At 32.6% G+C, this 60,763-nt stretch overlaps 6 protein-coding genes, 1 long non-coding RNA gene and 1 pseudogene across 7 annotated transcripts; 5 read left to right on the forward strand and 3 right to left on the reverse strand.

Moving 5' to 3' along the window:
• The first annotated feature begins 5,823 nt into the window (after positions 1 to 5,823).
• Positions 5,824 to 6,985, forward strand: LOC136772720 (putative nuclease HARBI1; annotated as a pseudogene).
• A 2,289-nt stretch (positions 6,986 to 9,274) lies between these two features.
• LOC136772730 (uncharacterized) lies at positions 9,275 to 11,300 on the forward strand. Its single transcript, XM_066725860.1, has 7 exons — positions 9,275 to 9,561; positions 9,736 to 9,991; positions 10,065 to 10,133; positions 10,211 to 10,414; positions 10,520 to 10,841; positions 10,929 to 11,073; positions 11,246 to 11,300. Exons 1-7 carry the CDS (start codon positions 9,275 to 9,277, stop codon positions 11,298 to 11,300), a joined length of 1,338 nt encoding a protein of 445 aa, XP_066581957.1.
• An 18,185-nt stretch (positions 11,301 to 29,485) lies between these two features.
• Positions 29,486 to 30,902, reverse strand: LOC136775036 (uncharacterized). The gene is made up of 4 exons (XR_010822873.1): positions 30,770 to 30,902; positions 30,243 to 30,613; positions 29,902 to 30,088; positions 29,486 to 29,824 (listed from the first exon to the last, which is right to left on the reverse strand). It is a non-coding gene; the product is annotated as an uncharacterized lncRNA (long non-coding RNA).
• A 632-nt stretch (positions 30,903 to 31,534) lies between these two features.
• Positions 31,535 to 32,231, forward strand: LOC136772751 (putative nuclease HARBI1). Its single transcript, XM_066725882.1, has 2 exons — positions 31,535 to 31,785; positions 31,922 to 32,231. Exons 1-2 carry the CDS (start codon positions 31,535 to 31,537, stop codon positions 32,229 to 32,231), a joined length of 561 nt encoding a protein of 186 aa, XP_066581979.1.
• Positions 32,232 to 44,090: 11,859 nt separating this feature from the next.
• LOC136772760 (putative nuclease HARBI1) lies at positions 44,091 to 45,673 on the forward strand. The gene is made up of 3 exons (XM_066725889.1): positions 44,091 to 44,190; positions 45,003 to 45,573; positions 45,661 to 45,673. Exons 1-3 carry the CDS (start codon positions 44,091 to 44,093, stop codon positions 45,671 to 45,673), a joined length of 684 nt encoding a protein of 227 aa, XP_066581986.1.
• A 225-nt stretch (positions 45,674 to 45,898) lies between these two features.
• LOC136772769 (myb/SANT-like DNA-binding domain-containing protein 4) lies at positions 45,899 to 46,989 on the reverse strand. The gene is made up of 3 exons (XM_066725899.1): positions 46,593 to 46,989; positions 46,451 to 46,524; positions 45,899 to 46,384 (listed from the first exon to the last, which is right to left on the reverse strand). The coding sequence occupies exons 1-3, from the start codon at positions 46,987 to 46,989 to the stop codon at positions 45,899 to 45,901; spliced, it is 957 nt and encodes a 318-aa protein (XP_066581996.1).
• A 9,344-nt stretch (positions 46,990 to 56,333) lies between these two features.
• Positions 56,334 to 57,830, forward strand: LOC136772779 (putative nuclease HARBI1). The gene is made up of 4 exons (XM_066725907.1): positions 56,334 to 56,569; positions 56,797 to 57,083; positions 57,202 to 57,748; positions 57,821 to 57,830. The coding sequence occupies exons 1-4, from the start codon at positions 56,334 to 56,336 to the stop codon at positions 57,828 to 57,830; spliced, it is 1,080 nt and encodes a 359-aa protein (XP_066582004.1).
• A 561-nt stretch (positions 57,831 to 58,391) lies between these two features.
• Positions 58,392 to 59,391, reverse strand: LOC136772788 (uncharacterized). Its single transcript, XM_066725917.1, has 3 exons — positions 59,115 to 59,391; positions 58,841 to 59,034; positions 58,392 to 58,748 (listed from the first exon to the last, which is right to left on the reverse strand). Exons 1-3 carry the CDS (start codon positions 59,389 to 59,391, stop codon positions 58,392 to 58,394), a joined length of 828 nt encoding a protein of 275 aa, XP_066582014.1.
• Positions 59,392 to 60,763: the final 1,372 nt, after the last annotated feature.

Here is a 60,763-nt window from a genome sequence, read left to right on the forward strand (position 1 = left end):
ACGTTATGACACCGACTGAGGGCGTCCACGTGTGCCATTTTTGATCCAGGTCGGTGTTCTATTTGAAAATCATACGTTTGTAGGAACATAGCCCACCTCGAGATACGTGGATTTATGCTCTGTTTACTAAGGGTGAGTCTAAAGCTATCACAATCCGTGTATATTTTAAAAGGGATCCCGGTCAAATAAATGTGATATCGGCGAATAGCGTACACCACAGCTAAACATTCAAGCTCGAAGCTGTGATATTTACTTTCTACGGTAGTGGTTCTTTTACTAAAGTAGGAAACTGGTCGAAGTTTCCCGTCTGGTTGTTTCTGCAAGAGTATGGCACCAAAACCCTGTGCACTGGCATCGCAATGCAACTCGGTAGCAAGCTTCGGTGAGTAGATGGCGAGTACCGGCTCAGACGCCAAACAATTTTTTAATTTATTGAATGCCTCCATTTCTTTCAGTCCAAAAAGGAACTCTTTAGTCTTTATTACGTCATAGAGCGGCTTCGCGAGTATCGAGAACTTGAACACGAATCGTCTAAAGTAACTTGCCAGGCCGATAAACTGTTGAACTTCGCGTACGGTCCGCGGTGTCGGGAAATTCATAACGGTATCAATATGTTCGCCACTCGGGCGGATACCTTCCTGGTCGACTGTATACCCTAGATGCGTGATTTCTACACTCAAGAATGTACACTTGTCGAACCGAAATTCCAATTTGTATTGTTTCGCAAGTATAAATATCTCACGCAGAATACCTAGGTGCTCGTCTAGCCTTTCCGATGCGACTAATATATCGTCCAAGTACAATAGGATTTTGTCCTGAGCTATCAATGTCTGGAACACTTTCGATAGGAATCTCTGAAACGTACGTGGGGCGTTCGTTAGCCCGAAAGGCATTCTTGTAAATTCGAATTGGCCCCAAGGAGTGACGAAAGACGTATATTGAATGGAGTCTTCCGCTACTCTGACGTGATAGAAACCGTTCCTTAGGTCGAGTTTGCTAAAATATTTTCTATTTCTTAACCGATCCAAATGATCCTCAATTAACGGGGTTGGGAAATTATCCCTTATCGTGTTCTTATTAATTGCTCGGTAGTCCACGCAAAGTCTAATTGACCCGTCTTTCTTCCGCACGAGTACTATTGGGCTCGCATAGGCCGATTCGCTTGGCCGTATTATCCCATCTTTAAGGAGTTCGTCGAGTATTTCGCGTACCTTCTCCTTCTCAAAAAAAGACAGTCGCCTAGGTCTAGCCGTAACCGGTTGCGTGGTCTTCATGCTTATAACCATTTCAAAATTGTGCGAAACTGGTTCTAGGGACATTCCGTCCACGTCACGATAAATATCTTTTAATACTTGAGCTGCTTTAGTACTCGCGTCTGCGCTAATGTTCAAGGAGTCGGCTACATCCTTAACTGCGCTTACATCGATTAACATCAATTGTTTTTCAAAGACATTTTCTTCGCGATCATTTCCAGGCGCTTTTATTTTGGTCGAGAGCTCAACCGTGTCACTTATAGAAATGCTAATGCCGTACTGGGCAATATAATCCCGTCCTAATAGGGCCTCGAAAGGCATAGTTTCATTTGGCACGACTAAAAACCTAATATTGCGATGAATGCCATTCACGCGGAAGTGCCAGTCTAATAGTCCTAAAATAATCAGCTGGGTGCCATTTAACCCGCGTATCTCGAACTCGTCAGTCTTAACACCACGTCGCAAGTCTTTGGGCGCCTGGTCATCAACAATTAAACTGATTGGGGAGCCCGTATCGACAACTGCCATTATTTTGACGTCCTTACTCTGACTTTCAGCTAGCGGTATGCTGAATTCGACTGACGCCATAAAAGGTGGTGGTGTTACTGGTACGTACACCAAGCTGGCCGTTTTCTGCTGGGCTGACTTCTTTGGACAATCCTTGACCCGGTGTTCCGTTGAACCGCACTCGAAGCATGCCCCTTTCGCTCTTCTAGGCTTGGTACACGCCGTGGATAGATGGCCCAATTCTGAGCAATTGTAACACCTCGTTGTGCCTCGTCCCGCCGTTGCCGTCGTCGTTGGTTGGTGTTGTTTTACCTCCTTGCTCTTCTCCGGTCGGGCTTTATGTTCCCTCCTCAAAACCACCCTCCTAAAGGCATCGAGAAGATCCGCGGAAGTTTGGAACCGATGCATTCGTGCCTGATCCTGTAGCCGGGCGTCTGGTATCCCTTCTATCATACCGTCCACAAGTTCGCTCCCTCCAATGCCTACTTTATTTGCCAGAATCTTTTTTTCATGGAAGTATTCGATGAACGGCTCACTGGCTTTCCACACCTTCTGTTCGAATTCCTTCCTCATCTCCGTTTTACTGGTATGAAGGCTAAACATCTCTGCCATCTCTGTCAGCAAATCCTGTGTGGACATTTCCAGATGTTCCGGTCTCGAATGTAGCCATTTTAGAGCTCGCCCTTTCAGTTTGGCACCGATCAGCACTCTAGTCCCCTCGTCGTCCAACTCGTACATTCTTTTCAGAAGCTCAATTTGTTTGCTCCATTTCGAAAATGATTCTGTATCTCCCGAGAATTCGCTCACCAAGTTCCCAATGGTATTAATGTTCACGTGTGACCTTGAGGTATTAGTGCTTCCTCCTGTAGAACTGGGTGTCGTATTCTCTCGTCTATGCTCCGCGAGTCTCAGTTCCCGCTCCAGAACTGCTTTCTCTCGTCTCAGGAGTTCCAATTCTCGTAAGATGTGTGGGGGTACCACTTCGTCATTTAACCCCTGTCCGTCTTCATTATTTCCCTCTTGTATCTCTTCTTGCCTCTCTGGCCCTGTCGTTGGTAACCCCAAGATTTCGGCCATTTTTTCCGCAATGCTGGAGTCAAAACTTAACAGTCGATTTATCAGTTCTATCTTCACTCCCGACGAAGGTAAGTTCAGAGAGCGAAGCGCATTTTTCAATTCGTGTACGGAATAGTCATTCATCGCCCGGCATTCCATCTTTATAACGAATATGGTTTCGCTTTTCTGATTCCAATTTTATTATTCGTCACAACAAGTCTTCTAATTAACTGCTAATAAGCACCTTCGAGACGCGGTGTCGTGTTTAGCTAATAGACCCAATACGTATAGAAAAAAAAGGGAAGGCCACGCCTTCACAACAACACGGACTGTTATCGTGTAGCTTCAACTATGTACTGTGTGATTCTTCTGCCGTTCAAAACCTACCGGTCCTTTCCTAATTTCCATCCAATTCACTAATTTCGGTGTCAAGACTTTACACTTTGCTGGTTCCAAGACCCATTAGGAATTCCCACACTCCAATATGGAACTCCACAATGCCTTTCTCGAACCCAGGCCGTTACCAGAGGTCGAATCCCACTTCTGATATTTTGTAAGCTCTTTTTCTCCTTATCACTGACTGTTCGAAAACATTCACGAACGAATAAGTGTTTGATCGGGTAAAATAGTTAAAATTGGATGGAATATTCTCAAGACATCACACTCCTTTATTTAAACCACACTCTTTTACAGTTTACGCATTCACTCTCTCGTACCGCTCATCACACACTCTCCCTGATCTTCTCATCGATCTCGTTAGGCCCCCCACGATACTCTATTTCCCCTACCTTTCGTCTTAAAATTTCGTGAGTTGGACAGTGGCGCCTACACTATTGAAACTTTAAAATATTATAGCTTGCAAATACTGATACGTATTTTTTTTATAGAAGAGCCATGTAACTGGGAATATGTAGAGTTTCTTGATTATATGTCTAGGATTACCCTCTGTTGCAGTACCTTGTGAAAATTTAATAAAAGTGACTCATATTCTGCATATGGGAAGCAAACGATTTTTTTATGTATTGGATGTATCAATTTATGTTGCAGTAAACATACATTTATTTTGGTTATCAGGTATGGGTATTACAAGAATAAATATTTGTAGAAATAATGAAATGAAATAATAAATAATCTTTTTCTTTAATTTACAGTGCCGTTTCAAAATATTTGTGAATACATTAAGCATGAGCTTATTCACTTTATCTGTATGCTTCAAGTTTCGCCACCATATTGATGAAGTATAAATGGAATGATTTTAAATGCAAGGTCACGATGGATGTTCATTGCCAAAAGTTCAGATTTTGAAGATCTTTCATTAGCCATAAATTATAGTATCTTCTTCTACCATAATTTATAATAATTTTCATCTTATTTAATGTAATTATATGTACAAAAAAAGAAGTATTATTAAGGCAATTGTTTGCGTTCTATGAGTATACTTAAGAATTCTTGAATTTGGTAAATTATTAGTAACTTGTAATTTTGATTGAGTAATCTGGTGTTGTACATAATATCCATGTAAATAAATCATTCATATTTTCAAGAAATGTAAGACGGTCTACATTAAAATAGATTAATAATATACATTCTGAAATAATTCTAAATAATGAAAAATTATAATAACAAAAGTAGTTTGTAGATTCTTTTCGGGGTACACACAGACTTCCACTCCTTTTACAGTAATTTTTCGCTTTCTTAAATACAATTTTTAATTCATGCAAAAGGGGGAGATAGCGCACATATTAATCCATATCTCCAAAATCTCATTCATTCGTTGACTTTCAATTTAGACAATTCTCAATCTCATGTATTCTTAAAACCATTCAACCATTCTTCTACCTTCGTTTTCTCTATCATAGTATAATTTTTTTTTTTTTTTATTTACGCTGGAGGGAATCCGTTGAGGACTAAGTGCAGGAGTCTTCTCGATCCTAACAGAAAGAGACATACCTGCTAAACCACTCCAGCGGCATGCAAGCTCTACAAAGCCTTATCGTTTCACGATATGACCTTGTGGAACCGCGCCGGACGCTATGAGTCGCGCCTTCCTCTCCTAATTGGGCAATTATAAGTAATGCTCAAGCAGGCCTCCTGCAACTGCAGATCAAGTTTCTAATCGTTTTACGAAGCACTGGGTGCGTTCAGGAAGACGCTATTTAGCACTACGCAGCGCCATTAACTGTTCGAGGAGCTGCTCCATAGCGCTAGCAAATGCTACCGTGACGTCACTGTTTATGGTGTTTTACGTCATATTCCTGCGCTACGAATGCTATTCCTTGCGAGGTAGTACATTAGTAGCGGTCAGTAGCATTAGCGCTAAAATTGCTCTACGAACAGACGGTAGTGCTGGCGGGTACACTGATATTTTTAAAAATGGATTCCGACAAGTCAATAATTATAGCAGCAGTAAGTGATGAAATTATGGATTCATCTTCGTCTTCTGATGACGATGATGTAAATTATGAATTACTTCGGGGTTTATGCTACAGTTTTAGGCAAAAATTATGTGTTCCCCGGATAGAAAAATATGTTGAAGAAGCGGTAACCAGGTTCAGTAGGGAACAATTTAAATCTAATTTCAGGTATTTATTATTAATATTAATTTCATTTAAAGAATAGTAGTATTATATGAAAGTAGTGCTTGAATTTGTATGGTGCTCATAATAATAATATATGTATAATTCTAATAATTACATGATTATTCGCAGTAAATAAAACTAGATTTTTATCCTTTGTATTGAATATTTAACACGTATTAATTTTTTTGTAAGCAGAGCAAGGTCTATATTTGTATGTTATAAAACCGAAAAATATACGTGAATTATAAATTTTATAATAATTTATTGTATAGATTGAAATTAAAATAAAATTTACAATTATATGCTAAAATCTGTTTTTCTTAGTATAACATTTTATGCACTATGATTTTAGAATGTATCCTGAGACATTCAATCATATATTAAATATGATTGAACATAATTTAGTAAGAAAAGTAAGTGGTGCTCCCATGATTTGTCCACGTACCCAATTCCTTCTTACCCTATGGAGACTCGGAACTCCTGACTCCTTTAGGTAACACACCACTTTAATTTATTTTTAATTTCTCTTTATATTATGTATTTTTTGATGTTATTAAGTAGGAATAACAAAGAAAGAGTGCTTTTTGTGGTAAATTTAATATGTTCGCAGAACATTCAATTGAATAGTTAATACCTTATCTTTAGGTCAATATGTGAAAGGTTTTATGTTGGGAGGAGTACATCATTGTATGTTACTCGACGGGTTGTTAATGAACTTGTTCAAATTGCACCCTACTTTATTAAATGGCCATCAGAAAGCTACGCTGAAGAAGTAGCTAATGGTTTTAGGAATATAAGCGGTTTCCCTGGGATAATTGGTGCCATAGATGGCACACACATACAAATTCCTGCACCAAAGGATAATCCTGCATCTTATGTTAACCGAAAAGGATATTATTCGATACAGCTTCAAGTATGTTGATTTATATTTGAATAGTCTACATTAAATATGGAATATAATATACAATTATGTTATTCCTTTTGGAGTTTAATACATTTAAATTAAATTAAAAGCTTGAAGGTAGAACAATATAAAAATGTATGACAAATTTTTTTAAGGCTGTATGCGACCATAAGTGCAGATTTACCCATATCTATACAGGGCAGGTAGGCTCGGTGCATGACCAACGAGTTTTGAGACAGTCGGAAATTCAAGATTACTTGGGTGATACCACAAAATTTTCAATTGACAGTCACTTGGTTGGTGACTCAGCATATAAGCTCCATGAAAATTTACTTGTTCCCTACAGGGATAATGGCCATTTGACACAACGACAAAAAAATTATAATTTTTGTCATTCTTCAGCAAGAATCTGTATTGAATGAGCATTTGGATTATTAAAAGGAAGGTTTCGTAGCCTCCTTAATATATTTGCAATGAATCGTACAGATCTTGTTCCCATGCACATACTTGCATGCTGTGTGCTTCATAACATTTGCATTATGCAAAATGACGAATTATATATAAATAACACAGATATAGAAAATAGCAATGTGCATAATTTATCACAAAATAACTTAAGTATACCCCAAGTTGCAATAACTAAACGAGACTCAATTTGTGCACGTTTACAAATGCATGATGTTTAAAGTGGAATATTATTTTTTTATTCGATTCTTTTATAATTAAAAATTAATAAACCAATTATGTTCTATTAAACTTTTATTATATATTTTTAAAATAATTTTGTATATAACAAAGAATTATATTAATTATGTTTAATAATTTCATCTAACTTGTCTAGTAGTTTTTGTTTCATATCCATCCTTTCTTTGTGACGTTTATTTTTATTTTCTTCAGTCTTTTTCATTTCCATTACTATTATTTCTGGATCGAAAGATTTACGTTTACCTAAAATACACATGTAAGTATAAGAATATTATAAATTAAAAATAAAATTATAACAAATTATAAAAATCATCAGGAATACATAAAAATATTTCTGCATATAATATAGATTCGATGTAAAAGTTGAAACAAACATTGCCATAATACTCCAAATATTATTAAACTTATATGTAGTCAACCCTTTCGATTATTCCTGCTATTTTTTTAAAAAATTATTTTTTAACTTACGTGATTTGTAATTTTCGTTTTCTTTATTCACATTGCCTGTGGACAATAGTTCTGACTTCTTTGTTACATTTCCGGTTGATGATATTGTTGATACAGGCATCATATAAGGCTTCTCACCTATTAGGCTTTCCATAACCTAAGAAATATTGCAATGAAATTATAACACATTCCTTTATATGCATATATTAGGAAAAATAATATATTAATAGAATTTTAATACAATTTCTTACGTCAAAATATCTCCACTGCTTATTTGAGTTCCCTGATTGTTTATTATGGTCTTTGATCCCTTTGTATGTTCTTTTCATACAATTAAATTTTGTCATGCATTGTCTGCCGGTACAGTGATAGCCTTTAACACATAGTATTTGTGATATTTCTTGCCATGCCCTTTTTTGGCTAATTTTGCCTAAATTTATATTTTCCTCGGTTTTTCTAAACTCTTCAATTAAAAGCAGTACTGCCTCATGGCACCACTTATAATGCGATAAGCCTGAACCTGGATCTGCAAACAATTACAAATGCTACTTAGTTTATAAAATTGATTAGTTGAGCTGAATATTATTATGAAAAACAAATTTAATATATTTCTTTAATGTATATTTAATTACCATCTATTAATTCCTCTTCTTCCTCTTCGAAAGTTTCAAAACTATTTCTTGTTTTCATTGTATTTGGTGATCTTTCAGGAGACATCTCATTTATTAAATTTAAATTTGAGTCCATACAAGTATCCAAGCTTTGAATTTGAACTGCTGAAGTGCTAGGGCCTTTAAAGAAATGAAATTAAAAATTCAGAAAGATCCTTTATATTATTTTATAAGATTTATATAAAAATACTTAAAAAGATTTTAAATATATTTACCACATTCATTATTTACCACCCACTGTTGGCGAGCAGACTCTAATAATCTATTAGCAAAATGTGTATCTATAAGCAAAAATTTCAAAACATTAAAGATGAAAATAAAAACTTCTAAAAATTAACACTAAAGTTACCATTTGGCTGTCAAATTATCCTTTCAAAAAGTAAAAACGTGTATAAAAAGTCCACGATAAGTTTAGTGTTAAAATCTACCCAGATAGCCTTTCCTGAGCTCCCAGATTATAGCAGAAACCTGCAACAGATTCAGTTAGCAGAATGGTACCAGATTTGAAACCGAACGGGTATTAATCAGTTTCTGCTAACAGATTGAAAGCAGAATAATAACAAACCTGTTGGCAGAGCCTGTGACAGATGGGTGATGCTTAATTGTACACCATTCCATTACACACGACTGATTTACGAACGGCCGAATTGCATACGGCCTATTTACGAACAGCAAATTTAACCACTGTTAAAATATACACAACAGAGATAGAACACGATCGAATTGCGCACAGCCTAAAGTCCCGTTCGATCAAATTGTACACAGACAGAGTGCCTTCATATGTAGAGTATACATTAAGCATGAATACTATAAATGATATGTATGTGTGTATGTTTATATATATATATATATATATATATATCATTATTGTAACACGTGACCGTATTTTGTTTTTGGCTATAAATTACAACGGTTATCACCTGCGTGAGCATATTATGGTTCTCGTATATAAAACTATTTACGTAACAATAAAATTTATTCTTTAAATGAAGAATTGAATGAGAGTGATACACTGTCCATATTGATCAGAGTGCAATATAATATTAAAGTTGGTAAAATAATAAAATGTTATAGAGTATATATATATATATATATGTGCATGTTTACGAAATATAATTTAAACGTCCTAATAAGTTTTATGGTGTTTCAAAAATGGAGATATTAAAAGGAAAAAGAGGCTGCAATATATATGCACACAATGATTATTGCTATAATATCGATAAGCGTGACAATATTACATATCGCTGTAATACTAGAGCTTCTACAAAATGTCCTGGGGCAGTTAAATTTAAACATGGTAAAATCTGCTTACTGAAGGAACATAATCATCCACCTTCTAAGTATGTTATTGAGATATCAAAACTTAAAGAAGAGATGCTGGCTCTTTGTCGAGATACCGTTTTAACAGCTAAAGAAATTTTTGATAGCGTGTGCAGGAAGTAAGTACAATATATATATTACATTTTAAAAGATATAGATACCTTCCTTCTTTTCTAATGAAAATAAATAAATAATGTTTTCTCGTAATTTCGAGATCTTTTCCTTCTATACAACTTAATACTATTCTTAATAACATATGCATTATTTTATACTCTCAAATCTCTTTCCTATAGATATCCAACGGAAGCAGCTTATATCACATTCCCTTCAATCAAGAGTACCTTAAACGCAGAAAGACTTAAAAATAAGCCTAAGAACCCTACGACACTGGCTGCTTTACCTGCGTTAATGATGAATTATGCACCTGTAATGCCGATTTACAAAGGAACTGCCCAAATAGGAAGTGAAATAGCAGTTATATTTTCTACAGATACTCTGATGGATCTACTGGCTTCATCAACAGAAATATTCGTTGATGGAACATTTTCTGTAAGAAATTACTTTCAACTTTTACAAAATGAAACATTTGTTATTTTATATTTTTCTTATTCACTTTATACAGGTTTTACCTTCTGCACCATCAATTTCTCAATTATATTCAGTTCATGTTTGTTATAAGGATATGGTTTTAGTATAATTTTTTTATTCTGTATATTAATTGTATTTTGCTGAACCTCTAAATATGAATGGTAAATATCTTTATTGCAGGGTATAACAACAATGCTTATATTATGTAGCTCCCGAACCTCGTTAATGTATTCGTGCATGTGGGATAAAATTTTGGAGCTGATACCGCAATTAAAGGCCAATTTAAAATATGCAATGATTGATTTTGAAAAAGCAGCTATTAATGCTTTGCAGTTAAAGTTCCCAGATATTAAACTGCATGGTTGCTGGTTTCACTACAAACAGGTTTGAATAAAAATTAGTCTTATTATAATTCTTCTTTGAATAATTTTACTTATTCTTATACATATGTATAAGTTACATATTTCCCTTTTAATTTTTAAATTTTAGGCTCTTCTTTGTAAATGGGTTTCACTTGGATTAAAGAATTTAGCTCAAGATATTTTGTTAATGGCAACAAATTTAGCATTGGCTCCAGCAAGCTGTTTTACTGATGGAATTATTATTATTGAAAAGGAAATAATGGAAGTCTATGGTGGAAATTTAATGTTTCTTTTATTTTTAAAGTATTTAAAAACAACTTGGTTACCTATTTCGACTATGGTATCTGTTTACAATCATTCACATAGGACCAATAATATAGCCGAATCATTTCATAATATTATTGCGCAAAAAATTGGCAAAGGAAATAAAAGTATATGGACATTTCTGGGTATTCCACAGTGCACCAAAAAATCTATAATAATTTCATATTATTAAAAAGAATTTACATAGTATTATATTTTATTATTTTATGTAGATAAATTACAAACTGTTATGTTGGATGAGATGATTAAACATTCGCAGTTAAAAGTAAGTAAAGTGGTTAAACGATTTCGATCCAAAATAGACATAATAAGAGATATGAAAATAAAAGATGCACAAAATAAATTACAACATAAAAGGTTTGACTTTTTAATACTAATTTTATAATTATCACAATTTAAAAATACATTATTTCAATATATTATATGTACATACCTATTATAAGATCAACATATATATATATATATATAATTATTTTGTTTAATTATAGTACTTTTAAGTATTAATAAACATGCTAAACTTTTATTTTAGGATAACCCTCAAAGAATTTCTTTTATTTAATAAAGGTACTGGCAGCTACAACTAAGATAGAATTATATATGAATGTATTTAACTGTGAAGAATGGTTAACAAATGTTTAATTTAAATATGCATAGACTTATAATAGCAGCATAAACATTAAAACTGTAATATTACATGTAGGACATTTATCGTTGGCTACCTGTTCTGAACATTTACCACATAAAGCAACATGTCCGCATGGTACACAAGCATGTGTTGCTTTCTTATTACATACAATACAAAAACGTTTCTTTACACTGTTATTTGTTGAATTCAAAACAACTATTTCTACTGTTGAAAAATTTGTATCTCCTGAATTTAATAAAATCATCTCGCTTCTCGAATTATCATTTGTTAAATCTTCGGAAAATAAATTATCGTTTTCATCCAACAGTACTGTATTTATTAGCATTTCTCCAGAAAAGACACCTATAAAACAAATTCCTGCTCTAATCTATATGCGATGTAAATTTCTGTCAAATAGAAAATATATATACACATGTAAAATAATTCTTTTTAAAACTTTTACCACACTAAGAAAACTTTTCTATACAATTTATATATCTACTCACAAAAATTAACAAATTTAGCTTCAATAACGTCGAAATAGCTAAAATTTTATTAACCAATTTAACTATTAGAGCTTTAAGTACATATTTTTTCTTATTATATGTACATTACAGGTATCAATTATTAAAATATGTTTGTGATAATAAATTAATTGACTGTATTATTACCTTCCGAAGAAATTTGATTCGAAAAGTTATTATGAATATCTGATATTATTGACGGATTACATTCCTTAATTACTTCGCAATTGGATTGAAGTTGATCTTTAATACTTTTTGTATTATTATCAGAAGCTGCTGTTTCGACTATAAATTATATAAAAAAAAATTACGTTAACAATATTAAAAATGAATACCTATAAATATAAAATGAAATATGAAAAAATATACCTGTACAGCAATTTAATAATAGTGAGGTCTCTGCTATTTCGTCATTTAATTCAGATATAAAGTTTAAAGATGAGATTGTATCTGAATGTGAATGTATCACATTGTATTTAGAACAATCATGATATAAAGAGCTGTCAAAATCTCCTAATAATGAATTTCCTGTTTTAGTTGCTTCAGTCATCGATTGAAGACCTTTCTTACTTTTAATATTATTATTTGAAATTACTTTTTCTACGGCAAAAGTACAATATGTATATACATATTACAACTTTAAATGTATTAATAAAAATTATTATTTTTCCTAAAACATAATAGAAAAGTTACCTGTACCATTATTTATAAATAATGAAGGATCTGTTATTTCCTCAGATAATTCAGATTCCACTGAAATAAAAGACGATTATAAATAAATATAATTCTTATACATTCAATTTCATAAATACAAAATATATATAAAAAGTTGAATGACATAAGACCACTGTTTAATACTAACCTTCATCATTAAAAATCGTCTTTTCAATTTCAAATAATTTATCTTTTACATAAAACATTTTCAGGAAATGTTCTAATGATACCCTATAATCAATTAAAATTTGAAACTATAAAGCATTACCTATATAATAATATATACTTCAAGTTAATTACAATTTGTAGTAATGAACGATAAAATTTTATGTTTAATAACACAATTTAAGATTATATAAACTGTAGTACCTTTTGTTTAACAGATCCTCTTTACTTCGAAATATTTTTCGATTTTGATTACGATTTGCGACTGTGCGAGGCCTTCGAGGAAAAAGTCCGTTTTTTAACCGAGCTAAATCTAGCTCTTGATCTGTCATGAGATTTTTCAATTTCTCTAATTGAAGATACAATGAATAATGCTTACGTATATTAATATATGTACATATACCAAAAAGATTTTAAATAATAAATGACTCATCATATACGTACCTAAAAATATCCAAATATTTAAGTTGTTTGTCCCCATTTTTTGTCTCGCATTTCTGTGAAATGATTCTACAATATTATTTGTCCTAATAGCGCATTCAGAAACTGATATCTTCTCTGCCATAGGTAGCCAATAAACTCTCATATATCTCAGAAATTGTAAAATAGCAGGATATTTAGTACATAGCTTATCCGCTTCGACTTGCATTAATTTTAAACCTTTAGGAAATAATTCAACAGGCGCTAATGGTAAAGTCATTGACATCAAAAGAATATCGTTAGGAGCGTAAGTCAAATTTAAACGACGCCATTTCCTATAGACTGCCTAGAGAACGCATTAACAGATATGTAAATCATAGTAATTCAAATACACGTATATGAAAAGATCAGTTAAAATTGTAATATATATTTAGGTACACACTTGATTGTAGTGAAACCAGCAACCATGCAATTTAATATCTGGGAACTTTAACTGCAAAGCATTAATAGCTGCTTTTTCAAAATCAATCATTGCATATTTTAAATTGGTCCTTAATTGTGGTATCAACTCCAATATTTTATCCCACATGCACGAATACATTAACGAGGTTCGAGAACTGCATAGTATAAACATTGTTGCTATACCCTATACAATGTTCATTTTAATTTACATATTCCATATAAATATACCTATAGATAATTTAAAAACGATTTTTACCGTATCCATGTAACGAGTGTGAATAGAATATACTTGAGCGATTGATGGTGTTGAAGGTAAAACCTATATAAATTATGCAAATGAAACAATTATTTCTTTTGAAAAGCATTAAAATAACTTAAATACTTACAGCAAAAGTTCCATCAACAAAAATTTCTGTTGATGAAGCCAGTAGATCCATCAGAGTATCTGTAGAAAATATAACTGCTATTTCACTTCCTATTTGGGCAGTTCCTTTGTAAATCGGCATTACAGGTGCATAATTCATCATTAACGCAGGTAAAGCAGCCAGTGTCGTAGGGTTCTTAGGCTTATTTTTAAGTCTTTCTGCGTTTAAGGTACTCTTGATTGAAGGGAATGTGATATAAGCTGCTTCCGTTGGATATCTATAGGAAAGAGATTTGAGAGTATAAAATAATGCATATGTTATTAAGAATAGTATTAAGTTGTATAGAAGGAAAAGATCTCGAAATTACGAGAAAACATTATTTATTTATTTTCATTAGAAAAGAAGGAAGGTATCTATATCTTTTAAAATGTAATATATATATTGTACTTACTTCCTGCACACGCTATCAAAAATTTCTTTAGCTGTTAAAACGGTATCTCGACAAAGAGCCAGCATCTCTTCTTTAAGTTTTGATATCTCAATAACATACTTAGAAGGTGGATGATTATGTTCCTTCAGTAAGCAGATTTTACCATGTTTAAATTTAACTGCCCCAGGACATTTTGTAGAAGCTCTAGTATTACAGCGATATGTAATATTGTCACGCTTATCGATATTATAGCAATAATCATTGTGTGCATATATATTGCAGCCTCTTTTTCCTTTTAATATCTCCATTTTTGAAACACCATAAAACTTATTAGGACGTTTAAATTATATTTCGTAAACATGCACATATATATATATATATACTCTATAACATTTTATTATTTTACCAACTTTAATATTATATTGCACTCTGATCAATATGGACAGTGTATCACTCTCATTCAATTCTTCATTTAAAGAATAAATTTTATTGTTACGTAAATAGTTTTATATACGAGAACCATAATATGCTCACGCAGGTGATAACCGTTATAATTTATAGCCAAAAACAAAATACGGTCACGTGTTACAATAATGATATATATATATATATATATATATATAAACATACACACATACATATCATTTATAGTATTCATGCTTAATGTATACTCTACATATGAAGGCACTCTGTCTGTGTACAATTTGATCGAACGGGACTTTAGGCTGTGCGCAATTCGATCGTGTTCTATCTCTGTTGTGTATATTTTAACAGTGGTTAAATTTGCTGTTCGTAAATAGGCCGTATGCAATTCGGCCGTTCGTAAATCAGCCGTGTGTAATGGAATGGTGTACAATTAAGCTCCTCCCGTGACAGATAATTACCTAAATCGTAACAGACTTTGACTCATATGTTGGCAGAACCGGTAGCAGATTATCATCAGAAGTGAAGCAGATCTGAATTACTCTTTTTTAAAAGTCTAACACCTTTTGACGCATGCGCAAAGCGAGTAACGTGACGTCATATTTTAGTACAAGCTAAAGGGACTAGATGGTGCGTCATTTGCACTTTTGAGTTTGGCAGAAAATATGAAATTAATGACAGTATTCTATTTTAATAAAGGTTATGCATTAGCAGAGCAGGACCTAAGGGATTATATATTTCTTCCAATACTGGTAAGGATCACTTTCATAATAAATTATGGTTATTTATCTTATATTTATTTTCAGTTAATATTTCACAATGACGAGCTGTGGTTTGCCAAAAATTTTAAATAAGGAGAGAAGAAAAGTTTTGATATATCTGTGCAGTTTCTGGACTAAGTTAGTTAATTATTTTTATTCAAATGTTAATTCATAATTTCTTAGAAATTACCTTTATAGTAATCTTTTATTTTTGATTTTATAGTTGTTCCAGTAGAAAAGATGTCTGGTTCAGCTATATAAGAATTGATACGAGTAAGTTATTATAAATTAATAGAAGGAATTACTCGTTTAGGTGATATGGTTACCACTTTCAGCAAACAATATATTTTTGGTTTTTATGAGTCAATCTCTTTTTTAAAAACTTTTAACCTACCTAAATACTTATTTACTTATTACAGATTTACAAAGAAACGAGGGGTGTGATTATAGGAGATCCAGTATTTAGAACAGGAAAGCCCTTCTATGTTGAATTGTAGCCTGGAATTATTGGCAGTATCTTCAATGATATTCAGCGTCCATTCAAAGACATCAACAAGCTTACTAGCTCCATTTATATTCCAAAGTATGTTAATGTGCCTTACTTGTTTCATACTACACATCCTGGGAATGCAATTCATTAAATGTTAAAAGTGGCGGCCACATCGCTGGTGTTCATTTGTATGGAATTGTTCAGGAAAGCACACTGGTAAAGCACAGTATGTTACCATCCCGCTAGAAATATTGAAGAGCTTTAAACGAATTCTATGACAAGAAGTTTCCTGAATTTGTCCTCCTCACAGTAAAAGTTAATCAGATTCTTCAGGAAGAATAGGGTTTGTCTTCAATCAAGTTGTTAAAGGACGACTTCTTGCAACAAAACAAGTAATTTCAATGATTCTATAATGTGCAAATTAGGAGGGTTTGTTTGTAAATTCTATTTTTTTTCTCTCTCTAACTACTTATTGTACAAGCGTTTCTGTCCATTTAACGAAAACCGTAGTAATGTGGCGAAATATGATTATATTTTACGATTATTATATATGGTATTTCTATCTAACGATCTATTTCTCACAGGAGCATGTGGAAGATGGTGAGGCAAAGGTTTGAGCAGACTTCTACCAACTTCACGAAGACACTAAACTGGCAATCGGAAATCAGAAAGATTAATTAACTCGAATCATTCAAGAATTAAGTTGTTTGTACGGATCGATGGCCCTCGACGATTTATAAGAATCCGGTACTCCATTTTAAAGTTTCTGGAAAAAGGAAGAAGAGTGAAAGAAAACTCGGTATCACATATTTCTTATTTAATTGCTATGCTTCAAACACTTCATTCAATTGTGCATGAGGGCAGTCCTCTTTATCCTTAAAATCCGTTTATAAAAATGTACGATCGTTTCTGTCCATTCAACGAAAACCGTAGTAATGTGGCGAAATATGATTACATTTTACGATTATTATATATGGTATTTCTATCTAACGATCTATTTCTCACAGGAGCATGTGGAAGACGGTGATGCAAAGGTTTGAGCAGACTTCTACCAACTTCACGAAGACACTAAACTGGCAATCGGAAATCAGAAAGATTAATTAACTCGAATCATTCAAGAATTAAGTTGTTTGTACGGATCGATGGCCCTCGACGATTTATAAGAATCCGGTACTCCATTTTAAAGTTTCTGGAAAAAGGAAGAAGAGTGAAAGAAAACTCGGTATCACATATTTCTTATTTAATTGCTATGCTTCAAACACTTCATTCAATTGTGCATGAGGGCAGTCCTCTTTATCCTTAAAATCCGTTTATAAAAATGTACGATCGTTTCTGTCCATTCAACGAAAACCGTAGTAATGTGGCGAAATATGATTACATTTTACGACTATTATATATGGTTTTTCTATCTAACGATCTATTTCTCATAGGAGCCTATGGAAGAGGTTGAAGCAAAGGTTTGAACAGACTTCTATGAACGTCACGAAGACATCCAATAAGCATTACTGAAATTGTCGTACTGAGAGCAAAAGTTTATAAGATTCTTCAGGAAGAACAGGATTTGTCTGAATTCGTGCAATTGGTTGGTAAAGCTTCCCTAGTTCAAAGAGACAAAATAACTCTGGAAGTTGCCAAACTGTCGAAGGGCGACTTTTTGTAACAAAGCAGGTAATTGCAACGATTGGCGTGTATAACGTTCAAATTATTAATGATTATCCGTAAATTCCATTTTCTTTTTTTTCTCTAGCTACACGCCATATGATCGTCTCTGCCCATCCTATAAAACCGTATTAATGTTGCGAAATATGATCGCTTTTTACAATATGGCTAGGCAAGCTGTAGAATCGACGGCTCAGCCAGACAATAATCAAATGACGTGGAACATTATTTGGGATAGCATGGTAAAAATTCTCTATCAACTTAGCTTTATTAAGTTTAAGATAAATTTATTACAATTATTTTCACATTATTGTGTGCAAATCGTATTCCTATCTAACGATCTATCTCTCTTAGGAGCCTGTGTAAGACGTCGAAGCAATGTTATGGCCAGACTTCTATATATCAACGTCACGAAGACATCCAACAAGCATTCAGAAATCTGGAAGATTAATTCACTCGCATTATTTAAAGAATAAGTTGGTTCTGTGTATTGATGGCCCTCGGTGAGTTAAAAATGTATCCTGGTTCATTTTAATGATGCTAGAAAAGGGGAGGAGGGTGAAAAAAAACTCACTCTACCAAGAATGTCTCATCTAATGTTAAGTTTTAGTCACTTAAATTCAAACGCTTCTTTCAATTGTATACAAAGACAGTGTATCTTATGCTTAAAATTCGTTTATAAAAAAAAACAGGGCCTCTTATAACTATTTTTATCCGATGAAGCTCGGAGATCCTTAAACATTATTTGAGCTAGATTACAGTCCTATATTTCATGTTGTTGAAAAATCTTGCACACAGAGATGGAACAATCTATAAGTAGCAAAATATATATTGGAAAACGTTGCAACTTATTCTTGCGCGATTTACCTCTTCTCTTCCTGTCAAAATTCTGCGAAAATAGTTTTCCTGCGATCTGCGTACCAACCATTTCAATAATATCATTCCCTTTAAATAATTATATTTCACAATTTTCAACTGATATGCTAGCTGTCCCTTTTCTATGTAAACCGAAACATCCGTGGTTTAGGTATTTTTATATTACCGAGTCTATAGGATCCTGCTGTATAATATATTTAATGCTATTTTTCTATGCTCTTTCAATTAAAGAAAATAAAAGGTTATTATAAAAAGAATAATTCATCCAATAATATCTAAAATCTCTCACATTTCAAAATTTGACGGTCATATGACGTAGCTTATGGGCAAAAGAATTTAAATGTCATTGGCAATTATGATACTAACCCTTATGTAGGAAATCCTACGATTGGATGAGACACGTAAGCCAATGGTATTCATTAATATTCAATCTTCCATGTACTTCCACCCCTCGTAACTGATTTTTCCAGGTCGTTCGGACTGTTCGTTCTTTCTGAATCCGTCTATCGAGCTGAAGACATTGTGACAATTGTGACCATCTATTTCTGAGAACTAACCGCCGCTTTTATACCATTGATAGGAGAAATACTGCAAATAAGATAAGCATAATTAATAATTAATTAAATTTTTAATTATTCAATTTATTAGGATGAATCGATCTACCATAAAATATTCCATCTCACGGAAACCGTTGCATTATTTATCTAAAGCACATAGAAGAAGGTTAATGACTGCGATAAAGGTCAATTTAAATCAAAAGCATGATCATTCAAATAGTACTGAAAAGACACGTGAAATTGTTCCGTCATCATCAAGTGCAGAATACAATGACGATTTGATCACTGATTCAATTCATATAGATAATATGCATATGGTAGAGGAGGATTGCTGTTCTAATTCTTCCACTTTTTCTGAAAGTTCAGGCAACAATGAATTAAATTTTGACCTTCAAGAACCTGTGTCATCGTTTTCTTTTCAGAAACGTTTAGCTGCGTGCTTTATAGACAATAAATTGAATCACGTACAAATAAACAGCATATTATCTCTCCTTCGGACACACGCTTGTTTTTCTAATTTGCCAAAAGACGTTAGAACTCTTTTGAAAACACCACGTGATCCCATCAGCATTTCTTGCGTACAGCCTGGCAAATACATTCATTTTGATCTGGAAGAAAAATTAATCCATTATTTAAAGACATTGGAAAATATTAAATTAAATAGATTGGACCTAGATATACATACTGATGGCTGTAATTTGGATCATTCAGGGGCCATTCATTTATGGCCAATTCAAGTAAAAGTTGCTAACATTGAAAGTGCTAAACCAATTATTGTTGGTATATATAAAGGTGCAGAGAAACCAAACAATCCCAATACTTTTTTTGATAAATTTGTTACAGATGTTGCAAATTTGATCAGTAAAAATGGAATCACTTTCAATAATATTAAAATACCAATTCATTTAAGATGCTTTATAGCAGATGCACCAGCAAGAGCTTTCATTTTGAATCATAGAGGACATAATTCTCTGAAACCATGCTCAAAATGTAAAGTGGTAGGTGTGCGATTTGAAGGTCGAAGTGTTTTTAATACCATTCATTCTTCAAATAGAGTTGATAACGATTATCCAAGATGCCTTGACAGCGATCATCACAAAGATGGTAAAAGTCCTCTATCAAATCTTCCAATCGGAATGGTTTCACAGGTTCCATTCGAATACATGCACCTTGTTTGTTTAGGTGTTGTAAAAAAAATCTTAATGGCATGGGTACAAGGAAAATATTCTCGTTTGTCTAAATTGTCCAACAGATGTATTTCAAATATATCCAATAGATTGGAGATTTTAAAAACATATTGTCCTTCTGATTTTGCAAGGCCTCCACGGTCACTTCAATTTTTTTCCAAATACAAGGCCACAGAATTTCGACAGTTTCTTCTATATACAGGTCCTGTAGTCACATATGGATTAATGGATAATCAAATTTATCAACATTTTTTGTTTTTGCATGCAGCGATTAGAGTTCTAGTTTCTCCTACTTCTTCAAGTTTCATACTAAACTTTGCAGAACTAAGTTTGCAAAAATTTGTCCAAAAATGTTATCACCTCTATGGTCCAAGTTTCAGCACGTACAATGTACATGGTCTTCTTCATCTCACTGAAGACGTCAGACATTTGGGTAATTTAGATTCATTCTCTGCTTTCCCATTTGAAAACAATATGAGAATTTTCAGACAAATCTGCAGAAAACCAGGTCTTCCTCTTCAACAATTCTATAACAGAATGAAAGAAATAGAATTAAATACAATACCTAACAATAAACCTCATGATATTTCTATTCCCAAGTTTGTCGAATATCCTGCTACTGCTAAACGTAGTAGATTTTGCAAAATTGAGTATTCCAATTTCATAATTAGTACAGAAACATGTGATAACTGTCTTCTTTTACAAGATGGTTCAATTTGCATAGTGTGTGATATTATTAATAGTGAAGATTCCTATATTCTTTGTGTTAAAAAATTCTTATGTAGAGAAGACTTTTATGATATTGGTATAGCTTCATCTGATATTAACATATATAAATGTTTCACCTTAGATCATCAAATCCTTTCTATACGGTTAGGTGACATTTCTTCCAAATGCTACAGGATGCCTTTATTCTCCAATGTGGCGGAGGAAAATTCAAGTGATAGTGAAGATGATAATCTGCAATTTTCTACATTTGTTGTTATTCCTATTTCACACATAGAAAGTTATTAAGATTAAATATAATTATTAATTTTGGAAATTATAGTCATATCAGATCTTAATAACCACCTATTATACGTGTCAGATTTGTGGATAAATAAAGTTTGTTTTCTACGTACTCACATTATTGTAGCAATAACTATGGACCGAAGAGGAAGGCCAATAGTTAAACCTGCACGGTATGAAACAACTTCATCAGAGGAGGCACCTAAGGCTAAACGGTCAAAAGCCATTGTAGTGGACATCCAGGAGGATATTGATCTAATCCGTAGGAGGCTACAAAAAGATAAGGAAGAATATTACAATGCAAATTCTTTACCTATATGTGAAGCTACAAATGTGATTAACCATAATCAAACTCACATTCAACATTCGCAGCCTAGCACTCAATATTCACAGGCTCAGTCTCCTTATTCAGAGGCTCAATCTCAGCCTTCTCAGCTTCATGTTGAATATTCGCAGGCTCCCAGTCAACATAATCTGCTGTTTAAAAATGCCACTTCACAGCCTGGCAATCAGGATTTGTTGGCCTACACCCACCAAATGCAGCTGGACACTCAGCATTCGCAGCATGTTGTTAGGAATACAATAGATCCTACTTTGCATTTTGTGCCACAACCTGAAAATTATTATGAACCACCTTTATATAATAATACCAACAATAATGCACTAAAACAAAACATGGTATATGAGGCAATGAACAGACACACTATATTAAAATCAACAAATGACATTACACGTCAAAATGCCTTATATACTGATCCAGTGCAAAATTTGTCTTCACCTATGTACTCAAAAGGCTCCACAACTGCAACTTGTGTCTCTAGTCAGAGCGACTATGTTACACCTGGAGCAACTACTTCCAGAAACATCAATTACTCCCAGATTACTGTTCCAACTGCTTCTCAAACTACTGGGACAACAAATAGATTGGAACCTGGAAGAAACAGAATTTGTGGTGAAACAACTGATGAGCGTTTGGATAGATTGGAAGCCAAAATAGAGTAAGTTTTGTCATATGTATTTCTTATGTAAGTATTGTGAATAAGATAATGTTTTTACCAATAATATATTTGCAGTAATATGAACGGTATTTTGGAAAAAATTGCCAAAGGCTTGGAGAGGAAGAGGCGAGCACCTTCAAAACCACAGATCTTGCCAATTTCATCTGTTGAAGAAATGCAACAATTTCAAACAATCAGCGATGAGGAATATTCAGATGTGGTAAGAAACAATAAATAAATTAAATGTTTTTTATTACCATTATGTCAATGTTAACTAAATTCAATATTGAATTGTTAAGAAAATTTATAAATATATAGGTATGCTTAAATAATTAAAAATTTATTCACCTTTAGGTGGCCTATTTCGAATATCTGGGCGGATTCAATCTTCGAGAGACTATTAATTTCTGCTTGAAGGAAGGATTGAAAGATTCTGTCACTGCTTTCTTCACCTGGTGTGGTACGGATAAGCTAAAGCCACTGAACACCACTAGATTCGTCAGGGCAATTTATGGTAAGAATTTATTTCAATATAATCAAGTATTAATTAATATGTTTATGTATTCTGAATGAAAGTCCTTCGCTCGAATACATTGTTTATATATTGACTGACCTGCAAAGTTATTTTGATGAATTTTAATTGTTGACGTATCTATCTCGACGCACTATACTTTACACACATATAAAAACACTTCAAATCACAATAACATTTTTCTTGTTTACAGATGCCACTTGTCAGAACTCCTACTTCAAGATGCCAACAAAAGCGGAATTTAAATCCAATTTCGTTGAGTCATTCAAAGCGGCCAAAGAAAGACTGCGATACTCAAAAAAAAATGCAGGCGAATCACATGGCAAACGGGTCGATCGAAGTCATCATAGCAACTTTTGGAGCGACGACCGAAATGATGAAAATGTCGAATCAGATATGCCTGATGATTGAATGTGAGTATTTAACCACTTCACTATTTTTTTATTATTATCAGTTCTTTAATTTTAACAGTTAATAAATTCGGAGCGTACTCTATTACTGACTGACGTCATCGCCACGGCGTGGCACAATGTGGCAACACTGTAACTTTTCTTTGCATGAAACGAGGGTGTGCTCCGAATTACGCATATATGCGCTTAAAGCTATCAACTAGAATTAACTCAATTGAGGCTGCGTTCGTTTATTAATTGCAAGTACTAAAACTGTACAATGTATGTCACGTAAAATATAGGTTTTCAGTACTGGCAGTATATAAACGAACGCAGCCTTAGTAGTGATCTACTTTATAATAATTTATTGTTTTCTTTTAAAATTACAGATATAAAGAAGAAAGGCATTAAGAATATGGCAAAAGAGACCGAAAAAAGATACGTTCCACAAACATTTGCTTCAATTTTTTTTCAGCATTTTGCATGTTGCATGTTGGTGGAGGGAGTTTTAGTTGGTATACCATCCTTGGGGATATTTAATATCGTCAAGGATGGGGAGTCCAACAGACCCCCCCGTTCAGTTGGGTTGACAAACCCCAGGGGGACATGCTTAACGCATTTCTCCACTCACCTTAATCCAAAAAATTAAAAAAAAAAAATACTAAAAACTTTTATTTATTAAACTTATATATTTCTTCTTCGCTGTCATATAAATTGAATTTCAATGTTGGTTTTTCTATATGCTTTCAGAGATCTCCTGCTGTGTTTAGTACCCTCCAAAACATGCAATCGGTTACCAAAACTGGAAGAAAAACTAGAGGGAGCATGAGGTCGTGGTTACAGTGAGAGGACAAGATTAACACTGTGAGCAACTGCAAAGGAAGACTGTAGATGAACTAGAGAGAGATGATGTTGTTACGTCTTTTCATAATAAACATAAACATTTTAAAGTGAGTAGATTGTTAAAAATATTTCTTTTTGTTTAAGACAAACCTTTATACAAGTCTTCGTTTCATGGTTTACAGTCTGATGCCAAACCAATGCCAAACGTCCCAACAGTTTTCCTGGAAAATGCAAGCACCAGATGGTACTACTGGATTTACAGAGGAATGAGCAATAATTCCAGACAGATACTCCTACGTTTTATAATAAAGTGGATAAAGATGATGAGGAAATCAACACTGTTAGTTTTGAAGTAAATCAAGAGAAGTTTAAAACAGTCCTAAAGAGAGATTTATAGAATTTGGAGCATCCTTTACTAGCACAATATTATTTTCGAGATGATGCTGTTAATTCTGACATCAATATTGATTTAAATCTGTCAACATTTTTAAGGCTTTATCAGGAGATAAAGATTTTCAGAAAGATGATTGGCAATAATGGAAAAGTTTAGTAGGAGTCACGGCTTGCTGAACAGTAAGGTGAATAAGCATTATATTTATGGTCCTACTAGAGTCAAAGTGAAAGAATATATACAAATTTACAGATCTCTAAATTTGATACTTAAAGGTTAATACTATATTTGTAAGTAAAGTAACAGATACGTCTTTTGATTTTTTCCAGAGGCCATTGTTCTTGTACAAATATCATCGCATGGTGGATCTCGAAGACAAGAAACATAGTGTTTGGAAGGAATTTTGCGAGCTAACAAAGGTTGGATCTTATTGGTAAAATAAGTTAGAAAATTAAAAAATACTTTTGTTTCGTTTTCATATGAGCAGTTGCCGAAGGATACAATGCATCCTTTAATACATTGGTATCGCAAAAAAGAAAGTTAAAAGGAATTTTTATAGAAGACTGCGTTGTTTTGTTTCCTGATGTATTTTATTGAAAATTCTTTAAGTTACAATATAAAGAAAAATTAATTTTTATATGTATAAGTGATTACAGTAGAATTTATAATATATGTTAATTGTGACTATGTATATTAAAACTTTTAAAGCGTATAAATAAAACAATATTTTTGTATTTATATAATATATAGTGTTAAAAAAATTCTACCACATATATATATAACTTATGCTTTGTTCATGTTGCTTGTATTTCCTGCACTTTTCATTAAAAAAATGTATATAGTATTTATTTTATAGAAATTTGTATGAAATAAATAATATATACTTTTTTAAAAAAAAGTGTAGAAAGTGCAAGTGACACGAACAAAGCTCAAAAACTAAAATAGTTAACTGCGACATTTAAAGTGCATTTAAAGACCTTTAAACAGATCCTGCTGTCAATCTGCTACCAGTCTGCAATCAGGTTATGTTGCAGATCTACTTTACCTCATACGTCATTCTGCTAACAGGTTATGGAGCGCAGGATCTGTCACCAGACTGTCGACAGTCTGCGCATACAGTTGTATGCAGACTGCCAACACAACCTAAATGATTCTGGTACCAATCTGAAAGCAGTCTGCGTACAAAATGTTATCTGGGTATTGTCAGGCTAACCTGACCCCCAAGTATGAATCTATTTAATAATTTATTGTTAATATCAAGACATTACATACCATTCCTGGCTCTGACTGCATCAGCTGTGGTCACTTGTATGGAGTATTTCTGTTGCTTTTCTTCATCGAGAAAAATTATTTTCTCCATTTTTATATATATGCACTAGAATGAGATAATTGATTTACTAGTAGTTAATTTTATAATTATGCTTATTTTTGTACTATTGTCTCATTGCTAATACTCACCTTAGAAAAATCAACGTATTTTTTTTATCATGGCCACGACCAGATAATTACAACACATTCTTTTCTTGTAATTAAAATCCTCAACTATAATAGACCACTTTTTCACCACGTGCATACCGGCATGGCGGGCCTCCAACAAACGCTATCTTATCAATATTCACGTTCGCGGAGCATAACGCTACGTTGTGCTATTTCGCTCCGCGAATGGCGCTGGTAGTGTTTGGATTTAATAGCGTTAGTAGTACCTCCCCGAATGCACCCACTGTAAAACGTTTTGTAGTTGCAGGGGCGTAATACTCTCGCATTCTTCTATGATGCAGTCTTTAAGTTGCTGCAAAGTTTCTATTTCCAGATCATACATCCTATTCTTTACCATTCCCCATATCCCAAAATCGAGGGGTGCCAGATCGGGTGATCGAGGGGGCCATTCAATGGGACCATTTTTGCCAATCCATCTCCCTGGATACTTTTGGTGCAAATAATGTGTCACCATTCTAGCCGTATGAGGTGGAGCCCCGTCTTGCTGAAATGTAATGATCTCTGTCTGCAATGTAAAATGAAGTTAAACCTTAATTTTAAGTTTTATTTAATAATATAAAATGCATTTAAAGATTTCATAAAAATAATTACATTTGCAGTTACGCTTCGGACTCTTCCGTCTACTTCGTCTCTTATCAGCTGCAAATACTTATCGGCATTTAAATTTCCCTCGATAAATATAGGGCCGATTATATTTTCTCCCAGTATGCCCAGCCAAACGTTGAGCTTTTTCTGGTACTGGGTATGAGACTCGACATATTCGTATGGGTTCTCTTGTGACCAAACTCTTGTATTTTGTTTGTTCGGTGCATGGACCAGCACAAACGTCGATTCGTCGGAGAACAAGATATTTTTGACAAAATTAGCGTCACTATCTACTGTATCTAACATAATTTTGCAAAAATTATGCCGCTTTTCATAATCTGCCTCTTTTAACTCCTGGCAGTGGAACACTTTATAAACACGAAACTTTTCGGCTTTTAAAGTTTTGTGTACCGAAGACAGAAATTCCGACTTCTCGGCTGATATCAGTGAGCGATTGGCAGGGATTATTGCGGACACAATTTTTAATATTGTCTTTCACATTTTCAGACAATGCCCTTGTCGGTCGCTGCTGTTTGTGATGAATTTGATCCAAGCAGCCGGTTTCCTCAAATTTCTTTATCAATCGAATGACCATGCTGCTGCTGCGGGCTGGACGATTACTACCAAATTCTCTTTGGAACATATCTTTAATATCCCTTGAAGATATGCCACTGTAGTACCATTTAACAATTTGTACTTTTTCCTTAACATTCATTGACAATCTCTAAAAATAAGCATAATTCATTAATACGAAGAAAAAGATATTTCAATTTATTTTTAATTTATTACATTTATTACGAACAGAAATAACATGTAGTACTCACATAACTGGTTTTATTATTTTATTTATGACTTGAATTAAATATGTGATCAGTGATTATCCGCGCATAAACAATACCATGAGCAAAACACTGTGATTATCCGCGCATAAACAATACCATGAGCAAAACACTGTGATTATCCGCGTATAAACAATACCATCAACAAACAGTCACTGCTCATTTGTTTAATGGTGTTTTGCTCATGGTATTGTTTATGCGCGGATAATCACTGATCACATATTTAATTCAAGTCATAAATAAAATAATAAAACCAGTTATGTGAGTACTACATGTTATTTCTGTTCGTAATAAATGTAATAAATTAAAAATAAATTGAAATATCTTTTTCTTCGTATTCATGAATTATGCTTATTTTTAGAGATTGTCAATGAATGTTAAGGAAAAAGTACAAATTGTTAAATGGTACTACAGGGGCATATCTTCAAGGGATATTAAAGATATGTTCCAAAGAGAATTTGGTAGTAAACGTCCAGCCCCCAGCAGCAGCATGGTCATTCGATTGATAAAGAAATTTGAGGAAACCGGCTGCTTGGATCAAAGTCATCACAAACAGCAGCGACCGACAAGGGCATTGTCTGAAAATGTGAAAGACAATATTAAAAATTGTGTCCGCAATAATCCCTGCCAATCGCTCACTGATATCAGCCGAGAAGTCGGAATTTCTGTGTCTTCGGTACACAAAACTTTAAAAGCCGAAAAGTTTCGTGCTTATAAAGTGTTCCACTGCCAGGAGTTAAAAGAGGCAGATTATGAAAAGCGGCATAATTTTTGCAAAATTATGTTAGATACAGTAGATAGTGACGCTAATTTTGTCAAAAATATCTTGTTCTCCGACGAATCGACGTTTGTGCTGGTCCATGCACCGAACAAACAAAATACAAGAGTTTGGTCACAAGAGAACCCATACGAATATGTCGAGTCTCATACCCAGTACCAGAAAAAGCTCAACGTTTGGCTGGGCATACTGGGAGAAAATATAATCGGCCCTATATTTATCGAGGGAAATTTAAATGCCGATAAGTATTTGCAGCTGATAAGAGACGAAGTAGACGGAAGAGTCCGAAGCGTAACTGCAAATGTAATAATTTTTATGAAATCTTTAAATGCATTTTATATTATTAAATAAAACTTAAAATTAAGGTTTAACTTCATTTTACATTGCAGACAGAGATCATTACATTTCAGCAAGACGGGGCTCCACCTCATACGGCTAGAATGGTGACACATTATTTGCACCAAAAGTATCCAGGGAGATGGATTGGCAAAAATGGTCCCATTGAATGGCCCCCTCGATCACCCGATCTCGCACCCCTCGATTTTGGGATATGGGGAATGGTAAAGAATAGGTTGTATGATCTGGAAATAGAAACTTTGCAGCAACTTAAAGACTGCATCATAGAAGAATGCGAGAGTATTACGCCCCTGCAACTACAAAACGTTTTACAGTGCTTCGTAAAACGATTAGAAACTTGTTCTGCAGTTGCAGGAGGCCTGTTTGAGCATTACTTACAATTGCCCAATTAGGAGAGGAAGGCGCGACTCATAGCGTCCGGCGCGGTTCCACAAGGTCATATCGTGAAACGATAAGGCTTTGTAGAGCTTGCATGCCGCTGGAGTGGTTTAGCAGGTATGTCTCTTTCTGTTAGGATCGAGAAGACTCCTGCACTTAGTCCTCAACGGATTCCCTCCAGCGTAAATAAAAAAAAAAAAAAAAATTATACTATGATAGAGAAAACGAAGGTAGAAGAATGGTTGAATGGTTTTAAGAATACATGAGATTGAGAATTGTCTAAATTGAAAGTCAACGAATGAATGAGATTTTGGAGATATGGATTAATATGTGCGCTATCTCCCCCTTTTGCATGAATTAAAAATTGTATTTAAGAAAGCGAAAAATTACTGTAAAAGGAGTGGAAGTCTGTGTGTACCCCGAAAAGAATCTACAAACTACTTTTGTTATTATAATTTTTCATTATTTAGAATTATTTCAGAATGTATATTATTAATCTATTTTAATGTAGACCGTCTTACATTTCTTGAAAATATGAATGATTTATTTACATGGATATTATGTACAACACCAGATTACTCAATCAAAATTACAAGTGACTATACTTCTTTTTTTGTACATATAATTACATTAAATAAGATGAAAATTATTATAAATTATGGTAGAAGAAGATACTATAATTTATGGCTAATGAAAGATCTTCAAAATCTGAACTTTTGGCAATGAACATCCATCGTGACCTTGCATTTAAAATCATTCCATTTATACTTCATCAATATGGTGGCGAAACTTGAAGCATACAGATAAAGTGAATAAGCTCATGCTTAATGTATTCACAAATATTTTGAAACGGCACTGTAAATTAAAGAAAAAGATTATTTATTATTTCATTTCATTATTTCTACAAATATTTATTCTTGTAATACCCATACCTGATAACCAAAATAAATGTATGTTTACTGCAACATAAATTGATACATCCAATACATAAAAAAATCGTTTGCTTCCCATATGCAGAATATGAGTCACTTTTATTAAATTTTCACAAGGTACTGCAACAGAGGGTAATCCTAGACATATAATCAAGAAACTCTACATATTCCCAGTTACATGGCTCTTCTACAAAAAAAATACGTATCAGTATTTGCAAGCTATAATATTTTAAAGTTTCAATAGCTTCATTGTATAATTCTTTATCGAATGAAATAAACTATGTAATACATTCAATTCATTAACGTTATTACAGTTTTATTATGATGAATAATACACAAACCTCTATAATAATGTTCCATCAAAGCACATCATAACGCATCTTGTAAACCTTTCTACAACTTAATACAAAGTATCAGCCACAATTAACATTACTGGTCCTTCAGCACATTCATCAATGAAATGTAGGTATCGCAGCTGATACAACTTGGTAAACAAATCCAAAGATTACCTGTAATGAAATTGTATCATAATATAATAATTATACCAAATCTGATCATGCAGTGAACGCCAAACTTATCCAATTATCCTATTAAATTATAGCTTCTCTCGGCTCCTTATGCAATCAGTATCCATAATGTATTGATCCGTAACACCTTTATTTGAGTTATTCTTCTTTAATTACTCATCGCTTTACTTGTAGCATAAACATAACTGAAAAAAAATATCTGATCTTTAAAAATCACATGTAAAATAATATTTGGTACATTTAATAATATTATTATCTGCATTTATTCTTTATTTACACTGTCACACAATATTCTTAGTTTCTATTTATTATTTTCAATATTTTTCCTTTAGTAACCTCACCTTTTTGACATTTCTCCCTTTTACACCTCTTTCTGCTATGATTAGCATGTAAACACTTCTACACACCAATATGGCGGATGAATCTCATATTTTGTATCCAACTGTTGGTAGTGACCTCTTTTAAGTTGGCACTATACGTAACTGACCAATCAGCGCTCGCAGATTCCATCATTCCGAGTGCTATAGTCAACTAACACGAATCTCCTATGCTCCGCTGTTAGGAAAAGATCAACAATCATTGATGATGGCGGCCAGCCATTTTCCCCCACCACCTTGCTTCACTCCCGCCCGCCGCGGGCATATGCTACTCGCTTGCTCAGTTAAAAAAATAAACCTGAAAAAGGTCAATTTGAGTTGGCAGCTCTGCGAAGTAGCTACGCTGCAAGTTCTGCTTGCTGATTACGGCTGATTTGTACGATTAAGGGCCGGTTGTTCCACCTACTGGTAAGCCTCGAGGTAAATTTATCTAGTTGGTAAAATTAAAAGTACGTTGTTCCACTAGCGGACTGTACTACCACTAGGATAAATATGATCTTGCCAATAGGTAAAATTACCTGGTAGTCGGAGCACTAGGTAACGAGTTACCAGACAGATAAATAGGGCAAAGTGGGCAAAATGTACATAAAATGTATACAATTTGTGTATTTAGTATATAGTCAAGCCCGCCACATTGAAATATGACAGATTTTCGCAATGTCATCTTATATCGTCCTAGTTTTTGCAGGTTACTCCACAAATGAAGTGCATGTTTTATTGCTTCTAAAAATGGCATTAATTTCAATGACTGAAGACATTAATGATTTAGTTGAATATTCTTTTAGTCATAATGATGAAGATGAAGAAATAATGGATTGGATGATTTTAATAAGTCGAAAACCGTATACGATTAGGGAAAGACCAAATTTTTTTAATATATATGATGAAAATGAGTTTTTAACACGTTTCAGATTACAAAAATTAACTGTTTTAAAATTATTGCATGAGATCGAAGACGCTCTAAGAACAAGAACAGAAAGGTATACTTTTAATAATGTGTATAAATCAGTTACTTGTTATTATCAGGGAACAATCTGTATATATATGGAGTATTAGTGTTCTATATTTTTGTATCTTATGTTAAAGATATAATATATTTTTAACGTTATATTTCAGAAATAAAGCTGTGGAGCCATTAAACCAACTGTTACTGACCCTGCGATTTTATGCTACTGGATCATTTTTAATAACTATTGGTGATTTTGGAGGAATCCATAAATCAACGATGTGCAGGATTATAAAAAAAGTAACCGTAGTATTAGCTTCCTTATGCCCTCAGTACATAAAATTTCCTGAGAGTAATACAGAAAAGATTCACGTTAAAAAACAATTTTATCGCTTTGCAAAATTTCCCAAAGTTATAGGTGCAATAGACTGCACACATATTAAAATTGAATCCCCAGTAGTGGGATTCTGTAACTCTTAGCGACAACTTTCGGTATCGTTAAGTCCAGTTACCGACAGAAATCGCTAAGTGCGATTCTGTAACTCAGAGTCAGCGATGATTGTCGCTTGTAATGTCGGTACTGTCGGTAACCTACCGAATCCTACCGAATAAACGTACCTTTCCTTTTTAAGAAAACTCTCAGTTCAATCTTAGTTAAGCGACGGAGTTACGAACAATTGAAGTTAATATAAATTGTACTAAACCGAATCATTTAGCTGAGAATTGATATTTCACTGAGTTTTTTATTGAAAGGAAAACTAATAATATCGTTGTAACTTAACAACGACCGAGATAGATGTCGCTAGTGGTTCAGCGGTACTAATATAAAATTTATCCGACGAATAACTTTAATAAACCTTTGCTTTTCCTTGCACGCATTCCACCAAAAACTCACAATGCTCGTAATAAATAATATATACCACATCAACTATTATATTGTGAGTGTTTTTGGCCTCAAGTGGGTCGTACCCCTTAACGACAGCTGTCGGTATCACTAACTACCGACAGTTATCGCTTGCGCTAACGAATGAGCGATTCTGTAACTTTAGCTTTACGACAATAGTCGGTGCAACTCATATTTGTACGATAAGGATAAAATTCGTTAAGGTTCTAGGGAAGCTGGTAATATTGGTGTATTAATACCAACCGAAATAGGAATTTTTGTGTTACTTGACTATATCATTTTTGACTATAGCAATTCTTACTATAGCAAAATTATCATATTTTATTTAAAAGAAGTATTAAAACGTAAGTATATTTTAATTAAAATAAGTATTAAAAATTAATGTTTTAACATTTTTTTGAGTTAGACAATGTACAGTTAGTGCCTGTGTGCTATAGTTAAATAATACAATTAATTCTATATTTTAGAGAAAACCTCTGCATATATATATATATATATATTTATTTTTAAATATAAAAATTGGAAAAATATTAAATTTTATTTCCTAAGATTTTTACTGTAAGCCTTAATTTATAAAGAAAATTTATTGTAAGTACTTTTTTGTGATTTCTAAATATTAATTTAAGAAATATTTGTGACATTTATTATATTTACTTTCTCGGTAAACATCTACCGACGCCTATCACGGTCGTCGTTAAGTTAACGATAGAATTCGGTAGCGACCGCCATTTTTAACACCAATTATCGAAAACTTTGTGTTACAGAATCGCTCTTAGCGATATCTCTCGGTAACTCGATTCAATTACCGAAAGTTGTCGATAACTACCCACACAGCATTCAGACGTCTTAAAGTCGTCCAGATGACGTCTTGGTCTCTGATTGGACGTCTTCTGTTTGGACGAAAAGAAGTATAGGCGAGGTCCACAAGACTTCTTATGTCTCGGTTCTCTCTGTCTTGTGGATGTCTCGATAAAGACATGATTGATGTCAGAAAAAAGACGTCCGTAGGACGACCATTTTATGCTTTAAATAAGAATAAAAAAAATTGAAATTTATGTCTTCAACAAGACTTCAGTAAGACGTCAATGTTTATATCAGAAACATGATCAGATATAAGACATCTTGAAGACTTGAATAATTGTCTGCGATAAGACTATTTGAAGACGTTCTTTATTTTCTTATTTTAGACATCTATAAGACGTCAGGCGCAATAATTTTTTTTTAGCGCGGGAAATTTAAAATTAGTTCTACGTTTCGATTTAGTTCATGCTTAGCACTTTTAAACTTTGAATCAAAATGCAATATGGTATGTGTTTACACAATTGTTAAATATATGTTCTCTATGCCCTCTGTAAGTCCAGCTAGAACGAGATTTATATTATACAACATTAATTGTGTAAACTTACATTCACTGCATTTTGGTTAAAATTGGAGAAGTACTTCTGCACGAACAAAATCCATTTCCTTAAAAGATAAAATAATACAGTTAACAAGACAGTTTGATTTTCAATTATAATATAATTAACACAAATAATATATTTAACCGTATAACAATTTAACGAAATAAGAATATATAACAATAAATTAACAATTTAACAAAAATAAATATAAAAATTTAATATAAAAAGATAACAATTATTGTGCGATTCTATTGCGCTTTTTAAATGCGTATCGCACTCTATCGCCCGCGTGCCGCAACCATTGCTTAATCACTTCCTGCACATCGGACTCCGTGCAGCTTCCAGCTTCCATAACACATTCTAGAATAAATATTAATATTCGTTATAGAACAATTGTACCTCATAAACATACATGTACAGCATTCAATTCGAAAGGAAGTCCATAAAAATTCAAGGCCATATTTTCGAACTGAATACAGTGAGGGCTAAAAATGCCTAAGCTATTCATGTTTTATTTTAAATGTATTATAGTGTTATATATACAGGGTTTTATCCTAACAGAGAATCATAGGAGATTCGTGTTAGTTGACTATAGCCCATGGAGCATGGAATCCGAGAGTCCTGATTGGTCAATTTCGTGTAGTGCCAACATAAAATAGGTCGTTGCCAACAGATTTTGTCTCTAATGCTTCTCGTAAGTGGAAACAAGCAGAAATATCAAATAAAGTGAGGTTGCTAAAGGTAAAAGTAAATATTTCTGAAGAGATAGTAATAAAGGGTATGTGACAGTAAAAATAAATATGATGTGAAGGAAACTTTAATGTTGAATATATTAAATAATATTGATTAAGTGTTTTTTAATAATCAGTTATCTGTTTTAGTGTAATTATAAGAGGCTTCGCTTTAGACATGCATGGAGCGAAGAACCTGAAGAAGATAATTAAAGTATAATTTCAAGAGATGGAGCTAAGAATTATGAAGAATATAATATTGTTACGTGACCTCAATTCCTGAACAATTTTTCATTAGAGGTTGCAAACAGAAAGTTGAACTACATAATCTAATTTGTTATATTTTGTATATTATAATATAATAAAATGATTGCAGGTAGATTGTAGATTGTAATTCCAAGTTTTGTTATCTGTGGCAAAGGTTTTTGGTAAATGTTCAAAGGGAAGAGTGATTTTAATTCTAGCTACAACGATGCAGTACAATAGTTGCAGGATGTATACAATTTCTATTATTACAATTAATAATATTTATTATGTAGTTTGTTTCAACCATTAAAGAGAGACATATTGTATTTAAAGCTACGTAAACTAATTAAGATTATAATTTTGTACATTAACTAAAGCACATATTCTTTTGCAGAGCCATAGCTGAGAGGTGCATGAGCTTTCCATTCAATATTCTATGGATTCAGCGGTTCTTGGTGATTCAGTATAAGAGGTTTATACTCTGGATGTGGGATGGAAAAAGTTTGAGATGTTTGGAATACATAAATTCTTGGCTGCAGTAAACACTGTACTCGCAATTGTGTAAGTATAATAAATATTTTGAAAATTATTAAAACATAATATTACAAAATCTCTCTCTTTTCTTTACATTTGTTTTGAGTTTTTCCTGACTTGATGAGGCACACAGGATGAAGCTAAAGAAGTTATGGTACCAAGCTAGGACAAAGCGACATTTGTACATACAACAGGAAAAACTCAAAACAAATGTAAAGAAAAGAGAGAAATTTTATAATATTATGTTTTAATAATTTTCAAAATATTTATTATACTTACACAATTGCGAGTACAGTGTTTACTGCAGCCAAGAATTTATGTATTCCAAACATCAAACTTTTTCCATCCCACATCCAGAGTATAAACCTCTTATACTAAATCACCAAGAACCGCTGAATCCATAGAATATTGAATGGAAAGCTCATGCACCTCTCACCCAGATAACATTTTGTGTGCAGATTGGCAGCAGATTGCTAACAGAAATGCTCAAATTTTGTTGTCAGATTGCTATCAACTATAGAAACATTTGACTTGGTATTTGCCGTCAGAACCGGCACATACTAGCCTTCTAGCAGAATGACGCCAAAAACAAAACGCAATCTGTACACATAACCCGAGCGCAGATTTATAGCAGATTTGCGACAGAGTCTGCAGTACAGTCTCTGAAGGCAGATTAAAAACAAAAACAAAGCAGGATTTGTTACTCTATGTACGCTCTTTAAAATGTTACCCAATAAAACCAAAAATGTTGAATCAACGTAATTTCTTAACGCGTTATCTATAGCTGAAACAACGTGCCCTATGTCGCCAAAATCCACGTTTCTATCAACGGTTGATTTAACGTTTACACAACGGTTAATTTAACGTTTCTGTCCGCTTGAAAAAATTTTAGGATGAATAAATTGAATCGCGTGAATAATTTAACACTTCAATTTGCATTAAAATCACAAAATATTATAAGTTACCATTATACAATCAATTTTTACTAAAAAAAAAAAAGAAAAAATATTAGGAGATGGCTGGACGCGAACCTGCGTGCAGCAGGTTTTTCCTCCTACACGTAATCTATATGAATTAATTGTCTTTATATTGATTTCTATCAATCATCGAATCTTACACACTATAATAATCTGCATCCTAGAAGCAGAGCGGACGATCCTTCGAGTCTCCTTTCTCCTGGAATTGGCTACAAATCGTAAAATAGCTGAAAGAATTTCTAACATGGCGCGCGCCTTAACCACTAAGCTACGTTAGCATATAATAGATCGTTACAATTTTGATGAATATGCAACTGTTATTGAAAATCACCTTACATTATTTTTTATTTCGAATTAAATCCTAAAAATCTTTGTTGTTAAATATTTTTTAATCATTTGAATAAATATTACTAAAAACAATATTTGAACTGTTTCCTTGACATAATTTCAGTTCACGAAGAAAACGTTGTGCTAACATCATTTAATCGTTGCATCTATAGAAAAAATCAATATTTAAAATACATTAGAAAGATCCCATCAATCCTACCGTTTCATATTAGTTGTGGAGAAAAACATTGCTTCAACAACGGAAGTTAAACGTTATTTCTCTTGGAGAATACAACGTACGTTTAAAAAATGTTAGAAAGATGCCTTGTATTCAACCGTTTCGAATTGGTTATGGGTAAATACGTTGTTCCCTCAACGGCAATTAAACGTTATTTCTTCTGGATATTTATCATTATATGTTTAAAAATTTTCAGATATTATAATTAATACAATTTTAAACGGTGTACCACCTAGTGGCTTTAACGTTGTTCTAAAAGACGGCATCATGTTTATCGTTCTGCGCATGCGTCATACGGCGTAAGACATTTAAATCAAGTACGCAGAGTCTGCTGTGTTTCTGCTGCAAATCTGCTGCAGGCTCTGCCGCAAAGTCTACTGTGTTCCTGCTGTAAATCTGCTGCAGGTTCACTTGCGTTTCTGCTACAAATGTACTGTAGGTTCTGTCGCATAAAGCGATATCATATTGTTGTTAATCTGTTAGCAGAAACTGACAAGTCAGGTTCTGTTTCCAATATGGTGTCATTTTGTTGACTGGATTTTGTAGCAGAATTTCGTTTACTTTTGCACAATCGGATAAGGCTATCTGGGCAGCTATGGCTCTGCAAAAGAATATGTGCTTTAGTTAATGTACAAAATTATAATCTTAATTAGTTTACGTAGCTCTAAATATACAATATGCCTCTCTTTAATGGTTGAAACAAACTACATAATAAATATTATTAATTGTAATAATAGAAATTGTATACATCCTGCAACTATTGTACTGCATCGTTGTAGCTAGAATTAAAATCACTCTTCCCTTTGAACATTTACCAAAAATCTTTGCCACAGATAACAAAACTTGGAATTACAATCTACAATCTACCTGCAATCATTTTATTATATTATAATATACAAAATATAACAAATTAGATTATGTAGTTCAACTTACTGTTTGCTACCTCTAATGAAAAATTGTTCAGGAATTGAGGTCACGTAACAATATTATATTCTTCATAATTCTTAGCTCCATCTCTTGAAATTTTACTTTAATTATCTTCTTCAGGTTCTTCGTTCCATGCATGTCTAAAGCGAAGCCTCTTAATTACACTAAAACAGATAACTGATTATTAAAAAACACTTAATCAATATTATTTAATATATTCAACATTAAAGTTTCCTTCACATCATATTTATTTTTACTGTCACATACCCTTTATTACTATCTCTTCAGAAATATTTACTTTTACCTTTAGTAACCTTACTTTATTTGACATTTCTGCTGTTTCCACTTACGAGAAGCATTAGAGACAAAATCTGTTGGCAACGACCTATTTAATGTTGGCACTACACGAAATTGACCAATCAGGACTCTCGGATTCCATGCTCCATGGGCTATAGTCAACTAACACGAATCTCCTATGATTCTCTGTTAGGATAAAACCCTGTATATATAGTGTAATAAGTATTATTGAAAAGATTGTACCAATAATAGTTTTAACTATTAAATAGGATGAAAATTTTATGGTCTTCTTTTGACCAGTCCATGAATAATGAACGGCTGCTTCATCCGTCATTAAATGTTTTAAAATATTCCTTGTGAAATTTTCGGGATCCACGCCCCCTATTGATCGAATTTTTGCTCTCTGAAAATATACATATATATTTTATAATCGAAGCATATATTTCTCTTCAGGGGTTTAAATCAGGTCAGAGATACCTTCAACCAATAGAAATCTTTCAGAAGTTGATTCCAAGGCCGGGATTCATAAACAAAACTTAGGCCGGTATTCATTGTCGTTACTTATATTTAAGACCGACTTAAGCATAGGTTTTCTTTTTCTATTACTGTTAGGTGAAAAAGGACAATCGATACTTTAAGTCAGACTTAAATATAAGCAACGACTATGAATACTGGCCTTAAGCTCAAGTTCAAACTTAAGACGTGTAAAATCTATATTCTATGTAACACATTATATAGGTTTCAAGGGAATTTTGCACTCAAATTCTGTTTATGAACCCGGCCTTAACTCAAACCCAATTTAAACTCCTTAATGGAAACATGCATTACATACATATATTTTTAAGAAATTTGAGTCTGATTTCAGCCTATGTTCGAACTCTGTGACTGCTTCAGTCGTGGCGAGTGGCAAAAGTTCATTGACTTCGTTGAAGCTGATAGTTTGGGAGTTTGAGGCCGAATTATTTGATAATAAATTGCCTGCGATTTCCAGTAATTCATTGAGTTTCCTCAATATAAGTTTATGTTCTTCTCTACAGGCTCCTATAATATATATATTTAATTAAATAGTTGCGAAATGCAACATATGTATATTTTGAATTCATATTTAAATCGACATTTAGCGCTATTTAAAACCACTTATTAAGTGATTTATTTGACATTTGATTGAATGATAAATCATAGGGTTTGTCCCTTTTCGTTAATCTGCAGTAATGGCGCAATTGACATATACTGACCGGAATGTATGGCGTCCCTTGAAGCATTTAGGAACCGCGTTACAGGGCCGCTCATCTCATTAATAACTGAAGACGAAAAAGCGTGAGTTAGCATACATTTTGGATTAAAAATCTTTAAATAATGAAATTGAAAATTTTTTTTAATCAAAAATGTATGCTGAAATGCGCTTTTCCATTTTCAATTACTCATGGTGGGGGATTCTATAGCGCGGTTTCTAAATGCATCAAGGAAAGCTAATACATACTGGTCAGTGTATAAACTAACATTGACGGTTTACGATGCTAGATTCGTTCGGTGTAGAACTTATTGAATTTTGAAATGCGGACTGTTAATTGGTTATTATAACAATGCAGATATCCAATCAACAATCACAACGTTCTAAAATCCAGCAAGTTGTATGGACACGCATCCAGTATCATATCAATGTAGCACATGGAACAAACAAGGTCAATAAACATACTGCAGCATGACGTTTCTGTGTGCTCATGTACTTCATTGGTGTAATTAAAATTCTGCCCAATGTCTCCTACGTCGCTGATAGCTGACGTAATGCCGTCAGTAGCTTCAGCCGGGCTCACAGGCACCAAATTGGTATCCTCTCTATCTGCTGGGTCAAGTGTTTCACCAGTGTAACTACAAATGATTGTTGAAATCAGTATTGCTGTAGTGAGTGCTGTTGAGATAGTTAAAGATGCTATGACTAAGGATAACACAGGTAAATAAATACAAACACTTGTGCCTCTTCACTTATATACCCATCATAGCATGCATCATTATTTTCCTCAGTATTAATATATTCAGAGGGGATAGGACTTAATTCTTCACGAGGTACTAATAATATTGAAAATACAATGTACATAATTTACTTCATGTTTTATATAACATTTTCAAAGTAAATATCTAAATGAATAGTACCATTTGAAGAATCTTGGTATGCCTCGTCCAAATATTCCTCCATCATTGGAGATGTAAACTCCTCATTTGCTGAATGATCCATAGACATGTCTGGAATAATGATTTTCATTTTGTAAAGCCCACGACAAGCCCTCTGATTAGAATTAAACTGTATAGAGTTTAAGCAGTATAATTCTTTCTACATGAAATATATCATTTAAACTGCAGTTTAAATTTAGTCGGAGAGTTTGTTCTGGGTATAATTTATATTGATTATCTTACTACTGGTAGCTGGAATATTATGACCAGTTTGCGCAGTTTTAAAGCTGCTAGGAGGCTTTGTAAAGACCCTATCCTTTTTTTTCTGCAGGTTTTGCATTTTAAGTGGCTGTGATGGACCAGGCATGGAATCTGAAGTACAATTGGAAATAAAATAATTTATCAACTCCATAAGGGAACTGTTAAAAATGTGTTGATGCATTAAGTGACAACAATGTAGAAGTAAGTATAACACAAACCATTCCTTTGCTGGCTCATTCTTCGTATCTGGCTTTGCATGGTTTTCTTTTTTTCCACTGAGTTGACCGGAGGCAACGATGGTCTTTGGCACACAACTATACATCAAGTAACAAATTAGAATCTGAAAATTAATTATAAAATCATAGTTTAAGTAATTTACTGGTTCTATTTTTTAAAAGCCTCTCCTGTGTATGCTGCGACATCTTTTAGACTTCACAGATTCAACTGTAACAAAGTAAAAGTGAAATATAGATTTTTTTATAGATTATAAGTTTTATATTAAATTATAAAATTAGAATTATAGATAAGATAGTTTACAATTATGCAGTTTCCATTGTCGAATGAATAAGAGGCATGACATAATGATTTGCACCATGTGGTATTCTAAAGAGTTTATTTTTTATATCAGCCAATGGCCAAATTTGTGATGTTGTAAGGTTTTGAGATTGGCAAATATTCACTAATTTGGAATCGAAAGGATAGTTTTCCAATGAGAGTACATTTTCTAATTTTCTTCCTATAATCACTGGTTCATCATTTTTATAGGCTATATGTTCAATAATTACTATTGAATTGTTTTTAAGAATAACTGTGTTATCACTGTCATGATTACTTATTTTGAAATTTGGAAAGACTGCAAATTTATGAGGACTATTACAGCCTAAAGGAAGATTATTATTTAATTTCTTAATTAATTGAGGATAATCAATATTGTCATTCTGTTCCAGCGGTAATGCAGATTTTTCAACCAGTCTATTGTAAAGCTGAGCCAAAGGTTTTTCTCCCTTTCGTATCAATTTTTTCATTGGACCAAAATAGTTTTCGTAAGGAAATGCACTGAAATCATCAAGTGGGCCATATAATAAGCAGTCATCCGTAAGGTGAATTAAATTGTGTACATTATACACCAAATTTTCTCTTCCATACAATACACTCATGTTTATTACAAAATTTGTTAATAATTCTTTGCAATAGTTTGAGTTTCTCCTATATTCAATAGGATTGCAGAGTAGTCTTATTGCACAATTCAGAGTATTGAAATGAATGTAATTATTTTCAGGTATTAAATCGATTAATATTACTGGTCCAATATATAGCATGAATAATCTGAATTCATCTGCTTTCCAATATTCTAATTCATCAGTGGTCCTGCATTTTCTGGCAAACTCTAATGGCACGTAAGTTTTTACGTGCTTTAAACGTTCATTTAAAATACGTTTATTTTCCGGCGTTAATATTCTGCGATGTTTGTTCCATATCCCCAACAATTTCTTCATGACACCTAAACATACTAGGTGCATGTAGTCTAATGGAAATTGGCTGACCATTTTCAGTGACAATTCTTCCAGGGGAGATGTATCTGAATGATGCTCCAATTGCTCCCTATACTTAAAACTGTCATCTGTCCTAAGGCTGCAGTTTATATCCGGAAATATTGTTCTGGAGGAAAAGCGTTCACCTCTTGTGAGACATTTACCACAACCAAAAAATGCATTATGGGATTTTGTGCATTTGATAAAGGACCTTGCTGGAGAATCTGCAATAACACATCTTATTTTTATAAGGTATTTTCTATTTTTATATGTAAACCCATGATTTGATAAAATTTTGTATTCATCGCAGAATTTTTTCAGGAACTCCGATATGGACTTTGGTTTTTCATTGCCACAATGTACACCAATAAGGAATGGCTGATGCTTGAAGAGAGGACTATAAATTTTTCCTAAAATTGGCCAAAATTCTAACTTGGAGCTACCCGAAATTGAAACACCATCGATGAATATATCCATGTGCAGCAATAAATCAGCATGATTTACATCCTCAACATTTTTAAGTTGTTCAGTTATACTTTTTTCAATGCCATAATGCATATACTTTTGATTCCATGACAATTGAACTGTAGGATTCTCTTTGGGTGTACCTAATAGAGTTCTTGCATCCTTAGGTAAATCATGGCCTTCCTCATTAAATATTTTCAATAAACTATTAAGTGCATTGTGCTTGATATTAAATTGTAAAGCCCAATTTCTTAGTGATGCCGCTAGGTTATTTCCTTTATTAGTTGCGTTTTGGATAATTATATCAGCACTGTAATTATTGTCATCCATTGGTAATTGCGGTGGTGGTACACATGAATTTAATAAATTTACATCTGTTAAATCAGAAACAGGGTTGTTGTTCATTAATGTATCACTTTCACTCATTAAGTCAACACAACTGTTTGAATCATTGTGATTTAACCTATCACTTTCAATGGCCAATTCACGAAAATCATTAGTTGTAGCCTCTAAAATACGCCTATTCTTTTGTCGTCTTGATAATAAATCAAAAGGCTTTCTTTTCATCGTCATGGACAATATTATTCAATTATATAGCAAACTATAATATTTACTAGAGCACGATGCACAATAATAATATACGTGTTACACGCGATTATACGTTAAAGCAAATGCAATGGTACTTACCGGAACAAGAGAAATAATTATTATTTCTGATTTTTGTTTCACGAAACAAAACGTTTGATTTATTTGGCTGCAATTTTTTCGGTTATCAATTCACCTTTCAAAATTGATGCGTCTAGTAGACTTCATTTGAATTTGAACGACTTGACGTCTGCGGCAAGACGTCATTAGGATGTAGTTGTTCGAAGTCTGCCGTAAGACGTCAAATCGACGTACTTTTAAAGCCTACGTGCAGACGTCTGCTGCAAGACGTCATTACGACATTCTCTGATCAGAAGTCAGTCACAAGACGTCCAAAAGTCCTCATAAAAAACGATATGATCAGACGTCTGCCACAAGACGTCAAATCGACGTACTTTTAAAGCCTACGCGCAGACGTCTGCTGCAAGACGTCATTACGACATTCTCTGATCAGAAGTCTGTCACAAGACGTCCAAAAGTCCTCATAAAAAACGATATGATCAGACGTCTGCCACAAGACGTCAAATCGACGTACTTTTAAAGCCTACGCGCAGACGTCTGCTGCAAGACGTCATTACGACATTCTCTGATCAGAAGTCTGTCACAAGACGTCCAAAAGTCCTCATAAAAAACGATATGATCAGAAGTCCGCCACAAGACGTCCAAAAGTCCTCATAAAAAACGATATGATCAGACGTCTGCCACAAGACGTCATTACGACATTCTCTGATCAGAAGTCTGTCACAAGACGTCCAAAAGCCCTCATAAAAAACGATATGATCAGAAGTCCGCCACAAGACGTCCAAAAGTCCTTATAAAAACGATATGATCAGAAGTCTGCCACAAGACGTCAAATCGACGTACTTTTAAAGCCTACGCGCAGACGTCTGCCACAAGACGTCAAATCGACGTACTTTTAAAGCCTACGCGCAGACGTCTGCTGCAAGACGTCATTACGACATTCTCTGATCAGAAGTCTGTCACAAGACGTCCAAAAGTCCTCAAAAAAACGATATGATCAGAAGTCCGCCACAAGACGTCTTGTGGACGCCTTTTCAAGCCTAATCGTCTGAAGTCAGTAACAAGACATCATAGGGACATCTTTAGGATCTGAATGCTGTGTGGGTAGTTACTGAATCCATATAGACGGAAGTTACAGAATCGCTCTTTTCGTTACTGCAAGCGACAACTATCGGTAGTTAGCGATACCGACAATCATCGCTGGGAAGTTACAGAATCCCAGCACAGGTATATATAATTTAAATTTAAAAAATGTATGGTTACTTCATCCAAATTGGTATTATAAATTAACAATTTTTTTTTGTTGAAAGCTTCCTATTGATAAAATTATGCTATATAGTATACAATTCGACCATTAGGAATATTTTAATAATTATTAAAACATTTTTTATGAAGAGCTTGATAAACTAAAATCGGTCTAATTGTTATATATAAATTCAGTTTATATATGTAAATCTAACGGTTTGATATGTGTTAACTGTTTTTTTTTACATGTAATATAATATTTTCTAATTAAGTGGTATAACGAGACTGTTCATTTTATTTATTTTAATAATTAAACACTGCTTTGATTACAGGTGGAGATGAAGCTGAAGTATTTAGGAATAGGAAAGGTTTATTTACTTTGAATGTTCAAGCAATATGCGACGCAGAAATGAAATTTTTAGATCTAGTTGTACGTTGGCCAGGGTCGACTCATGACTCTACAATCTTCAATGCTAGTAGAATACATGCAAAATTCATCAATAATGAGATCAAAGATTGTTTTTTGGTTGGGGATAGTGGCTATGCATGCACCAATTTTATGATGACACCCTTATTACGGACTAACAATCGTTCAGAAGAATTATATAATGAATCTCAAATAAGGACTCGAAATGTTATTGAGCGAACTTTTGGCGTATGGAAACGCAGATTTCCTATCCTAGTTACTGGGATGAGATTAAAATTATCAACGATACAAGGTGTTATTGTAGCGACTGGAATATTACATAATATTGCCTTAAAAATGAATGATCCAGAACCACTTATAAATGATGAAATACAATTGTTATTGGATGAAGAAAATGATAATACATATAATATAGTTCATACACACACAGAGCAGAGTAATGTACGGAGAACACTTATCGCTACTTATTTTTCAGGGTAAATTTATAAAAATTACAATAAGAGTACAAAAAAGTTCAACGAAAAATAAATGTTAAAAGTTTTAATACCTTTCTTAATTTTCAGACTAATCAGGTAAAATAAAAAAGTTATTTTATCAAGATAAATAGGTTATGTTTCGTTTATATTGGTATATAAAAAATTTAATTGCTTACAAATTTAAAATATATTTATTGTACTTACATAAAATAATAATGACATGAAATAAATACTAACATTTTATTAAAATAAAAAAAACAAAACAAGGTTAATGTTTTAATCTATATTAATATAAAGTATTATAGAAAAAGCTGAAAGTTTTTATTTAATTATAATCAAAATCACTTTCATTAGTTTCATCAAGCTTTAATTTTAGTTCTGCTTTTTTTAGCTGAAGATCTAGTTTCAAATTTTGTAATTGTAGCTCTTTTATTTCCATATCCGACAAAACTTCATTAGATTTTAATTCTAGTTCTTTTAATAGTTTCTTTTTATTTATTTCATCGATTTCTTTCTTTGCTTGTAATTCATACTCAGCTGTTGATTTTTGCAACTTCAATAGTTCTATCCTTGCTTCAGCCAAAGTACTGAATTTTTCTGAAACAGTTACTCCTTTTGATTTCGTCTGTAATTCAGTACTAACTTTTTTTTTTAACACACGCACTCCTTTCTGAATAATGTTTGTGTTTGATTTTGTACATAAAGAAGGTGTGTTCTCTTTTTCATAAACAGAAGGGTCATCTAGATCTTCATCCATTGATTCTAGGTTTCCACTTAATTGTTCTGGTGCATTATGAAGAACAGTTGTATTCTAAAAATAAAAAATAGTGTAAAAATAATTGCTAATACTAATTAATAGTATTGCCAAAACACATACCATGTTTTCATCATGATTAAGTTCTCTTAAAACATTTTGAGAGCCATAATTACAAGCTACATTATCTTCATTCGCTGCAATTTTTTACTTTAATGGTTAGATAATCATAAAATATATTGTTAATTTTATATCATATACTTACATCTTAATGAATCGGAATCAAAAGGCGTGGGCAATCCTTCAATGGACATTGGAAGAATCGAGTATAATATTTCTTCAGGTAAAGTCAGAGGAAGGATTATTGGTATTCCTCCATCGGTCTTAAATGTTTCAGCTTTATTTGCTGCTAGTTTTTTCTTCAAGTTCTTTTTCATGTCATTGTATTTTGATAAAACACTTTTTTTGCTTCTTTCAGTCTCTCCGTTAGCATTTAACAGCTCAGTAATTTTCTCCCACGCATCATCTTTTTCCTTCCAAGTTACTGTGTCAGTCTTCTTACATTCAACAATATGCTTAAAGTTTTTAATTATATCTAGAAGCATTACCAATTCATTTGTGGTAAAATTAGAGCTTCTTTCTTTTTTCTGTGAAGTTATCATTTTTATTTAACCTATTAGTACCTACAGGATATAAATTTTATATTATAACAGAAATTGTATACTACATACATTAAATTATCTAATTATATATAATTATACTAACCAGTTTGAATTAACACTTTTATTTCACTATTGAAATTTATTAAACAGGCTAGGTTCAAATGCAATGCGCGCATAACAAATTTCTCCCGCGTTATGAAAACCTTTAAAAACTATAGTTACGACTGCACTTCATATATCAAATTGCACATATTATATCATTGTCAGACACCTTAGCACTTTTTCTACTTCGGTTAATACCGATTAGTGTAATTTCAGTGGAACAACACTGTCCTGGATATCGTTAGGTAAAGTGCTTGGTTAATTTTATCTGATAGGTAACTATCTTATAGGCAAACTTAAATATACCAACAGGTGGAAAAACCGGCCCTAAGGCCGAGTCCCACCAAGCTGTTAAGTATAATTAAGTAGTGGTACCAACCCATGCAGATGATTGGAATAATTTCAACTTGAAAGTTGGTAAGATTTAAATTGTAACTCTCGAAAATTTCAGGTAGTTTCAGAGGGGAAAATTAAAATATCACAAAGGAGGGGATATACATATCCCACAAAAAACAGACTTCGCCTGTATAAAAAGGCGGCAAGTACATAAACCATTTAGCATAAATAATATAGTAAAATTATCCAATTAAAAAAAGTAGTGAAATCCAAATATTAGGCAAGTGTATTTTTTCACCTTAGCAAAAGTTAAATTTTTGAAAAAAAAGGAACAACAAAATTACTTGCCGGGCCCGTAATGTCCATGCACAGTGAGAAATAGAATCGTCTGTGGTTCGGCTAACTTCACTCTGTATTTTAACATGAAATTTGCTTACGCTATTGGGATCTGACACGTGGGCGGAGTCAATATATATAGATATATAGAAAATTCAATATGGCGCAGAAGTGCCTAAGTGTCTAAATGTCTATTGAAATTACAGGAGGGTTATAATGATTTCGATGGAGAATATCTGTACAAACTTTTCTCCCAAATTCAAAAGTTTTAAGGTTTTCAATAATAAATTGCAATTTATTGAAAAATATCCATAAGAATCAATGTAAAACCCGGGCTTCCTCTGCTTTCATTTTTTACCGCTTGGAGCGCTTCAACTATGTCAGATCCCAATAGCTGAATCTCACACATGATTCAATTTCCCACTGTGCATGGACGTTACGGGCCCGGCAAGTAATTTTGTTGTTCCTTTTTTTTCAAAAATTTAACTTTTGCTAAGGTGAAAAAATACACTTGCCTAATATTTGCCCAGATAACATTTTGTGTGCAGATTGGCAGCAGATTGCTAACAAAAGTGCTCAAATGTTGTTGTCAGATTGCCATCAAGTATAGAAACATTTGACTTGGTATTTGCCGTCAGAACCAGCACATACTAGTCTTCTAGCAGAATGGCGCCAAAAACAAAACGGAATCTGTATACATAACCTGAGCGCAGATTTATAGCAGATTTGCGACAGAGTCTGCAGTACAGGCTCTGACAGCAGATTCAAAACAAAAACAAAGCAGGATTTGTTACTCTATGTACGCTCTTTAAAATGTTACCCAATAAAACCAAAAATGTTGAATCAACGTAATTTCTTAACGCGTTATCTATAGTTGAAACAACGTGCCCTATGTCGCCAAAATCCACGTTTCTATCAACGGTTGATTTAACGTTTACACAACGGTTAATTTAACGTTTCTGTCCGCTTGAAAAAATTTTAGGATGAATAAATTGAATCGCGTGAATAATTTAACACTTAAATTTGCATTAAAATCACAAAATATTATAAGTTATCATTATACAATCAATTTTTACTAAAAAAAAAAAAGAAAAAATATTAGGAGATGGCTGGACGCGAACCTGCGTGCAGCAGGTTTTTCCTCCTACACGTAATCTATATGAATTAATTGTCTTTATATTGATTTCTATCAATCATCGAATCTTACACACTATAATAATCTGCATCCTAGAAGCACAGCGGACGATCCTTCGAGTCTCCTTTCTCCTGGAATTGGCTACAAATCGTAAAATAGCTGAAAGAATTTCTAACATGGCGCGCACCTTAACCACTAAGCTACGTTAGCATATGATATATCGTTACAATTTTGATGAATATGCAACTGTTATTGAAAATCACCTTACATTATTTTTTATTTCGAATTAAATCCTAAAAATCTTTGTTGTTAAATATTTTTATAAATTACAATTTTTTAATCATTTGAATAAATATTACTAAAAACAATATTTGAACTGTTTCCTTGACATAATTTCAGTTCACGAAGAAAACGTTGTGCTAACATCATTTAATCGTTGCATCTATAGAAAAAATCAATATTTAAAATACATTAGAAAGATTCCATCAATTCTACCGTTTCATATTAGTTGTGGAGAAAAACGTTGCTTCATCAACGGAAGTTAAACGTTATTTCTCTTGGAGAATACAACGTACGTTTAAAAAATGTTAGAAAGATGCCTTGTTTTCAACCGTTTCGAATTGGTTATGGGTAAATACGTTGTTCCCTCAACGTCAATTAAACGTTATTTCTTCTGGATATTTATCATTATATGTTTAAAAATTTTCAGATATTATAATTAATACAATTTTAAACGATGTACCACCTAGTGGCTTTAACGTTGTTCTAAAAGACGGCGTCATGTTTATCGTTCTGCGCATGCGTCATACGGCGTAAGACATTTAAATCAAGTACGCAGAGTCTGCTGTGTTTCTGCTGCAAATCTGCTGCAGGCTCTGCCGCAGAGTCTACTGCGTTCCTGCTGTAAATCTGCTGCAGGTTCTGCCGCATAAAGCGATATCATATTGTTGTTAATCTGTTAGCAGAAACTGACAAGTCAGGTTCTGTTTCCAATATGGTGTCATTTTGTTGACTGGATTTTGTAGCAGAATTTCGTTTACTTTTGCACAATCGGATAAGGCTATCTGGATGGATTTCACTACTTTTTTTAATTGGATAATTTTACTATATTATTTATGCTAAATGGTTTATGTACTTGCCGCCTTTTTATACAGGCGAAGTCTGTTTTTTGTGGGATTTCATAACGTTTTGTAAGAGTATAATATTTAAAAAATTAAATAATTATTTTAATTTTTCTACAGAATTTAAAGAAAATTTCCACACTTCTCGTTTTTTGAAACAGCAGAGCTTAACTAATAAAATAATATATATTAATATTGAAAAAATATCACAGTCAACGCATTGAATTTATTGATATTTGTAATGCATTCTGCATAAATGAACTTCATAATTAATGCCCCGGCTACTTGTTTAATGTTTTCAGTTTCACTATAATAAAAGTTTGATTAAATTTTTCATAATCAATAAACATACTTTCAACATAAAAATAATTAAGTAAAATGTATGTTTTAATTCATTTACATTTTCTGTTTATCAACATTTGACTTTTACCACCATCTGACCTTGCTAGACTTCACTAGTTTCATCAACTACTTGAGTTGATACTGGGGCAAGACTAGACAAGCAATTCGCAAAGCTTTAAATAAGCTACAATCAAGCATATATTCAAAGCTGACTATGTCGTTTTGCATACCACGTTTCTTTTTAGCACCAGTTACTATCACATTTATGCTGCTAATTCTTGACAAAGGTGATATAGGAGATATATTAGCGAGTCGTCCTTATAACATTTCCTGTGCCAGAGTCCTCAAATGTTCGTTTCGCTAATTTCTATACACTGTTGAAACTGGTCGGATTTCTGGTGCTGCAAAATGGAGTGGAAACCATTAATTTTTGGACTGAGTTTCAATTGAGAATAAACGTGCATTTTTTCATCCATACCAATGACTAGTATACTGCCTTTGGCCTAGAATACTAGCATAGGTAACAGAGGAAAACAATCAACAGTTATTAACTCAATTTTACAGAATTTCATCCAATGAATCTCATCCTTAAATTATGGCTGAGCAATGGATGACGATTATCGGAATATTGGCTTATTCTTACTTTGCCAATCTTTCAATGCTTTCATCCTTGCCTGTTTCAAATACCAGAATGCAGGAATGAAAAGCCCAATGATTGATTCAACTCCAATATTCAGTATGTGAGCGAATCTTCTTCCTTGGTTTTCTAATTCAATTGTACCAAATGTATTTTAGTCAAAGCACAAGTATTACTATTTGCTATAATACACTTGCACAGTGACTGTAAAATGCTAAATGATAACATCTGAGTAAACCTAAAATCAAATTACTCATTTAAATATCTCAAATCTTCAAAGAAAATAATATTTTAAAGAAACATGAATCATTCCATTTGTTAATCAACATTTTACTTTTTACCAACATCTGACTTTGTGAAACTTCAGTAACTCCATCAGCTGCTTGAGGTGATACAGGGGCATGACTGGACAAGCAATTCGCAAAGCTTTGAATAAGCTAGAATTAAGCATATATTCAAAGCTGGCATTGTCGTTTTGCATACCACGTTTCTTTTTGGCACCAATCATTATTACATTTATGCTGGTAACTCTTGAAAAAGGTGGCATGGGAGATACATTGGCGAGTCGTCCTTATAACATTTCCTGTGCCAGAGTCCTCAAATGTTCGTTTCGCTAATTTCTATACACTGTTGAAACTGGTCGGACTTCTGGTGCTGCAAAATGGAGTAGAAACCATTAATTTTTGGACTGACTTTCAATTGAGAGTAACCGTGCATTTTTTCATCCATACCAACGACTAGTATACTGCCTTTGGCCTAGAATACTAGCATAGGTAACAGAGGAAAACTATCAACAGTTATTAACTCAATTTTACAGAATTTCATCCAATGAATCTCATCCTTAAATTATGGCTGAGCAATGGATGACGATTATCTGAATATTGGCTTATTCTTACTTTGCCAATCTTTCAATGCTTTCATCCTTGCCTGTTTCAAATACCAGAATGCAGGAATGAAAAGCCCAATGTTTGATTCAACTCCAATAGTCAGTATGTGAGCGAACCTTCTTCCTTGGTTTTCTAATTCAATTTTACCAAATGTATTTAAGTCAAAGCACAAGTATTACGATTTGCTATAATAAACTTGCACAGTGACTGTAAAATACTAAATGATAACACTATGCGTAAGCCTGAAATCAAATTCATCATTTAACAATCTTAATCTTCAAAGAAAATAAATATTTGAAGGAACATGAAACATCTCAGTTACTTACCAGTATTTGATTTTGCCCCATCTCCATTTTCTTTATTGCTTGTTGACCTAACTTCTGTAATATTTGGTTGTCTTCGCATCTTTTGTAAACATCTACTATCGTATAATTTGTTCAAATCCAAATACTGGTCAACTTTTATTTTACGTAAATAAAGATTTTTTGGAATGTTTCATATCTTTCAAATTAGCATTGCCATAATTTAATCTAAAATATTTGTTTATATATATATGATATAACCTATCGGATAATTACAATCAATATCAGTTTAAAGTAAACAAAAAGCAAAACATGTATTTGATTAACGATTTCAATACCTGAAAGTTTAGCATATGATTATTAAGTACCTTAACAATTTCTTTCAATTAATATCCTCCTGATAATGACCGATGCACATTATTGTTGAAAGTATATTTCTCATTGGCACAGACTTGTAAATATTAATTTTATTTAATCCAGTCAGCTCTATCCTCATCAATGAATATGAAAATATTCTGTCTTAATTTATCTGCAAAAAGAAATACCACAAAGTACCACAAAGTATATACTACATCCTGTATTGTAAAATATAATATTATACTTATCTAATTCGCGAATCCTTCAGTCACTGTTAATTGAATTATTTGTGATTGTAGAAATTAACAAATGCAATATCGCAACACGATGAATAACCTCACTGCATTAAATAAAAATAACCTCACATTACAATTTACACAGTTCAATATAGTCGCCGAATTGACAGTTCACAACCATACATAGTTTGATCGTTGAGTATATTATGTTGGAAGCGTTGTGAAAATGACGTCATTTTTCTTAGCGACCAACTTCAGCCCGAGACATACACTCTGGCTGGAGAAGAAGAAGATGACGGAAAGAAATTAAATTCGTTATATATATAGCTAACAGATTATGAGATCTCTGGATTGCGTGAACCAATTTTGATGTTTATGGGCTCAAATAAAAGCTTGTTCTAATCCATTTCAAGAAAAGCTTTACTGAAATCATGACAGTGTTTCATTTACGGAAAAAAATCGATTTAAAAATTGAGACGGCCAATCTTGCTGTATAAGATACAGTAGTGCCTGGACGGCGGTATAGACACGTCTATACCTACTTTTATGTACTTGCCGTCGAGACACTACCGTGTCTCTTGATATGAAAAATGTTAAATTGGTAGTATTTTCATAATTATAAGTTCGTAGATGTTTTGGTCATAATATTTGTGAACTATTAGCCTCATATTCTAAAGAATTTCAGTCCAAACTGAGTTATAAGCCCTTCTTTTCTCAAGATTTGACATTAAATTTACTCCTTTTTTCATATTTTTATGAATTGCAAGGTTTCAACATCATCATTGATTTCTGGAATATTCTCTGCCAAACCAAGATCATTTTTATCTTCCTCTGGACTTTCTGTATTAGGAAATACCACAGAGAATATCATTGAAGCCACAGTTTCTTAGAAATTCTGCTGTCAATTTCCTACTTTCATCTACCGTATGCCTGTAATATGAAAAATGTTAAATTGGTAGTATTTTCATAATTATAAGCTTCTAGATGTTTTGATCATAATATTTGTTAACTATTAGCCTCATATTGTAAAAAATTTCAGTCCAAACTGAGTGGCAAGCCATTCTTTTCTCAAGATTTGACTTTAAATTTACTCCTTTTTTCATATTTTTATGAATTGCAAGGTTTCAACATCATCATTGATTTCTGGAATATTCTCTGCCAAACCAAGATCATTTTTATCTTCCTCTGGACTTTCTGTATTAGGAAATACCACAGAGAATATCATTGAAGCCACAGTTTCTTAGAAATTCTGCTGTCAATTTCCTACTTTCATCTACCGTATGCCTGTAATATGAAAAATGTTAAATTGGTAGTATTTTCATAATTATAAGCTTCTAGATGTTTTGATCATAATATTTGTTAACTATTAGCCTCATATTCTAAAAAATTTCAGTCCAAACTGAGTGGCAAGCCATTCTTTTCTCAAGATTTGACTTTAAATTTACTCCTTTTTTCATATGTTTATGAATTGCAAGGTTTCAACATCATCATTGATTTCTGGAATATTCTCTGCCATACCAAGATCTTTTTTATCTTCCTCTGGACATTCTGTATCAGGAAATACCACAGATAAGATGATTGAAGCCTCTGGTTCATAGATATTCTGCTGCCAATTTCCTATTTTCATCAACTGTATGCCTGCAATTTAAAAATTTACAATCTTACACGACAAATTGATGAGTTTGTAAACTGATATATATCTTAAGATTGTTCAAATGAAGTAATATTTTTATTTAATCTAATTAATTGTTACAAAGCATTCAATATTTGTTCTTGACATATATATTATATCTTTGTTTCTTTTGTAAAATGTACTATCATATAATTAGCTCAAATCCAAGCACTGGTCAACTTGTATTCTACGTAAATAATATTTTTTTGAAATTTCACATCATCCAAATAAGCATTTTTTTTACCTTAATTTAATCTGAAACCTATTAAACAGTTGATACCCACATCAGTTTAAAGAAAAGAAATAGCTAAACATGTATTTTGTTAATTTCAGTACCTGGAAGTTTAGCGTATGATTTTCAAATACCTTAACAATTTCTTGCAATCTTGGCAATCACTGATGCACATAAATATTGAAAGTATACTTCTCCTTGGCACAGTGTTGAAAATTAATCTTACTTCATCCCGTCAGCTGTATCCCTAGCAATGATACAATAAACACATCACAATAATTTAATCTGAAATAAAATTCCACAAAGTACCACAAAATATATTACATTTAATATTATAAAATTCATTGTTATGCTTATCTAATTTGTTGATTCCTTTATGTAAAAAATTCGTTTAATGAGTATAACCTCATCGGATTCAAATAGGAACAGTCTAATATTGTTTTTTCATTTATTTATTCTTGCAATCCTGGCAATCACCGATGCACATAAATATTGAAAGTATACTTCTCCTTGGCACAGTGTTGAAAATTAATCTTACTTCATCCCGTCAGCTGTATCCCTAGCAATGATACAATAAACACATCACAATAATTTAATCTGAAATAAAATTCCACAAAGTACCAGAAAATATATTACATTTAATATTATAAAATTCATTGTTATGCTTATCTAATTTGTTGATTCCTTTATTTATGTAATTAAAAATCCTTTTAATGAGTATAACCTCATCAAATTTAAATAAGAACAGCCTAATCATGTTTTTTCATTTATTTATTTCATAATTAGGTTCAAATTGTTTTAAGGTTAATACTGTCAATCTTGCAGCTTAACCTGATTTACCGTAATAAACGAAGTAAAACATATATCTAGGAGATACACACAGACACACTGTTTACGATTGTGTGCAGCTATATTTACGTTTACGTCTACTGACGTCACTAAACCTACGTTAAGCAGCCAACTTCAGCCCGAGACATACACTCTGGCTGGAGAAGAAGAAGAAGAAGAAGATTATGAAGGAGAAGAATCTCAATTTTCGATATATATATAGCTAACTCAGTATGAGATCTCTGGATTGCATGAACCGTTTTTAATGTTAATGGTCTTAAATGAAAGCTTGTTCCAAACTAGTTTAAGGAAAGCTTTACTTAAATCATGACAGTGGAATATTCACGGAAAAAATTCGGTTTGAAAATTGAGGCGGCCAAACCTACTGTATAAGTTAACGGTAGTGCTCGGCGGTATAGACATGTCATTATCTACTTTTATATGTACTTGCCGTCGAGACACTACCGTGTCTCTTGATTAATTAATTTCCCACATTTCATGCCCATGATTGCATACGATCTTTAATATGCCATATGCGTGTTGAGCAAATTGACATTTACAAAATAAAATACAGGTTTTTATTTGACATGAAAAAACAATTTTAATTTATATAAAAATTTGTACATATAAATATTAATCTCGGAATCTTTTAATTTTCAGCGTTATTCATGGTAAAGTAGCAAGCTGGCAGCCAGCAAAGAGTATTGAATTATATTTAAAATAATCTAAATAAGTAATAATTAATAGCTTATATATATGTACTTATCATTATGCTATGAATAACAGATTTATGTTAATATGAATAAATTAAAATTTTAAGCATGCAGAATACAGAAGAAAATATTTTAGAGTGGATATTGAGTAGTGATAGTACGGACGAAGAAAATAATAATGTTCTTGAAATTCGTCAAAGAAGGCCGAGAAAAATATGGGAAAGAATCAATTGGTTTGAGCGTTTGGATAACATTGATTTCCAAAGAAGGTTTCGCTTATTAAAAAATCAATTTATCGAATTATTGAATAAAATAAAGCACAAATTACTTCATGATACAGAGAGGTATCTTTCGTAATAATTTTATCGTTCCTATATAGTAAGAAAATAATAAGTTATAACATCGATTCAACATTTAATTGATATCATGCAGTAGCAGACTGTTTCCTCACTAGGTTGTAATAATGTCGTAAGATCTAATAGTTTTAATAGTTATTGCTTTAAATTATGACTTTTCTTATGTGTACAAGTTGATTTTAAAATACTTTTTGAGTTGGAATGTTTAATTTCAGAAATAACATGATTAAACCAGAAATTCAACTACTTCTGACATTAAGATTTTTGGCAACTGGATTGTTTATTATAACAATGGCTGACTTTTGCGGTATCAGTAAAAGCAGTGGTCATAGAATAATAGACAAAGTTGTGGTTGCAATAGCTGAACTTCATGAGGAATATATAAAGGTTCCTTCTGAGGCGCATATAAGAGTACAAGCAGAAATGGAGAACTTTTATGTGGCCGGTTTTCCCTTAGTACTAGGTGCTATTGACTGTATACACGTTAGAATCAGATCTTATGGTATGAAAAATAGATATTTTCTTTTAGTGGTATCATATATAAAATATACACAATTTCTATTTAGGTATATAATAAATTAAATATATGTTGATAAAAATAGATATCTATATACTTTCAGGCGGAGATAATAGTGAGCTGTTTAGAAATAGAAAAGGCTTTTTTTCTATAAACGTTCAAGCGATTGTAAACTCCAAATTAGAGATAATAGATGTTGTTGCACGCTGGCCTGGAGCGACTCATGATGCAACAATTTTTGATAATTGCAGAATGAAAGCACGCTTTGAAAATAAAGAATTTGGGAGTAGCATATTATTAGGGGATTCAGGCTATCCATGTCTTCCATACTTATTAACCCCTTTGCTTAATCCAAATACGCCAGCAGAAACACTCTATAACGAGTCACACATTCGTACTCGATCAATGGTCGAAATATGTTTTGGAATTTTAGTTAGGAAATTTGCAGTACTTTCAACGGGATCTCGATTTTGCACTCCTGAAAGGACTCTACCAATGATTGTAGCATGCGTTGTTCTGCATAACATAACAAGATTAGCATGTGATATAGAATATTTAAATGAAAATGAATATAATATTATGGTAGAAGAATTAAAAAATAATCTGCAAGTAGACGAAAGACAATATCTAATCAATAATTATTTTCGAAGGTTGTATTATCGTGTTTTTAATTTTTGTGCATTATACATATATAAATATAACAGGTACTTTTTTATTTGCAGGCTCCTATAAAGTATGAAAATCTAATCAGTATTTATTTAATTCAAATTAAAATACATAATTTGATCTTAGTGGTTTTTTCAAGATTATTGACATCAAATGCATATTAATTTGCATTTTATTTACGATAATCCTTTTTTATAGCCTTTTTTTTTCAATTTAACTCATCGATCCTCATTAATAACATAATTATGTAAAACATAATTAATAAGTTTTTAATAAAATTATTTATAGATAAGAAGTCATAATATCTTATATATCATAGAAAATATTGTCCAAGCTTTTATTGCAACTTATCATAATATCACATATGTATAACGTACATCACAGCGACTTAATTAAAATAAAATACCACAATATAAGTAAATGCAAAAAAGACACTTAACAGATTTTTTTATATAACGTATGTAAATTAATTTTTAACTTAGTAAAGTATATAGTTTTAAGTTCCACAATCACAGTATTAATTTTTCCAATTGAATGTTTCCACCCATTAACGTGCTTAATTAATTTTCTTTGTTAGAAGACTGAAACTGGTAAAGATTAATTTTATTATTATTTAACAGCAATTACTTAAATTACTACAAAAACCATCCTTACTAGCATAGATTTATGCTTAATCTCTAATTCTAACAATTCAACTTGTAGTTTTTCTTTTCGACATTGGATTTCTAAAAGTTGTTTTTCTAATTCCCCTTTTTCACAAAAATATTTTTGCATTAATTCTGTTAATTCTATTTTGCTTTGCTCTAAGGTTTTTTTAGTATCAACTTTCGTTTTTTTCCCAATCGAAGAAACATTAATATTTTTTGAAGTATGCAAAGATAAGTTCCTCTCAATGGAATTATTTAAGGGTGTACTTAATGGTGATTTTAATTGCTTAGGATCCCATGTACTCCATGATTTTATATGATCATTGTCTACTAAATACTGAAAACAATAAATAAAAATGAAACATTTATAACATTTTGACAATGAATTATAGTTGTTACATTTTTATTACGTTGCAGCTATATATTAACCTCAAAAACAGGATCATCCAATTCAACTGAATTTGAATTATTATTTTCGTCATCTTCGATTAAACTTCTTATATTATTCTGACTTATAATGGCATCTTTATCATATGCATTTGAAAGTCCTTCTATAGACAGGCCAATTATCTCATGTACTTTGTCATAAATATCATTTGGTTTTACATCGTGAGTTCCACCACCTAACAGATTTTAAGTTTCATATATAAAATTGTCTCTAATTTATAATTAAGTGTTATAATTTATATATTCACAAAAATACCTGTTAAGTATGTCTCCCTTTTTAATTTTGCAAAATGTTTTCTCGCAGAAGCTTTTAAATTATTCCATAGCCTTTTTAAAATATCTACAGTTTTCTTACTGGAAGAATACAAATTATTGAATTCTTTACTAACTTCGTACCAAGCATTTGACTTCTCTCTTAAACCTACACCATCTGTTTTCTTTGATTCAATTACTGATGCGTATTTTTTTATTATTTGAATAAATGCAATTTTTTCGTCATAGGAAAAATTTTCATTTCTTTTACAGTTAGACATCTTTTGCAACACTAATATATTCTCAAAAATTGTCTCAACCTTATCAAATATCTATGCAATTACAGGGATGAAATGTGGAAAATTAATTAATATGCATATCCCCTCCTTTGTGATATTTTAATTTTCCCCTCTGAAACTACCTGAAATTTTCGAGAGTTACAATTTAAATCTTACCAACTTTCAAGTTGAAATTATTCCAATCATCTGCATGGATTGGTACCACTACTTAATTATACTTAACTTTAAGGCAGATTAACGAAAAGGAACAAATCCTATGATTTATCATCCAATCAAATGTCGAGTAAATCACCTAATAAGTGCAAGATTTTAAATGACGCTAAATGTCGATTTAAATTTAAATAAAATATATACATGTATTGTATTTCGCGACCATTTAATTAAATATATATATATGTATTATTATGTATATATTTATTATAGGAGCCTGCAGAGATGAGCATAAGCTCATATTAAGGAAACTAAATGAGTTACTGGAAATTGCAGGCAATTTATTTAAGAATAATTCGGCCTCGAGCTCCCAAACAATCAATTTAAACGAAGTCAACGAACTTTTGCCACTCGCCACGACTGAAGCGGTCACAGAGTTCGAAAATAAGCTGAAATCAGACTCAAATTTCTTAAAAATATATGTATGTAATGCATGTTTCCATTAAGGGGTTTCAATTGGGTTTAAATTAATGTTATTTTAGTAGAAAAAATTTATCCGGGATTAAGAAACGAAATTTAAGCTCAAGTTCAAACTTAAGACCGGTAGAATGTACAGTCTAGGTAACATATCTTATTCCCAGGAAAAACCCTCCGGTTAAAGTTAACCCGCAGTTAAAATGGTATAGTTTCTGTCATTTAAACTATACCATTTTAACTAGGGGTTTGTTCTGGCCCTATAAGCTTCTAGGGCCGGGATTCATAAACAGAACTTGAGTTCAAGCTCACCTTGAAACCTATAAGGTGTGTTACGTAGATTACAGATTTTACCCATCTTAAGCTTGAACTTGAGCTTAAGTTTTGTTTATGAATCCCGGGGTAGGATAGTTTGAACTCAAATTCCGTTTATGAATCCCGGTCTTGGAATCAATTTCTGAAAGATTTCTATTGGTTGAAGGCATCTCTGACCTGATTTAAACCCCTCAATAGAAATATATGCTTTGATTATAATAAATATATCTACAATATAATGAATATGTTTTCAGAGAGCGAAAATTCGATCAATAGGGGGCGTGGATTCCGAAAATTTCACGTGAAATATTTTAAAAATTGTATTGACGGATGAAGCAGCCGTTCGTTATTCGTGGACCGGCCAAAAGAAGACGATAAAATTCTCGTCCTATTTAATAGTTAAAACTATTATTGG

This window comes from Prorops nasuta, unplaced genomic scaffold (genome assembly GCF_024137725.1).
Source record: "Prorops nasuta isolate Cenicafe-Biocafe unplaced genomic scaffold, Cenicafe_Pnas_1.2 PNAS00001, whole genome shotgun sequence".
Lineage (NCBI taxonomy): Eukaryota > Metazoa > Arthropoda > Insecta > Hymenoptera > Bethylidae > Prorops > Prorops nasuta.

Bases quoted from the DNA above. Each gene is read 5' to 3' on its own strand.
- LOC136772751 (XM_066725882.1), top strand. From the start codon at position 31,535: ATGGCATTAATTTCAATGACTGAAGACATTAATGATTTAGTTGAATAT. The intron at 31,786-31,921 runs GTATACTTTTAA...GTTATATTTCAG, and splicing joins CTAAGAACAAGAACAGAAAG to AAATAAAGCTGTGGAGCCAT.
- LOC136772769 (XM_066725899.1), bottom strand. From the start codon at position 46,989: ATGATAACTTCACAGAAAAAAGAAAGAAGCTCTAATTTTACCACAAAT. The intron at 46,525-46,592 runs GTAAGTATATGA...AAAAAATTGCAG, and splicing joins TGATTCCGATTCATTAAGAT to CGAATGAAGATAATGTAGCT. The intron at 46,385-46,450 runs GTATGTGTTTTG...TTTTATTTTTAG, and splicing joins TTAATCATGATGAAAACATG to AATACAACTGTTCTTCATAA.
- LOC136772760 (XM_066725889.1), top strand. From the start codon at position 44,091: ATGATCAGACGTCTGCCACAAGACGTCATTACGACATTCTCTGATCAG. The intron at 44,191-45,002 runs GTCCGCCACAAG...CTTTGATTACAG, and splicing joins AAAAAACGATATGATCAGAA to GTGGAGATGAAGCTGAAGTA.
- LOC136772779 (XM_066725907.1), top strand. From the start codon at position 56,334: ATGCAGAATACAGAAGAAAATATTTTAGAGTGGATATTGAGTAGTGAT. The intron at 56,570-56,796 runs GTATCTTTCGTA...GTTTAATTTCAG, and splicing joins TTACTTCATGATACAGAGAG to AAATAACATGATTAAACCAG. The intron at 57,084-57,201 runs GTATGAAAAATA...ATATACTTTCAG, and splicing joins CGTTAGAATCAGATCTTATG to GCGGAGATAATAGTGAGCTG.
- LOC136772730 (XM_066725860.1), top strand. From the start codon at position 9,275: ATGGAGATATTAAAAGGAAAAAGAGGCTGCAATATATATGCACACAAT. The intron at 9,562-9,735 runs GTAAGTACAATA...TCTTTCCTATAG, and splicing joins TTTGATAGCGTGTGCAGGAA to ATATCCAACGGAAGCAGCTT. The intron at 10,842-10,928 runs GTATTCCACAGT...TATTTTATGTAG, and splicing joins AAGTATATGGACATTTCTGG to ATAAATTACAAACTGTTATG.
- LOC136772788 (XM_066725917.1), bottom strand. From the start codon at position 59,391: ATGTCTAACTGTAAAAGAAATGAAAATTTTTCCTATGACGAAAAAATT. The intron at 59,035-59,114 runs GTATTTTTGTGA...AAAATCTGTTAG, and splicing joins AAGGGAGACATACTTAACAG to GTGGTGGAACTCACGATGTA. The intron at 58,749-58,840 runs GTTAATATATAG...TATTGTTTTCAG, and splicing joins TGGATGATCCTGTTTTTGAG to TATTTAGTAGACAATGATCA.